General features: G+C 46.9%; 1 protein-coding gene across 1 annotated transcript; it reads right to left on the reverse strand.

Annotated features, from left to right (window-relative positions):
* Window positions 1-9,160: 9,160 nt before the first annotated feature.
* Window positions 9,161-35,558, reverse strand: LOC141989659 (interferon-induced very large GTPase 1-like). Its single transcript, XM_074956595.1, has 4 exons — window positions 35,236-35,558; window positions 20,394-20,521; window positions 17,397-17,664; window positions 9,161-13,923 (listed from the first exon to the last, which is right to left on the reverse strand). The coding sequence occupies exons 1-4, from the start codon at window positions 35,516-35,518 to the stop codon at window positions 9,161-9,163; spliced, it is 5,442 nt and encodes a 1,813-aa protein (XP_074812696.1). The 5' UTR covers window positions 35,519-35,558.
* Between the last annotated feature and the right edge of the window lie 36,093 nt (window positions 35,559-71,651).

The following is a 71,651-nucleotide window of genomic DNA, read 5'->3' on the forward strand; positions in this document are numbered from 1 at the left end:
ACATAGGACAGAGGGGATGATTCAGCCTGTAATAGCTCCCAGGATCAGGGGAGCAGAAAGCTACCTAAGCTCCCCATCTAGGTGGTCCATAGCAGTGCTTGGTGCTCCTGGGGATCCGGTCCTGAATTATACTTGGTTCCTTTCCCATCATTATCAACAGTAACAATTTTGGCTAGCAAATTCTATTCTTTTGTATGTATATTCCATTCTGTACAATTCCATTGTTTTCAACTTCTGCTCTGTGACATCTGTGCTGCCCAATTGTCTTTAAATGCATGGATGTGAGAAGTAAAGGGAAAAGTCGGCATTCCTTGCCATCATCACAGTTCCTACAATACTGTCTATAATGCATTCCAATACTTGAGAAGGCTTTCACTTCAATCTCCAAAACCCCCTGCCATATGATTTTTCTGGCCCCAGGGCTCACAGATGCAAAAGGTGGTGGTGGGGGGGGGGGGTCCATAAGGTAATTCTTTCATGAGGTCATCCCTGACTCATCTCTGGGTTGGGATTTCCCCTTCTCCATGGTCTTGTAAACTGGTTTCTTCCTACTGTATTGAGAATCAAGGTGATTCCTCTAGATGCTTTGCTTTTTAATGGGTATCAATGGACCACTCTCTCCCCTAAAGGCTGTAGCTGTTGCTGTGGGCGAAACTCAGCCCGTGTACACCTACATCTTAGGTCGGCATAAGTTATGTTGCTCAGGGGTGTGAATAAGCCACCCCCTCCCCCGAGCGATGTGAGTTACACTGACCCAAGCACCAGCGTGAAGAATGCTGTATCCGCAGGAGAGCTTCTCCAGTGACATAGCTACCGCGGCTGGCAGTAGTTGGAATACTTGAGTCGACAGGAGAGCTCTCGCCCAGTGGGTTAGAGAACCTGCTCTTGCAATGCTGCAGCTGCACCGCTGTAAACTCTGTCACGCAGCCACAGTCTCAGCAAGGGCCGGTGGCTCTTACTCTCCTGGGACGTGTCCCAGCCACGTGAGAGTTATGTAACATCCATGTACAGACGTTACTTGTAACATGAGAAATGCAGAATTAGCATATGAGTAGTGGACTCATCCATTCACCAGCATTTCGGAACGTCCAAACACTACATATTTTAGTGGAATGTTCACAAAATGTTAATAACGTTCCCCCAGCATTAAGTCTGACAGACTCTCAGTTGATACGTAGGCCTAGAGTTGGCCTAAGCCTGCAGCATCACACCAGCTTCCTTTTTGGCTCCCAGGTTGGCTGAGTGTCTGACTCCTTCTCTGGTTTTAAATCATCTTTTTCCCCTGGCTCTGGGGCTCACAGAGTCTTTGACTCTTGCTCTGGGTTTAAATGACCTAATAAGAATGCCAGAAGAGAAAAAAAACTATTATTATTTAAGGAATAATTGTCTTCATTCACCTGCCTGACCATTTAGCTACATAGCCATTTGTTTTCTAATATATATTAACACAAATGAAAACTTTGTTTAACAATAGTTAATTCTGCAAGAGACAAAACCTTTAAAGCATGGAAAGGGGAAAGTCTCCAGTATTCATTTCCACCTTCGCATCATCGGCTGCACCGTTGATAACACACGGCAACACTCCATCTCCAACAGTTACTGAGAGCAGGATGCAACCCAACTTCTCACAAATCTCACACTCTAATGCAAACTTTAACGCCTACTTTATTCTCCCTTGTAGGAAGAAATTGGCACATCAGACAGTTGCACAGTCCATGCATGTATAACATTATTCTACCTTAACAGCACTTGGATTGCAGTCAAGATTTTGCATTAGAGTGTGAGCAACAGAGGACAGCTGATCCTGTGGTTAAGTGTCTGGACTGGGACTCAGGAAATCTGGGTTTAATTGCTCGCTTTCGCACAGACTTTCTGCGTGACCTTCAGCAAGTCACTTAATCTCTTTGATTCACTTTCCCATCTGTCAAATGAGTGTAATCAAGTTTGCTTAAACTGTAAACTTGTTGGGGGAGAGCCTGTCTCTTATTCGGTGTCTGTACATCACCTAGCACAATGGAGCTCTTTGATAGATGACTGTGACATGCTGGGAATCAGGAAGCCTGGATCTATTCCCAGCACTGACAGAAGAGGGTATTCTAGTGGTTGAAGTGGTGGTTATGGACAGCATAGCCAAGCAAACATATTTGGCACGTGCATTCTGAAAGGCAGCATGGCTAAGTGGGTGAGACTTGGATCTGTATATTAGAGACACTTCACCTGAAGGCACCTTGTGAGACCTCTCCTTTACCTTATTTGTAAAATGGTTGAGTGATACCTCCGACTGAGAGAGCCACGGCCACCACTTGAGTCCTTTTCCCATCCCTACAGTGAGAGTCAGGAGGAGAAGGACCAAAGAACTGTTGCTCCAGGAGCGTAAGAATGTCTGTTGTCGTCTGCCTTCAGCCATTCTGGAACCCCACAGCTCCTCCTCCAGCCAGGAAGGAAGAGCAGCTGCTCAGAATGAGGCTCAACCCAGAAAGGAGAGAAGAGTAAAGAACAATGAGGTACCTGAGATGCCAGAGCAGATCAGCAAGGGACCTAGCTGCCAGCAAGGGACTGGAGATGCCAATGAGGGACCAAAGATTCCAGTTTTTTCCTGTATAGGTGGCTCTTGGATCTGCACTAGTGCCAGCTCAGACGTGCCCAAAGCTAGGAGCACAGCAGAACCAGAAGGTTCTTATATATCTGTTTATTTTTAAATTGATTTTGTATTTTGGGGGACAGGGGAAGGAGCACAGAAGCCCAGTCAATGTGTGAAACTCATTGCCAGGGATGTTGTGAAGGCCAAAAGTATAAAAAAAGAATTAGATAAGTTCATAGAGGATAGGTCCATCAGGAGCTCTGAGCCAAGATGGTCGGGGCACAATCCCATCCTCCAGGTGTCCCAAAACCTCTAATTGCCAGAAGATGGAGTGGTTGACAGGGGATGGATCATTCAAAATTGCCCTGTTCTGCTCATTCCCTCTGAAGCATCTAGCACTGGCCACTGTCAGAAGACAGGATATATTGGACTAGATGGTCCGTTATTATTGTCTGACCCAGTATTGCCATTCTGAAGTTCTTAAGCCTGAGTTATGAGCTTGCTGGAGTCAGTGAAGTGTCCTTTAGAATCTACTATAGTACACTCTTGCTATAACACCCTCGAGATGGGATCTAGGGACCAGAGATCCAGAGTCCTTGTAGTCCTGGGGCCATGGCCAGGGACAGAAAGAGTCTGTCCGGCCCCAGGGCAGGAGAAGCTGTAAGCTCCCACAGTGGCCCCACTACCCTGCCTCTTTTCCTAAAATGAACCCCTGGTTATACTGAACAACCGGCTTGGATTCCTAGAGTTTTGTTATGTGAAGGGGCACTGTAGGTGATGCAGTGAAAAGCTGAGTAAGTAACTGAAGAGCCTTGCAAGAAGTCCAACAAAGAACAAGAATCTCTGTGTACCAGACCAGGCTACTCCTTGTAGCCTGGATGCACACAATGCTCTATATAGCTAACATGAACCCTGGCTGCTGGACTCTTAGCCAGCCCCTGCAGAAACAACCTGAGTGCCCTTAGCTCATAACGAAGACTTGACAGTACTGCACAGTATTCAAAAGTTGCACCAGTTTATCTAAATTGTAAGAAGACACCTTTCTTCTTAGTGTGGACACAGCCAGTGATGCCATCCTAGACACAGGATTTGTCCGCTTCTCCGGCAGACATTTCTGTGTTTTTCCCTACACATGAAACACCCTTTCTGAGCTTGCCTGCAGTGCCAATTAATTCTTCACGTTCAAATCCCTCCTTGCAGGCTCACTGCTATCATGATGATACTGGAAACTAGCCAGCTATCCTGGCAGGGTAACAGGGTATCTCTTTGATAATGCAAAATAAAAATGGAACTCCTTTCAGTTAAAGATATTTTTGTACTCTCAGGACATCACAGTCTGGCTTCTTGAAATTGTACAGCTGGATCTTCTGAACTGCACCTGAGTTCCATCCAATCTAAATGCCAAATGAGGCAGGGGTCATGAGGCTGGAATATCTGCATGTACTTAATGAAGTTAAAGCCTTTGGGCATTATTGTCCAAAACATTACATCTGTAATTGGAAATATGCCCCAAACTCAGTGTAACAGCTGTTGTGCTATTTTCCTGTGAAAAATAAAGTGAGAAAGAGGTACGACTTACCATGTCCTGAAGGTTGTAAATCCAGATTCCGTAACGGAAACAAGAGTGCTAAACACTCCAGAAATTGCTGACAAGTGGATTCTCTTTACTTTGTTTGTTTGAATTAATAATTTTCTAATTTTGCTCACTGTATCTTCTGTTTGATTCATGCTGCTGTACTCCTCCCTTGTAATAACAAACTGTACAAATAACTCATCTAAGACATTATCAGGGTCTCTTCAGAGAATTTTGATTAACTCTTTGCGTTTGAGTAGAACTGAGTGTTTATCACTAGTGGCTGATGCTATAGAATTACATGCAACTGCAATAATTTAAAAAAAAAAAAAAAAGGTTTTTCCTAAGCTGCAAGAAATAGGTTTTGTGAAGCCTGGTCTCCATACAGTATTTGTACCAATTTAACTGTGTCACTTAAGGAGTAATTTTTTACTGATAAGAGTTAAATTGGTGCAACCGTTAGTGTGGATGCCATTTGTGACAAAGCTCTGTCCTTGCCTCCATGGGTCCCGCGTTTCCTGGAGGATTTCGCGAGCCTCAGAGGCTCACTGTGACCCTCCACGTAACCCTTCTCTCTCTAGAGGCAAGGGTCACAGTCTACTGAGCCATTTTCATCATAAGCCAGCGAGGGAGGTGAGGAGAAGGTACCCTCCCCTGCACAGTCTCCGTTGTCTTCCAGTCTCAGTGATGAATCAGGGGACAGTTAAACCAGTACAATGGGGAGCAGGGGGGACAAAGGGGCAGGGAGTTCAGGGGGAGGGGTAAAGAATGGGGGGGATTTAGGAGAGGGCCATGGTTGGGGAGGGCACAGTTTACATGGGTAGGGAAGGGGGAACTCCAGAGAGTGGAGAGAAGCAGATTTGAGAGAAGGTTGTGGGGAAGAAAAGGGGCAGGATTCATGGAGCCAAGGGGAAGGGCCCTGTGGGATGTTGGGAGGGATCAGAGGGGAGAAGAGAGTTCAGAAGGCAGCAGATGTGGGGGAGTCAAGAGGAGGGAGGTTAGGAAGATGTACAGGGGGAAGGAGCAGCTCAGCATCAGTGAGGAAATTTAGTGAAGGGGTTTTCATGGGGTGGCACTTCTCAGGCCTTTCCCAGGCCCCTGGCTCTGGCAGCTGCCACTCCCCCATCAACCCCATCTGGGCCCCTCTGCCCTGGGCAGCGAGCTCTCAGGACAGGGCTGTTTGCTTTGCAGCCTCAGCCCCCTGTTGATTCCCTGCCCCAGGGGAGCTGCTGCCCCATCCCCCTCAGGCGGAGCAGTTCTCGGCTGACAGGACAAAGGGAGCAACCGGCGAACAAGCATCCATGAAAGGACTGGATTGCTACCTGCTCCAGGGTGGGGGGACATTGCAGCCACTGGAGGTGGCAATAGACCAGGGAGTTTAGGTCAGTCCCATTCCCTTCCCCTGTGATGCCTCCCAGGGATACCCAGGGCTGAGAGACACTTCGCTACCACCTGCCCTCCGGGTGAGGAAGCCTTGTCGGTGCATGCCAGGGGGTCACTCCCCAACACAAGCACTCCCCTCTAGGCCTCTGCAGGTCTTGCTCTCTCGGTATAGATGAGTGATAAGCACACACCAACCCTCGAGCATCTCTCTGGAGTGTCCAGCCCCTGAACCACCAGACCTGGTGTTCCCAAACTGCATCTTATCAGTTACACCACACTACACAGCTCCATTGAATACTCCGCACTCAGACTTGTTCACACAGAAAGCAAGTATGTTTATTTAACACAGGGATTCAAATGATAAGAAGTAGAAATATTAGAAACAAAGGGTTACATATAAAATAAAATCATGACATGCATAGTCGACCCTCAACTTGATTAATAGGACATTGTCCTGTCATAAGAGCAAAAGCTTGCCCCAAATCCTTCCAGCCAGGTGTGGCTGTGATCTTCTATTCATGAGACTAGCATGCAGTCCTCTTGTCTCCTCAGTGGGAAGATTCAGAGTTTGTCTCTTTATCTACAGTTATCGTCTAAAACTCCATTGTGTGCGCTTGGAGGATAATTCCCGCTGCTTGTCTTTTCCTGTCCAGGACACTCTGCGAGCACTTGATTAACATTTTGCTCAGACTGTAAATGGGTGCCCATTGTGAACCATACAGTACTCAGCAAACATGCAGATAAACCGATAAACATCTCTTGTCTGAAAGAAACCTGTTTTTCACCTTTTCTCACCAGTCCCAAGTCATAAACCTTAAGAACATGATTTTCAGTCTATATACATAACTCCTTACATGTTATCTGTACATACATTTTGCAATGATTAAGATGACCAGTGTGACACAGGCTTTCAGTAGAGATGTGGTATGATACTCTTTGGTGGACTAGTATGTAGATATCAGGCCCAGGGGATCCCTGAAATCCTAATGCACCCCTGTGTCCTCTGCCAGTTGGCACCAAGAAGTCCCTGGGTCACACACCCCCATCTGTGTCCCAGTAACACTCATGCTACTGACCAGGGAAGTCCCTCAGAGTAGAAGAGACTGGGATAAAGGGGAGCAAGGCTCAGGGTGGGGAGGACTGAGTCCCAACCCCGCAGGGTCTCAATTACTCTGTAGGGACAGCTCTGCTCTGGTGCTGCAGGAGCTCAGGGTGAGAGCTGGGGTGTCCTCCATGGGTTCAGGCAGGGGCTCATTCACTGCAGGGAGTCAGGGTGTCCACAAGGCACTAAGTGCCGTCCAGGGTATTTACTAACCACTCAGGAGAATGGGGCCAAGGAGCATATGGGGATTTGCCAATGATTCTGTTTTTTGGGGAGGGGAATTGTGGTGAGGCTCCAGGGAAAGATGATTACTGGGTTGTGCAATGGCAGGGGCTATTTGGTGCAGATGAGCACGAGGGGTGGCCCCTGGGGAAAGACACAGAAAAGAGAGTGACACTAAAATATCAGGTTTCAGAGTAGCAGCCGTGTTAGTCTATATTCACAAAAAGAAAAGGAGGACTTGTGGCACCTTAGAGACTAACAAATTTATTTGAGCATAAGCTTTCGTGAGCTACAGCTCACTTCATCGGATGCATGAAGCTCACGAAAGCTTATGCTCAAATAAATGTGTTAGTCTCTAAGGTGCCACAAGTCCTCCTTTTCTTTTTACTAAAATATCAGGGACAGAGATCGCAATAGCCAGAGAGGATGGGAAGAGGGAGGGGTGTTGCCTTGAGGACACTAGAGGGAGCCACTTCCCCATCCAGCCACCTTCTCAGGCCAGCAGTTGAGAAAGGGGACATGGGCAGGGAGAGCAGCGGGGGTCCTGGGCTGGGGTGACTGCAGAGAGTTTGGGCCGGAAATGCTATTATTGATTATTTTTATCTCTACACATTTCAATCAATGTCTCTATTTTTCTTTTATTTAATCCTCTTATTTCCTCTTTAACTGTAGAAAATCTTCCTTCTGGGGCTAAGGTTTAGCTGCATCCCTTGGGGACTGTTCCAGCAACTCAAAAGAGACCTTCTATTGACTGTGGGAACTATGGCCAACCCAACATTCCATAACAGATAAAAAGTATCTTTTCCCCAATTTTTATTCCATTTTCACATCCCAGTCCCTTAACTTGCTATCAGTCTGTGACACACTCTAAGACAGTAAGTGGCTGAACTTGGGGTCTGGGGAAGGTCTAACATGATCCTGGATGCATAAGGTGCTGACGCCATGGGAGTTGAGGCGGGAACTTTGGGGAAGGCAGTGGGATGGGGGCGGGACAGGGGTGGGAAGAGGCAGGGCAGGGATGAGGCCTCAGGGAAGGGATGGAGTGGGGGTGGGGGGCAGAGGGGGGTTGGTGCCTATGCTGAGATGTATAAACAAAGAAGTATCAAGGAGGATTAGGGAGATATTACTTCTGTATATGCCAATGGTGAGACCATTACTGGGACATTGTGTCCAGTTCTGGTGTCCATCGTTTAAAAAAAGTGTGTTGGAAAATTGGAGAGGTTTCAGAAAAGATCTGCAAGAATGATTCAAGGTTTGAAAAAACCTGCTTTATACCAAGAGACTTGGAGCTCAATGCATTTACTTAACAAAAGAGAAGGTTGATCATGATCTATAACTACTAAAGAAGAAAATAACAGATAGTAGAGGCCTCTTGAGTCTAGCAAACAAATGACAGGTTTCAGAGTAACAGCCGTGTTAGTCTGTATTCGCAAAAAGAAAAGGAGTACTTGTGGCACCTTAGAGACTAACCAATTTATTTGAGCATAATCTGATGAAGTGAGCTGTAGCTCACGAAAGCTTATGCTCAAATAAATTGGTTAGTCTCTAAGGTGCCACAAGTCCTCCTTTTCTTTTAGCAAACAAATGTAGAACAAGATCCAATGTCTGGAAATTGAAGTTAAATTTATTTTTAATTGAAAATAAAATTCAGCTTTTACAGTCAGAGTAACTGATCTGGAACAGTGCATTGGTAAATTCATCATTATTTGGGGTTTCCTTCTAAAATATCTGCTCTTCTTAGTTCAACCACAAATTACTTGGTTTGATAACGAGCTGCTTCTTACCAATTACGGATGAATAATTTCTTCCGCAGCAGGAATTATTGGACGGAATTCTCTGGCCAGGTGTTATGCTGAAAGCCAGACTAGCAGATGATTATTGTGGTTGCTGCTGGCCTCCCTTGAAATCTAATAATTTGTTAGGAAGAAATTTCTGTTGTTCCACAACTGTCCATTCAGGGTTCCTTGAATCTTCTTATGGAGTATCTGGTATTGCCCACTCTCGGAGACAGGATAGTAGACTAAATGGTCCACTCTGCTCTGGTCAAGTGTGGCCGTTCTTATGTTCCTAGCAGTAATTGTATAGCAGTCACTCTGTACATTGTATCATAAGTTGTCATGTGACATGAAAAATCAGAAACCTGTCAGCTCGACTTAGAAGCTGTGAAGTGAACATGAGGTTCTGAGACTTAAAAAATACAATACAGAATATTTTGTAATATGCCATTTTTTAAAATTAAGGAAAGTTTCAAATATTTAAACATATGTATATTCCATTTCAACAGGCTCTCACCATGTTTTTATTTCATGTTAAAGACTTCTTTTAGGCCTTCCTGTGCCCGAGTTTCAGTTATTTTTCCCCAGTCTCTTGGGAGATCTGCTGGGTTAGCATTATAACTGTTAGCTAACTGGTGATTGAACTTCTGAAAAATAAACTTCCAGTAATCAGAAGCCTCAATGCTGGGATCTGGCTGAATGCGCCAGTCTGGGTAATAGATGCGATAATCTTTGTAGGGATGACGTTTCCCTTTTGTGACTGAATTTCGGAATGAGTTCTCAGAAACCACTTCAGATGAGCATATATCATAGACAAGTTTTTGTGTATCAAGATACCTGTAACCGCATAATCCTTGTGGCCGATGCACAGATGCAAAATGCTCCTTGTGGTCACTGCCTCCTGCTTCACAGGGGACTTTACAAAATGGACACTGCTTCCCACAGCCAAACACTTGCTTGAAGATCTCATCCTGGGGTTTTAATGACAGATTGGAGAGTTTGGCCTGAATATCCAAACCACCAAATTGGAGTAAGATTTCTTGTTCCAGATCCAGAAGAAAAGTTTGAATATTAGCACAAAACTGGCCTGTTTTTGCTGTGTTTTTAAACTGTATCCCAAGTAAGTTGTCCTTGGAAATGACTAGGTCCTGCTGCAGCGCTTCACAAAAGTTGTTTAAAAATGCTAAGACTGTGGTATTTTTTTCATTTTTGGAGCTTTCCAGAACTTCCCTCACTTTCTTTACTATTGTAGATAGAATCTTTTTCTCCAACTCTCCCAGACGCTTAGTCTCCCTGTAATGATCCATCATCCATCTCTGAATCCAGGTTTTGACAAATTCTTCATAGTTTTTAATATATTTCACATAGTTATCAAAGTTCATCTCCTCCAGAAGCTTTTTCTGTACAGTGAACTGGAAAAAGGTCCGGCTGCCATATTCAATGGACTCTGCCTTGTTGAGAATGTCATCTACTATCTCTATTCCTAGCCTTTTGTTGATATGATCCACCAAGGCAGGTTTGAGACACTGATAACAGAAATCCCTGGCCCTTGTTTGGTTCTCATCTTTTTCCAAATACAGGTCAGTGAAGGTGGAGAAATACTGAAGTTTCAGCTTCTCTAGACGACACTGAGGATCATTTTGTTGGATAAAATCTTCATGCATCTTCTGAAATCTCCAAGCCGCCTCCCCCAAAATATGAATTTTCAGGTCAACTTCAAAGCAAGCAGTAGTGCCGAGTTTTTTAACATCCTCCTGTTGGAGCCTCTCATTGATCATGTTCAGCAGTTCTCTGCAATGGATTTCATCGTAGTCCACTTTGGAATTTACCTTTTCTTCCGAGTATCTTTTACCCTCTTCTATTAAGGATTTAGCAAGTTCTTCTGTGTGAACAGTTGTTTCACATTCCCCTGTGGACAAGAGTTGTTTCATAGTTTTGATCCATGCTGTATCTATGTACTTGTTTTTCATTCTGAAATTGTTAATTCCATGAAACAACAAACTACCTAAATCCTGTAGCTTCTGCCTGACGGCACTCCCTCGATTTGCCAGGTCCTTTCTCAACTGGGACTCCATCTCTCGATAAACTTCACGTTTCTGTAAGCTGCTGAACTTCAACTCTGACAGTGTTTCTCTCCACATGTTTTCAAATTCTGATTTCAGTTCCTCATGCTCTAGTTTATGTTTTTTATTCCTACATTCATCCAAGACCCTGTCAACTTTCCCTTCAATTATCTGCATGTATGAGGTCTGGATGTTTTCTGTCTTGTGCTGGCCTTTTCGAATTCGAATTGCTACCTCGCACTTGTGCTCGGAGTAGCTCTCAAGTTCGTTTTTGAGGCTGTTTGCACTCCTGATAAAATCTTCTCTGTACTTTTCTATCAGGTGCAGATTCGAAACTCCACTTTCAAAATAATCTTGTAAATTATCCAAAACTTTTTGTTTCTCGTGCTGCAGTTTTTCCTGTGCCTCATTTTTCAACATGGATAAGGCACTAGCCTGTAGTTTCTCTGATGTCTGATTCTGAATGACAGTTTCCTTTTCAGATACCCAGAGATGTATCTCTTTGCGGAAATGCCACTCCCACTCGGAATACTTCATAGACAGCTGGTTATAGGCTTCAGCTACAAGGCTGTTTCTGAAACTGAAGATGAAGTTCTCGTGTTTTACAGCATTCCACAGGCTCTCCACCCATTTGACAAACTGGGGAATGTCCTTAGGGGCTCTATTACGTGACTGTTTCTTTATAAAATCAAGCAGGTATTTCTTTAGCTCACACACCCTCTCACTGTATCCCATGTTCACTGGAGCCATGGGAGGGACTCCATGCCACAGCCCAGGGATGTACCAGTTGTGTTTCTCTGCATCATAGTCCATAATACATGAAAATTTCACTTTTTTACATTGTTTTTCCATCCTAGCTGCAGCTTTGGTCATTTCATTCAGCTGCTCTAGGAGGTGCTTCCTGTCCCTCATGTTTTGCTCACGCGCAGACACATCACTGACATTCTGATGCACAAATTGGCAGTTGGCTTTTTGCCCTATTTCCTCCATTCTGAGAAAGGCATGGACCGCAATTTGCAGAATATCCTTCATTTCAGTGGCATTCTCCATGGCCATGTTAACGATGGTTATGTCACTTAACCCAATCACCAGTGTGGCCAGCTCATTGTCATGTTGATAACTATCCTCCAGCAGGGCCAGTTCAGGGGCTTTCAAGCCTTCTGTGTCTATCACCAGGATGAAGTCACAGCCCAGTTCCTGCTGAAAGTTCTCTGCCACTTTAATGAGCATCATGAAGGCTCCCCGCGTACATCGGCCACTGCTCACTGCAAACTGCAGGCCGAACATGGTGTTGAGGAGGGTGGATTTCCCAGTGCTCTGTACTCCCAGCACCGTCAGAACCACCATTCTGGACCTTCCCCCCAGCTTGGCATGGAGCTCAGTCAGAACATCTGTCACCCAATGCAGTGGGATGTTGGATGAATCTCCATCTAACAGTTCCATAGGAAACCCTTCCAGCATCAGGTCAGCTGCTATGCCTGGGAGATGGATGAAATGTCTTTGGCATTCTGCCTTGTCTCCTTCTTTAACCATTGAGCATTCAGCTTCATAGAACTGCCCCAACTCACGCATGAAATGCTCAACCCCTAAGGAAGTGGTAGATATTAATTTATCCAGCATAGTTAGTGCTTGTGGGTCATCTCCTGCCATTTTACTTTCCCCTTTATATTGATCCCGTAGTTTAAAAAGATTATCTCGAGCAATGTGATCCAGGCTAAACTTCATCCATTTCAGGAAGTAATGTTTCTCCATTAAAGGCAATTGTTCTATTCCATTAATAAATTTAATCAATCCATCAGTAAGGTCACATTGATTCTGCTGTCTACGTAATTCCAACAGTTCCTCTCTCAGTTGAGATTTATAGTCTTCAGTGGCAGTCTCCCCTTGCCTTCTCATTCTGCACAGTTCTTTTTCCACTTTAGCCAATTTTTCCCAGAGATCCCCCTGCAGTCTCAGCATTTCCCTCTTGTACTTTGCCACATCTTTTATTTCCACAGTGATTTCTCTCGCCCGCTTGCTTGCACTCTGGCATTCCTTACGGTCCTCATCTACCTGGATTCCTAGTTCACGTGCAGTCACAGCCATGGCTTCCAAATTCATTCTCTCGGGAGGTGAACTTGTTATGCTTTTTATTGTATATTTCAGTTTTTGAACAAATCCTGCATTATTTGTGGTGCTGTCTTTCTTCAGCAGTTGCGATTTGCTCAGATTCAGCACTGGAGCCAACTTATTAAGGAATCCCAATGTTTCCTTGGGATTTCCATTCTTGCAGTTGAGGATGAAGTAGTATTTAGTGGCTGATCCCTGCAGGGATGATAACAGCGTGTATTGTCTCTCACTGATGCTCTCAGTAACTATGAACACTGCTGAGGAGACCACTGTTAAAAAGCTGAACTGCAGCCAGTGAGATTCAATGTCTCCACGCAGATTTGTAGCTGCAACGGGTTCTGGGAAAAGATCTGAATTCTCCCTCCCAGCAGGGAAATACCAGGAAATCTCAACCAGCCCATCTGCGATTTCCCGAGGGACATTCCCAGAGTCCATGTCCCGATGGATAAAGAAATCGTGGTGCTGCTGGGAGGGGCTGAGAACCTCATTGAGGAGTTTGGACTTGGAGAAGCTGCAGCTCCCCATCCGCACAAAGGAAATGGTTGGCATTGCTGTGAGCACCAGGCTCTCCTCTCTGAACCCTCTGCTCTCTGCCAGGGAGTGCGGCCTCCACTTCCTCACAATGTCCCTCATGGCCCACAGCAGTAGGGTGCACTTGGGGGTGTTGATGGGAGGTAGCAGCAGAGGGAGGGCAAACTGGCACATGGACATTTTGGACAGGATCTCCTGCTGTAGGAAACTGTCGGAGCAAAGCAGAACGGCACAGAGAACATCGAGGGGATGTAGAGACTCTCTGATGTCAGTGTCACTAAAACTAAAAACATCTCCACCTGCAATCTGTGCCTCCTCACTGCCTCCTTCATCATCATATGCTCTATGCACAAGGCTTGTGTTTCTGGCTGTCCCATTCAGAGTCATTAGTTTCCTCAGGAAATGCCACGGTAAATCCCCTAACATCTGAGGAGTCCAGTTTTCTATACTTTCTGAGCCAATTTCCAGGACATGCTGCAGCCTGAGTTTTGTGCTTTGGTATTCCTGCAGGTTTAGCTGAGAAAGGAGTCCTTGAAAAGCGTTATTTTTCTCTGTAAAACAAAATGAAAATAGGATTCTCACGACTTTCGGAAGTTAGATATTCCCAGACAGAACATTTTTAGAGATGGAATTAATGATGTAAAATCTTAATAATTTAAAAGGAAAATTCCATTGGTGGCTAGTAATTAGGGGCTAATGGAGTTAAAGCTAATAAACTAATCCCCCTCTTCTATTTCTTTAACTAACCTTTACAGCAGGGCTTCTCAACCTTTTTCTTTCTGAGGCCCTCCTCAACATGCTATAAAAACACCACAGCCCACCTCTGCCACAATAACTGGTTTTCTGCATATAAAAGCTGGGGGCAGCATTAGGGGGTAGCAAGCAGGGCAATTGCCTGGGGCCCCACACCACAGGGACCCCCACGAAGTTACATTGCTCAGGCTCCAGCTTCAGCCCCGGGTGGCAGGGCTCAGGGAGCTGGGCTTCAGCCCCATGCGGTGGGGCTTCAGCTTTCTGCCCTGGGCCCCAGCGAGTCTAATGCTGGCCCTGCTTGGAGGCCCCCCTGAAACCTGCTCAAGGCCCCCTAGGGGGCCCCAGACCCCTGGTTGAGAACCACTGCTTTACAGCATATACTGTTCTTTTCTCCCTTCTCTCCAGCAGCCATATGAGGGAACAGTGGGGGGTCGGGAAGGGGCGGAAGGAGAGTCTGGCAGTGCTCCCCCCACCTTCTTTACAGCATCACGGTAGAGGGCTGTCTCTGGAGGGAGGGGCTGGTGGGACTGGTGCCCTCATCCCTTATTGGTACATGCAGACTGGAGCTGGAGGTGTAATTTCAAGCTGGAATAGACATAGGCATGCTAGCTTTGTTTGATCTAGTGTGATAAAAATACAAGTGTAGCCACAGTGGCGGGGTCGTGGGATGCCCGCGTACAATCCCATCTGAGATCCTGTGTACGTGCTCAGGAAGCTAGCCCACACCACCGCAGCTAGCGTCTACCTTTAGTGTGCTCGCTTGATCAAAGCTAGCGCGGGTATGTCTGCCCAAGCTGGAAATTGCACTTCGAGCTCCAGTGTAGACAGGCCCTAAAAGAGCTCCTCTCTCCACTGAAAGTATAGAGCGTTGCTGAGGTCAGAACATGCATACACGCTGCCTTTTCAATCCTCTTGGCACAGAATCAGAGTAATCCTAGAGTGTGAGTGCAGGTACAGCCCCCGTGCAAAGCTCCATCCCACCTCAGGAGCAGCATGCAGGGCCCAAATCGCAGGAAGACGAGGGAGAGTGAATGAGCAATCGTCCAAGGTGTCACTTTCCTGGTAGGGACCTGTGACCAGGAAGCAGTAGGCCCATGACACAGTGAGGTGAGTGAGCAGTGAAAAGAGTGGCAGGGAGGCCTGTGACAGGGAGGTGGGGAGCAGGGCACATGGATTTCTCAGCTCTTTATTTTTCCCAGGTGGGAGTAGGGCGTGAGAAAGCCGAGTGGTAACTGTCTGCTCATTTTCACTAGGAGCAATGATAGGAGTTACAGCATTAGGAGCTACTGAGAGGAGCAAAATGTATTTATTGAAGGAGAGGAAAAGCCCCAAATTGATTAGTTGGTTAGGTGATTTTATTGGGACATCAATCCAATCAGGAAGCAAATGTGGGGACAGGGGTGCAAGGAGAAGGGGTAAAATTGTAGAGAGGTTCTCACATTGTTAACTGGGTTCTCTCTCAAGGCAGATGGGTCATTTGTGAGGCCAGAAATTAACTTGATTTGTATCTGTTTTTTTAGAGAAGGTGTTACATGGCATTATATTTTATTGTTGGATTCTGGTTTTTAGTTTGCTGGTCTTTGCACTCACTGTTACTCCTTGCTAGGTCTGAAACTTCAGAGTCATGTTAAGATGCAGTTAGTCAGAGGAGTGTCAGTGGAAAGCCTCAGCTCTGTAAGTATGCAGGGGATTTGTGTTCTGCAGTAGCAGAGTCTCCTTAATTGTGTATCTCTGATGGCCATCCAACTACAGACAGTGGGGGGGCTAAATCATAGACGATTAGGGTTGGAAGAGACCTCAGGAGGTCATCTAGTCCAACCCCCTGCTCAAAGCAGGACCAACCCCAATAGATGTGTTTGTGTGTGGGGAATGGTAATTCACTGTTCAATGCATGTTATCCACAAAGGGACTTTAGGCGTTGCAACACTCAGCATTGCAACACATAATTTTTAAGCGCCCTGCTGCCCACTGGACTCCTCAGTCCCGAGCTAGGATCCCAGGCTCCCTATATAATGCATGGGGAGAGTAGACACCTAGAAATGGGATTCACAGAAGTCAGCATGCTGAGCCAGGAACCAAAATGAAATACTGATGAAAAGGGTGGGACCTAAGCCCTGCCCCTCAAAGGTAATTAGATACTTAACTCTGGGCCAGAGAGAGATGCCTATATCTGCTCAGGATTCTCAGCTGTAAACCCTCTCCTGAAGTTAGGCTCCTAAACTAGGTCATCCGCTGAGAGACCCCACCCCATTATAGCCAAAAGCCTGCTGGAGTGTGGGAGATCCAAGTTCAAGTCCCTCCTTGAAATCAGCCAGACTGGGTTTTTGAAAAGGGGCCTCCCACATCACAGGCGATTGCCCTATTGAGTATTCTGGGGGATGCATATTCCATCCAGCTCAAAAGATCACCAGTCTGGTTGCCCTGGGCTGTCTTTTGTGCAAGGCTTGAGCCAGCAGGCATGCTCTGAGAATGCTACCAGATCAGACTCCACAGGCTAGAAAGGTGGGGCAATGTCTAGCTGAGAATCCCCAGGCTTGGGGCTGCTGTCCCATCTGCAGCTCCTGCTGGGGCTCAGGGCTTCCACCCTGTGGCTCCTTCCAAGGCTCAGGACACCCATTTTTCAAATTGGCCAGGGCCTCTGGGCATGGGCCCCATGGGCCCATGTGTTAATCCTCTACTGACTGTGACTTGCAGCTAGGAGCCCCTGGCTGGCGCGCTCCCAGCAGCACTGGGGGGAATCGAACCCACCTCCACCTCTAGGAGTCTCCTCCAGCTGCAACAGTTCCGTGATACTTCACCCCAGCAAGGCTCAGGCCTTGTCTACCCTACTAAGTTTTGTCGCCAAAAACTGCCTTTTGGCGACAAAACAGTGAGAGCGTTCACACTGCAATGCGACTTTTGCTGGGAAAAACGTCTGGTTTCGGCAACAAAAAATGTCCACCCTAAGAGAGAGTTTTTTCTTTCCCCCTCCCTTTATTGTTGACAAAGAGCCAGCGTAGACACTGCTGTTTGTTTTGTGGACAGAACTGGCTTCCGCCAGTATCCCACAATGCCAGTTCTGATCGCTCTGTTCAGTGTTTTGATTTCTGCTGCCCTGCAGGCATGTGTCCCTCCCCTTTCAAAGCTCTGAGAAGTATCTGACAGCTGAGTGTGCTGCTCTCTTTGGGGAACAAAGAACAAATCATTGGAATGCTCCTGTTCTGCCCGGCACTAGGAACACAGCGGCAGGCAGACTGCTGTCACTGGTGGGGGGCAGTACTGGATTTATAATGGTGCCAAAGGCACCATGGCACTGGGCCCGTACACAGCAGGGGCCCCCCCGGGCCCGGCACTCCACCTCCGCTACAGCCCAGCAGCCGCAGTGCTGGATCTCCTCTCCAGCCCCTTCCCCGGACGACCTGGACCCTGGACTTCTCCTCCCCCTGCTCCCGCCCATCGCTCCTCCTCTCAGCTGTCCGGCTGAGGGCTCCTTTCGTCTCCCCACCACATGCCTTGCCGCTCCTCCGGGTTGCCGGTGATGGACAGTCTGCCGCTTCAGGCTCCCCTGGGCTCAGGAACCCCAAAGCCAGGGGCTGTCAACCAACCGCCCGGAGTGGAGTGGAGGGGATGGAGTCCCTGCTTGCCGCTCAGCTGCTCTGCAGCAGAGGAAGGGTGGGGGGCTAGGACCAGGGAGAAAGTAGGTACCCGCTCTATGTGGGTAGGTGTGTGGGTGGGATCCTGTTTACCCCCTCCCCAGCTCTGCTGCGCTTGCGGTTTACCCCTGGTCCCTCCCTTGCTCCAGGGAGCAACCCTAGCTCCTGCCCCGCTGTGCTTTTGCCCCCCCGCCCCTGCCTTGCTCCAGCTGGGGACCAATCCTCCCTGCCCATGCCCTGCTGTGCTCTTGCCCCTCGCCCAGAGGAGGATTTACCATAAAACACAGGGTGCCCTGGCACAGGAACCCCCCAACAACAGGGGGCCCCAGGGCTGGGCAGCTGCAGGGGCAGAAGCTTGATCCTGCTGGCTCCTGCTGCAGGCTTCACCCGCCCCCACTGGCAGCCAATCTCCCCCCTCCCCGAGCGCGCCACATCCCCTCTCCTCCCCCACCCTCCCAGCACTTCCCCTGCCTCCAAACAGCTGTTTGCCAGCGCTCAGGATGCTCCAGGAGGGAGGGGGAGGAGCAGGGCTGTAGCGCACTTGGGAGCAGGGACTTGGTGAAGGGCTGGAATCTGGGCAGGACGGAGCAGAGGTGGGGCCCTTGCACTCCCTCTACACATACGCCCCCAGCCCCACAACCCCAGCCCCAATTTATTCACCCCCTTCACACACAGGGAGCCCCCTGCCACCCTCCCTGACTCCAGCACCCCTTCACACACCGCCCAGCCCCCGCCGCCCTCCCTGACTCCCGCATCCCCTCACACACTGCCCAGCCCCCTGCCGCCCTCCCTGACTCCCGCACCCCCTCACACACTGCCCAGCCCCCTGCCCTCCCTGACTCCCGCACCCCCTCACACAACCCCAGCCCTGACTCCTGCACCTCCCCACATCCCACTCTCACCAAACAGGAGCTCCTTCACCCCCACCCCACATCCCCACCTGCACCCCTTGCACCAAACAGGAGCTGCCCCAAGTAAGCGCTCAACACCCCAACCCCCTGCCCCAGCTCTGAGCCTCCTCCCACATCCTAACTCCTGGACAGACCCTGCACCCCAACTTTTTTTACATTTTGTTTAATAAGCACTCTTATCCAAAGCACTTTACAATAGTTAGCTAATGGTACAAACAATATTTGGAAAGATCATTAAGTGATCCATTGAGACCCTCAGCAATTTTCAAGTGGTCTGTGGAAAAATAAGTTAGACTACAAAAACAATCAAGGTACCTCACTTTATTTTCATTTTCTTCCTATTTCTTATAGGAGGACAATGAAGAACAAAAGAATGAACAGCGGGGCCGGGCGGGGGGGGAGATAAGAGAGAATGTTCTTTTTCTTGGCTGGGTCCCAAGGGGGGGGCCCAAAAATGAAGCTGAGCACAGGGCTCCACTAACTCTAAATCCGCCACTGTCCTGCCATATGAAAAAGCTATATAAGATGGGGAGTGACATCATAAGGGTTCTTCACTCCCCACCCAAGAAGAGTCTTGGAAACACGCAAGAACAAAGACTGAACTGGGGGAAGCGCAGGACCCAGGCTAAAGGGATTTCTAGCCTGTGAAGGAAACACCTGGGGGGTTCTAAGATGTAAAGCAAGTGCAGCTTGCCCCTTAAGAATCTTCAGCCTGCTTGTATCATCTCTTAGGGTGAGAATCTGCTAATTCATATCCAGTATATTTAGTATAAGAAGTTTAGTTTGTGTGTTTAGTTTATTTGCTAGGTAATCTGCTTTGATCTGTTTGCTATCCCTTATACTCACTTAAAATTTATCTTTTGTGGTTAATAAACTTGTTTTTGGTTTATCTAAACCAGGGAGTTGGAGTGGGTGTGTCAAGGTTCCTTCCCCATTCTGAACTCTAGGGTATAGATGTGGGGACCTGCATGAAAACCTCCTAAGCTTACTTTTACCAGCTTAGGTTAAAACTTCCCCAAGGTATAAACTATTTTACCCTTTTGCCCTTAGACTTCCACTGCCACCACCAAACTTTATCTGGGTTCCTGAGAAAAAGTAGTTTGGACACATCTTTCCCCCCAAAATCCTCCCAACCCTTGCACCCCACTTCCTGGGGAAGGTTTGGTAAAAATCCTCACCAATTTGCATAGGTGACCACAGACCCAAACCCTTGGATCTTAAGAACAATGAAAAAGCAATCAGGATCTTAAAAGAAGAATTTTAATGAAAGAAAAAGTAAAAGAATCACCTCTGTAAAATCAGGATGGTAAATACCTTACAGGGTAATCAGATTCAAAACATAGAGAATCCCTCTAGGCAAAACCTTTAGTTACAAAAAGACACCAAAACAGGACTATACATGCCATTCAGCACAGCTTATTTACCAGCCATTTAAACAAAAGGAAATCTAACGCATTTCTAGCTAAATTACTAACAAGTTCTAAGACTCCATTCCTGTTCTGTTCCCAGCAAAAGCATTACACAGACAGACAGACCCTTTGTTCCTCCCCCCTCCAGCTTTGAAAGTATCTTGTCTCCTCATTGGTCATTTGGTCAGGTGCCAGTGAGGTTATCCTGGCTTCTTAACCCTATATAGGTGAAAGGGTTTTACCTCTGGCCAGGAGGGATTTTATAGCACTATAAACAGAAAGGTGGTTACCCTTCCCTTTATATTTATGACATCATGTCTTATTTCCACAGCCCATCCTCTCATCCTGCCTCTTTTCTCCATCCATTGGTGAGTGCTGCTGCTCCTCCCTTTTCCCTTCGCCATTCCCCTGGTGGCTCACCTTCTGTCCTCTCCTCCAGCTCTTCTCTGGTGTCTCCCTTAGAGCCCTGGGAAACAGCTAGGAGAAACAGGATGAAATTTAATGAAAGAAAAGATTAGGCTCAATATCCAGAAAAACTTCCTGACAGTGAGACCTATGAAGCCGTGGAATCATCTTCCTAGGGGGAAGGTTGGAGCCCCATCACCTGGGTCATAGAAAATTAGGACTGGATAAACACTTGGAGAACAGACAGTATGCAAAAATACTAGGCGTCTTCAAGTCTCCCTGCCAGAAAAATCCCCACCTGTTCCTGGCTGTTTTGGGTCTTAGTGATGCTTTCGTTTTGTTTCTCTGTTTGAAATGTTGCTAGATGCTAACCTCATCTTTGTAACAAATGCATTTGCTGCTGGTTAAATCTTCCCTTGGGCCTTGTCTCTACTAGGAAAATTAAAACCATAGATCAGCACCAATACAGGGCAACTGGTTTTAGCAATAGAGGGGGATGTTTTTTCAGTTTGCAGTCTGGTAGCAGGCAGTGTGTTGTGAGAGAAGCAGAGCCTTTGATGAAAGCTGAGCCCTGATTAGGGGGCCAGGCATCCCTGATTAGGGACCCTATAAAGGCAGCCAAGCAGCCAGCGGCACATGAGCAGCAACACAAAGCCAAAAAACAGAGCTGACAACAGGGAAGTTTGAGAGGGAGCTTGTAAGGGGAGTTTGCGGGAAGGGGTGTGTGTGTGTTGTTGTTGTTTTTGACAGGTGCTGAGGAGGGAAGGCTATGACAGCTACAGAAGCAGCCACGGTAGGGACCCAAGAAATGGACGAGACAATGAAGATGAGTGATGTGGAAGCTGCAGGATTTATGTCATTCTGCGGAGGGTACCTGAAAGCTGCTTCCTTTTTATGCCTGCTAGATTTGATTGAAGAGCGGATCAGAGGTTTGGAGATGCTTTTAGAAGCCATGGTTGAGTTTCAAAGAGGATTTGAGCAGAGGATGGAAGGAAGGTGAGAGGAAGCTGAAGAGAAAAGTCAAGACTCAATGCAAGCTAAATTGAAGAGCTGTGAATGTAGGCTGCTAAATGAGGAGAGTGGCCAGTGGAAGCATGTGACTATGAAAACAAGGCAGAGGAAAAGACCAGCTAGCGAACAAGAAATAGAGCCGAGGAACAGGTTTGCTGAGCTGGATAAAGGGGAGAGGCAGGCAGTAACAGAAAATGGATGGGCAAGGAAGAAGAGAAGAGTAGCTAGTCACCCACAAGAAGAGGAGAAGAGTCAATGGAGGTAGCCAGAGTTCAGAGCCCCAGGAGGAGAGAGGAAGACTTGCCAAAGATTGCAAGTGAGAACAGAAGGCAGGGAGACTTGCAGCCAGAGGGATCACAAGGGGGAAGGCTGGAGAATTGAACCAACACCAGGAAGAGAGAGGTCTATGTGACCGGGAACGTCCTACTAAGAAGACAGGCCTGTCACCGGAGCTGATCCAGAGAACAGAAGGCTGTGCTGTCTGACAGGAGCTAAGATATGGGATGTGGACCTGAGGCTGAAGTGGATCCTAATCGGAACAGGAAAGAATCCATAAGAACGGCCATACTGGGCCAGACCAAAGGTCCATCTAGCCCAGTATCCTGTCTTCTGACAGTGGCCAGTGCCAGGTGCCCCAGATGGAATGAACAGACCAGGTAATCATCAAGTGATCCATCCCCTGTCGGTCATTCCCAGCTTCTGCCAAAGACAGCCTAGGGACACCCTCCCTGCCCATCCTGGCTAATAGCCATTGATGGACCTATCCTCCATGAATTTATCTAGTTCTTTTTTGAACCCTATTATGGTCTTGGCCTTCACAACATCCTCTGGCAAGGAGTTCCACAGGTTGACTGTGCAATGTGTGAAGAAATACTTCCTTTTCTTTGTTTTAAACCTTCTGCCTATTAATTTCATTTGGTGACCCCTAGTTCTTGTGTTATGAGAAGTAGTAAACAACACTTCCTTGTCTACTTTCTCTACACCAGTCCTGATTTTATAGACCTCAATCATATCTCCCCTTAGCCATCTCTTTTCCAAGCTGAAAAGTCCCAGTCTTATTAATCTCTCCACATAAGGAAGTTGTTCCATACCCCTAATAGTTTTTGTTGCCCTTTTCTGAACCTTTTCCAATTCCAATATAATCCACTGATTGTCCTCCACATGGGAAAAATTATGCTGCTAGATTCTCACTGGAACAATTTTCCCTATGACTGGAGAATTGCAAATATAGTACCTATATTTAAGAAAAGAGAAAAAAGTGATCCAGGCCTCTTATTTTAACCTCAGCTGTATGCAAGGTCTTAGAAGAAATTTTGAAAGAAAGAATAGTTAAAGACATAGAGGCAAACAGTAATTGGGATAAAATACAACATGGTTTGCAAAAGAAAGACTATGCCAGAAGATAACAGATTTTCTAGACAAAAGAAATGCAGTAGATCTAGTCTGCCTGAATTTCAGTTAGGCATTTGATACAGTTCCACATGGGAAGTTATTAGTTCAATTGGAAAAGATGGGGATTAATATGAAAATTGAAAGGTAGGTAAGGAACCAGTTAAAGGGGAGACTACAATGGATTGTACTGGAAGGTGAACTGTCAGGCTGCAGGGAGTTTACTAGTGGAGTTGCTCAGGGATTGGTCTTGGGACCAATCTTATTTAACATTTTCATTAATGAACTTGGCACGAAAAGTAGGAGTGTGCTAATTAAATTTGCAGAAGACACACAGTTGGGAGGTATTGCCAATACGGAGGAGGACTGGAATATCATACAAGATCTGGATGACCTTGAAAACGGGAGTGATAGAAATGGGATGAAATCTAATAGTGAAAAGTGCAAGGTAATATACTTAGGGACTAACAACAAGAATTTTTGCTATAAGAAGGGGACATATCCCTTGAAAGTGACAGAGGAGGAGAAAGACTTGGGTGTATGGATTGATCACGGGATGACTATGAGCCACCAATATGATATGGCCTTGAAAAAGGCTAATGGAATCCTAGGATGCATAGAATCATAGGACTGGAAGGGACCTCGAGAGGTCGTCTAGTCCAGTCCCCTGCACTCACGGCAGGACTAAGTATTATCTAGACCAGGGGTTCTCAACCTTTTTCTTGCTGAGGCCCCCTTCAACATCCTATAAAAACACCAGGGCTCGGCGCAGGAGGCAGGGAGTGCAGGGCTCTGGGCTGGGGGACATCCTTGGGCATAGGCATATATTTACTTCTATTTCGGGGTGGCAAGGGCTGGCAGGGATCAAGCCAGCTCTGCACAGCAGGGTCCAGGGACAGCGTGCCCCCTCCACCCCCTGACTCACTTAGGAGGCCACCCAGCTGTCTGGGTAGTGGGGGGATGCAATAAAAAAAATATAACTCAAAGGGGGGACTCAGTTCAAAAAGTTTTAAAACATTTCAAGGTGCAGGCAGGGGAGTAGCTAGGGGCTGTGTGAAGTGAGGGAATAGCTCAGGGTGCAAGGAGGGGATAGCTAAAGGGCTGTGTATGGGAAGGGGGTAGCTCAGGGTGCAGGGAAGGGGTAGCTTTGGGCTGTGTGCAGGCAGGGGATCGCTCCAGGTGCAGGGAGGGGATAGCTAAGGGCTGTGTACAGGAAGGGGGTAGCTCAGGGTGCAGGGAAGGGGTAGCTATGGGCTGTGTAGTGGCAGGAGGGCTCCCAGTGCAACTCCCAGCTTCAGGGGGCAGGTGTTGGGGCTCCCAGCTTCAGCCCCCCTGGCTTGGGGTGTGGGTGAGGGCTGCTGGCTTCAGCCCTGCGCCGCTCCCGGCTTCAGCACTGGTGCTCGCTGTGCCAGGTTTCAGCCCCGGGGCTCTGCAGCCCCCTGAAAGGGCTCTGCAGCCCCTGGTTGAGAACACTGATCTAGACTATCCCTGGCAGGTGTTTGTCTAACCTGCTCTTTAAAATCTCCAAGGATGGAGATTCCACAACCTCCCTGGGCAATTTATTCCAGTGCCTAACCACCCTGACAGTTAGGAAGTTTTCCCCTAATGTCCAGCCTAAACCTCCCTTGCTGCAATTTAATCCCATTGCTCCTTGTCCTATCCTCAGAGGTTAAGGAGAACAATTTTTCTCCCTCCTCCTTGTAACAACCTTTTATGTACTTGAAAACTGTTGTCATGTCCCCTCTCAGTCTTCTCTTTTCCAGACTAAACAAACCCCTGTCTTCCCTCACAGGTCATGTTTTCTAGATCTTTAATCATTTTCATTGCTTTTTGGACTCTTTCTAATTTGTCCACATCTTTCCTGAAATCTTTGAGCATAAGTTCTTTGAAGGGGTCAACAAACATGTGGACATTTCTTTCCTGAAATGTGGCGCCCAGAACTGACCTTGCATCAGGCGAGATATTTCCAGTCGAGACAGGGAAGTGTTACTGCCATTATACAAGGCACTGGTGAGACCTCATCTGGAATACTGGGTGCAGTTCTGGCCTCCTGTGTTTAAGAAAGACAAATTCATATTGGAAGAGGCACAGAGAAGGGCTACTGGGATGATCAGAGGACTGGAGAACCTACCTTAGGAGAGGAGTCTTAAGGAGCTTGGCTTGTTTAATCTAACAGAATGAAGGCTGAGGGGAGATATAACAGCTCTCTATAAATGAATCAGAGGGCTAAACACCAGGGAGGGAGAGGAGTTATTTTAAGTCAAGTCCTAACGTTGGCACAAGAACAAATGGATAGCCAGTTTATATCAATAAGTTTAGGCTTGAAATTAGATGAAGGTTTCTAACTATCAGAGGAGTGAAGTTCTGGAACAGTCTTCCAAGGAGAGTAGTGGGGGCAAAAAAACTAACCTTGTTCAAGATTGAACTTGATAAGTTTATGGAGGGGATAATAGGATGAGGTTGCCAACAATGGCATATGGTCAGCCACGACTGCTATTAGCAAATATCTCCAATGACTGGAGATGGGACACTAGATGGGAAGGGCTCTGTGTTATTATAGTGATTTGTTTCCCAGGTGTTTGGCTGCTGGATCTCACCCACATGCCCAGGGTCTAACTGACTGCCTTATTTGGGGCTGGGAAGGACTTCCTCCCCAGGTCAGATTGGGAGAGAAACTGGCCTTTTTTTTTTTTTTTTTTTTTTGCTTCCTCCGCAGCTTGGAGTCACTTGCTGGTCTGAAGTCTTCAAATCAAGATTTGAGGATTTCAGTAACTCAGCCAGAGGTTCTGGGTCTATTACAGGAAGGGGTGGGTGTGGTTCTATGGCCCACAATGTGCAGGAGGTCAGACTAGATGATCATAATGGTCCCTTCGAGACTTAAAATTCTATGAGTCTATGTAGAATCAGGCATTTTTACCATTTTTTAATACTTTTGCTCTGTGTAGGATGCTTACAAGTAATCAGCCAATTAATGATGGGTAGAAGGAGCAGCAGTCAGTGAAAACTGATATATAAAATCATTTGGAGCCATCTAGGTCCTGTTCCAAAGAACGCAGCTGGGCTGCTGGTCAGTCAAAGATGTGCAGTTCTCAGGGTGTGTCTTCACAGCACAGTTAGTTTAAGTAATAACTTGCGTGTTACCCCAACTAGACTCTTGTCCACAAACAAGAATCTCTAGCTGTAGTTAAGTGTAGATTAAACTCAGGTTAGCTACCTTGTGCGTGTGTGTGCATGCCGCTGAAGCTCCAGCTAATAATCCAGTGTTACCTCTCAGCAGCACCTAATCCAATCGCTCTGCTACTCAAATCGTTCTGTGTTACTCCAGTGTTGTTTTGAAGTGTGGTTGCTCTCACTAGAGCTAGGCTAGCTCAAGTGCAGTAACTTGAGTATACGAAGTCTAGCTAACTCTTGCAGTGAAGATAAAGGCCACAAAGAACTCTGCCATCAGAGATGGACGGCTGAGAGATGTGCAAAAACCAGTACCCTCCAAATATCACAGGTGGCATGGAGGGGAAGGTTGCACCTGAGTAGCTCTGAGGAACATGGCTTCCACCTCCTGTGCTCCTCTGACAGCAGCACTGGCTGGCAAATCACAGATGGTTTGCCAGTTGAAAGAACAAATCTCACAAACCACACGTGGGTTGTCAGAGCTGGACTTGCAGCAGGAATGGTGAGGGTATTTGGGTGAGACTTGGGGAAGGGGATGCTTTAGAACTAGTCTCTATGTACTCTCTATGTCTCCATTTTTTTCCTGATTTTCAAATGTAAAGAGAATCATTCAAAACAGTTAAGGTTGATAAGGACAAACGCCACCCACATCAAAACCACAAAAGCAATGAAATATTGAGTAAAACCATACAAATGGATCACCAGCAAGTATTATCTGGACCACAGCTGGAGAACCACTGCAGCAGTGAATTTAAATGTTCAGACATAACATTTCATTCACAAGACATCTAGATAGACGTATGTGTAGTGCTGGGGAGGAGCCGGTGGTCATGGTACATATAGGTACCAATGACATAGGGAAGGATAGGAGAGAGGTCCTGAAGGCCAAATTTAGGCTGCTAGGTAAGAGATTGAAATCATAAGAATGGCCATACTGAGTAAGACCAAAGGTCCATGCAGCCCAGTATCCTGTCTACCGACAGTGGCCAATGCCAGGTGCCCCAGAGGGAGTGAACCTAACAGGTAATGATCAGTGATCTCTCTCCTGCCATCCATCTCCACCCTCTGACAGAGGGAGGCTTGGGACACCATTCCTTACCCATCCTGGCTAATAGCCATTAATGGACTTAACCTCCATGTGTTTATCCAGTTCTCTTTTCAACGCTGTTATAGTCCTAGCCTTCACAACCTCCTCAGGCAAGGAGTTCCACAGGTTGGCTGTGCACTGTGTGAAGAACTTCCTTTTATTTGTTTTAAACCTGCTGCCCATTAATTTCATTTGGTGGCCCCTGTGGGAACAAGTAAATAACTTCCCCTTATTCACTTTCTCCACACCACTCATGATTTTATAGACCTCTATCATATCCCCCCTTAGTCTCCTCTTTTCCAAGCTGAAAAGTCCTAGCCCCTTTAGTCTCTCCTCATAGGGGACCCATTCCAAACCCCTTATCATTTTAGTTGCCCTTCTCTGAACCTTTCCTAACGCCAGTTGTGGCAAAATACCTTGTTCACCTCAGCAGGCTCAGTCCTTTTTAGACTTGGAGACTTAGGTTTGGGGCAAGGCAAATCCTTATAGGTGGCACAGGCTCCTGCTACTCCTCTCCTCAGTCGGTCCCTTGTGCTTGTTTCCTTTCCCTTCTGGGGAGCGAGTGCAGCCTCCCTACTGGGAAGGTCTGGTGTCTTGCTGCAAACAGCCTACTGGCAACTTCCCTGTTCCCCTCACTCTCCCTCTCCTTCCACCCCGGGGAGGGTTTAAAAAGGTCCCAACTAGTTGGAGTCAGCTGAACCTAATTGGTTCCCTAGCAACCCCTTTTCCAGCTGAACCTTATTGCCCCCTGGTTAGCTCTCCTCAGTGGATAGGGAGGGGCCTTTTAATCCCCTGGGACTAATTACTACCCCGCCCTTTGGAGCGGTTTGTCCTGGGTTTACCACACAGTATATCTTTTCTGAGAGGAGGGGACCACATCTGTATGCAGTATTCAAGATGTGGGCATACCATGGATTTATGTAAGGTCAATAAGATAGTCTCCGTCTTATTCTCTATCCCTTTTTTAATGATTCCAAACATCCCGTTTGCTTTTTTGACTGCCGCTGCACACTGCATGGACATCTTCAGAGAACTATCCACGATGACTCCAAGATCTTTCTCCTGATTAGTTGTAGCTAAATTAGCCCCCATCATATTGTATGTATAGTTGGAGTTATTTTTTCCAATGTGCATTACTTTCCATTTATCCACATTACATTTCATTTGCCATTTTGTTGCCCAATCACTTAGTTTTGTGAGATCTTTTTGAAGTTCTTCACGGTCTGCTTTGGTCTTAACTATCTTGAGCAGTTTAGTCTCATCTGCAAACTTTGCCACCTCACTGTTTTTACCCCTTTCTCCAGATCATTTATGAATAAGTTGAATAGGATTGGTCCTAAGACTGACCCTTGGGGAACACCACTAGTTACCCCTCTCCATTCTGAAAATTTACTATTTATTCCTACACTTTGTTCCCGGTCTTTTAACCAGTTCTCAGTCCATGAAAGGATCTTCCCTCTTATCCAGTGACAACTTAAGAGCCTTTGGTGAGGGACCTTGTCAAAGGCTTTCTGGAAATCTAAGTACACTGCGTCCACTGGATCCCCCTTGTCCACATGTTTGTTGACCCCTTCAAAGAACTTATGCTCAAATAAATTGGCTAGTCTCTAAGGTGCCACAAGGACTCCTTTTCTTTTTGCAAATACAGACTAACACGGCTGCTACTCTGAAACCTGTCAAATAGATTAGTAAGACATGATCTCCCTTTACAGAAACCATGTTGACTTCTGCCCAACAATTTATGTTCTTCTAGGTGTCTGACAATTTTATTCTTTACTATTGTGTCAACTAATTTGCCCGGTACTGATGTTAGACTTACTGGGTCTGTAATTGCCAGGATCACCTCTAGAGCCCTTTTTAAATATTGGTGTTACATTACCTGTCTTCCAGTCATTGGGTAGAGAAGCTGATTTAAAGGACAGGTTACAAACCATAGTTAATAGTTCCGTAATTTCACATTTGAGTTCTTTCAGAACACTTGGGTGAATACCATCTGGTCCCGGTGACTAGTTATTGTTCAGTTTATCAATTAATTCCAAAACCTCCTCTAGTTACACTTCAATCTGTGGCAATTCCTCAGATTTGTCACCTACAAAGGACGGCTCAGGTTTGGGAATCTCCCTAACATCCTCAGCCGTGAAGACTGAAGCAAAGAATTCATTTTGTTTCTCTGCAATGACTTTATCGTCCTTAAGTGTTCCTTTTGTATCTCGATAGTCCAGGGGCCCCACTGGTTTTTTAGCAGGCTTCCTGCTTCTGATGTACTTAAAAAACATTTTGTTATTAACTTTTGAGTTTTTGGCTAGCTGTTCTTCAAACTCCTTTTTGGCTTTTCTTATTACATTTTTACACTTAATTTGGCAGTGTTTATGCTCCTTTCTATTTACCTCACTAGGATTTGACTTCCACTTTTTAAAAGATGCCTTTTTATCTCTCACTGCTTCTTCTACATGGTTGTTAAGCTACGGTGGTTCTTTTACTGTGTTGTTTAATTGGGGGTATACATTTAAGTTGAGCCTCTATTATGGTGTCTTTGAAAGTGTCCATGCAGCTTGCAGGGATTTCACCCTAGTCACTGTGCCTTTTTATTTCTGTTTAACTAACCTCCTCATTTTTGCATAGTTCCCCTTTCTGAAATTAAATGCCACAGTGGTGGGCTGTTGAGCTGTTCTTCCCACCACAGGAATATTAAATGCTATTATATTATGGTCACTATTTCCAAGCGGTCCTGTTATAGTTACCACTTGGACCAGATCCTGCGCTCCACTCAGGACTAGATCGAGAGTTGCCTCTCCCCTTGTGGGTTCCTGTACCAGCTGCTCCAAGAAGCAGTCATTTAAAGTATCGAGAAATTGTGTCTCTGCATTTCATCCTGAGGTGACATGTACCCAGTCAACATGGGGATAATTGAAATCCCCCTCTATTATTGAGTTCTTTATTTTGATAGCCTCTCTAATCTCCATTAGCATTTCATCATCACTATCACTGTCCTGGTCAGGTGGTAGATAATAGATCCCTACTGTTATATTCTTATTAGAGCCTGGAATTACTATCCGTAGAGATTCTATTGAACATGTGGATTAATCTAAGATTTTTATTTCATTTAATTCTACATTTTCTTTTATGTATAGTGCCACTCCCCCCCATCCCCCCGCATGACCTGTTCTGTCCTCCCGATATATTTTGTACCCCGGAATGATTGTGTCCCATTGATTGTCCTCACTCCACCAGGTTTCTGTGATGCCTATTATACCAATATTCTCCTTTAACACGAGGCACTCTGGTTCACCCATCTTATTATTTAGACTTCTAGCATTTGTGTACAAGCACTTTAAACATTTGTCACTGTTTATTTGTCTGACCTTTCCTGATGTGTCAGATCCTTTTTTATGTGAATGTTTCTCGTCTGAACTGGCCCATACTTTATCCTCTTCCATCCTCTTCTCCTGACTAAAACCTAGAGAATGTCTCTCAATAGACTCTCCTCGAAGAGAACTCTCTGTCTGATCCACGTGTGCCTCTGCAGCCATCAGCTTCCCCCCCCCCCCACCACCATCTCTTTGTTTAAAAACTGCTCTGCAACTTTTTTAATGTGAAGTGCCAGCAGCCTGGATCCACTCTGGTTTAGGTGGAGCCCACCCTTCCTGTATAGGCTCCCCTTAGCCCAAAAGTTTCCCCAGTTCCTAATAAATCTAAACCCCTCCTCTCTACACCATCGTCTCATCCACGCATTGAGACCCTGCAGCTCTGCCTGCCTACCTGGCCCTGAGCATGGAACAAGCAGCATTTCGGAGAATGCCACCATAGAGGTCCTGGATTTCAGTCTCTTTCCTAGCAGCCTAAATTTGGCCTCCAGGACATCTCTCCTACCCTTCCCTATGTCATTGGTACCTACATGTACCACGACCACCGGCTCCTCCCCAGCACTACACATAAGTCTATCTAGATGCCTCGAGAGATCCGCAACCTTCGCACCAGGCAGGCAAGTCACCATACGGTTCTCCCGGTCATCGCAAACCCAGCTATCTATGTTTCTAATGATCAAATCTCCCATTACTAACACCTGCCTTTTCCTAATGACTGCAGTTCCCTCCCCTGGAGAGGTAACCTCAGTGCAAGAGGCTACCCCAACATCATCTGGAAGGAGGGTCCCAACTATGGGAAGGTTTCCCTCTGTTCCCGTTGACTGCTCTCCTTCTCTGGGCCTTCCATCCTCCTTAACAGCGCTGGGGCTGTCTGACCGGAGGTGGGACAAATCTACAGTGTCCTTGAAAGCCTCCTCAACAGACCTCTCTGCCTCCCTTAGCTCCTCCAGTTCTGTCACCCTGGCCTCCAAAGCCCGTACGCGGTCTCTGAGGGCCAGAAGCTCCTTGCACCAAATGCACACATATGCCACCCACCCACAGGGCAGGTAATCATACATGCTTCACTGAGTGCAATAAACTGGATAGCCCCCAATCTGGTGCTGGGCTTCTGCCTGCAGTCTCTCCTACAGCTACCTAGGTTAATGATAGGGTTTTTGTTTAAAACAAGAAGTTTTGATTAAAGTTTAGTTTAAAGGTTTTAAAGAATGGCAAGTGTACCTCGCCCCCTTCCCACTCCCCTTCCAAACTCCCTCTCGAAACTCCCTGTTAGCAGTCCCTGTTTGCAAAGCTCAAGTCCAGGACCTCCATGTTAGCATTCTCTGAGACGCTTCCAGTTCCATGTGCAGGGCCAGTTAGATAGGCAGAGCTGCAAGGTCTCAATGTGTGGATGAGACAATGGTGTAGGGAGGAGGGGTTTAGATTTATTAGGAACTGGGGAAACTTTTGGGAAAGGGGGAACCTGTAGAGGAAGGATGGGCTCCACCTAAACCAAAATGGAACCAGATTGCTGGCACTTAAATTTAAAAAGGTCATGGAGCAGTTTTTAAACTCAGGGCTGGTGGAAGGCCGACAAGTGTGGAGGAGCATGTGGTTCGGACATCCCTTAGGGGAGGATCTATTAATCGAGAAGATCTATTAATTAAGACTCTCTATGTCCTCTTAAGGACGAGAGGATGGAAAATGATAAAATACAGGCAGGATCTGATCAGAAACAGTCAAATGAAAGAGTCCCATTCAATTATATTGTGTAATGGCTGACAGCTCAAAGGAGACAAGTTTTTAAAGTGCTTATATACCAGTGCTAGAAGTCTAAATAATAAAATGGGTGAATAAGGATATTAATATAATAGGCATCACAGAAACTTGGTGGAATGAGGATAATCAATGGGATACAGTAACACCAGGGTACAAAATATTTTGGAAGGAGTGGCACTATATGTGAAAGAAAGAGTAGAATCAAATGAAGTAAAACCCATAAATGAATCAAACTGTGCCATAGAATCTCTATGGATAGAAATTCCATGCTCTCATAATAAGAATATAGTGGTAGGTATATAGCGGTAATATATTACCGACCACCTGACCAGGATGGTGATAGTGACTGTGAAATGCTCAGGGAGATTAGAGAGGCTATTACAATAAAAAACTCAATAATAATGGGGGATTTCAATTATCCCTATATTGACTGGGTACATGTCGCCTCAGGACGGGATGCAGAGATAAAGTTTCTTGACACCTTAAATGACTGCTTCTTGGAGCAGCTGGTCCTGGAACCCACAAGAGGAGAGGCAATTCTTGATTTAGTCCTAAGTGGAGCACAGGATCTGGTCCAAGAGGTGAATATAGCTGGACCGCTTGGTAATAGTGACCACAATATAATTAAATTTAATATCCCTGTGGCAGAAAAAACACCACAGCAGCCCAACAGCGTAGTATTTAATTTCAGAAAGGGGAACTACACAAAAATGAAGAAGTTAGTTAAACAGAAATTAAAGGGTACCGTGCCAAAAGTGAAATCTCTGCAAGCTGCATGGAAACCTTTTAAAGACATCATCGTAGAGGTTCAACTTGAATGTATACCCCAAATTAAAAAACATAGTAAGAGAACCAAAAAAGAGCCACCTTGGCTAAACCACAAAGTAAAAGAAGCAGTGAGAGGCAAAAAGGCATCCTTTAAAAAATGGAAGTTAAATCCTAGTGAGGAAAATGGAGAGAAGCATAAACACTGGCAAATGAAGGGTAAAAATACAATTAGGGAGGCCAAAAAAGAATTTGAGGAACAGTTAGCCAACCAGTGGGGCCACTGGACGATCGAGATGCTAAAGGAGCACTGAAGGACGATAAGGCCATTGCGGAGAAACTAAATGAATTCTTTGCATTGGTCTTCATGGCTGAGGATGTGAGGGAGATTCCCGAACCTGAGCCATTCTTTTTAGGTGACAGATCTGAGGAACTGTCCCAGATTGAGGTATCATTAGAGGAGGTTTTGGAACCAATTGATAAATTAAACAGCAATAAGTCACCGGGACCAGATGGTATTCACCCAAGAGTTCTGAAGGAACTCAAATGTGAAATTTAAGAACTACTAACTGTAGTCTGTAACCTATCATTTAAATCAGCTTCTGTATCAGATGACTGGAGGATAGCTAATGTGATGCCAATTTTTAAAAAGGGTTCCAGAGGTGATCCCTGCCATTGCAGGCCTGTAAGCCTGAGTTCAGTACCGGGTAAACTGGTTGAAACTATAATAAAGAAAAATACTGTCAGATATATAGATGAACATAATTTGTTGGGGAAGAGTCAACATGGTTTTAGTAAAGGGAAATCATGCCTCACCAATCTACTAGAATTCTTTGAGGGGGGGTCAACAATCATGTGGGCAAAGGGGATCCAATGGATATTGTGTACTTAGATTTTCGGAAAGCCTTTGACAAGGTCACTCATCAAAGGCTCTTAAGCAAAGTAAGCTGCCACAGGATAAAAGGGAAGGTGCTCTCATGGATTGGTAACTGGTTAAAAGATAGGAAACAAAAGGTAGGTATAAATGGTCAGTTTTCAGAATGGAAAGAGGTAAATAGTGGTGTCCCGCAGGGGCCTGTACTATTCAACATATTCATAAATGATCTGGAAAAAGGGATAAACAGTGAGGTGGCAAAATTTGCAAATGATACAAAATTACTAAAGATAGTCAAGACCCAGGCAGACTGCGAAGCGCTACAAAAGGATCTCTCAAAACTGGGTGACTGGGTAACAAAATGGTAGATGACGTTTAATATTGATAAACGCAAAGTAATGCACATTGGAAAGCATAATCCCAACTACACCTATAAAATGATGGGTTCTAAATTAGCTGTTACCACTCAAGGAAGAGATCTTGGAGTCACTGTGGATAGTTCTCTGAAAACATCCACTCAATGTGCAGCGGCAGTCAAAAAAGCAAACAGAATGTTGGGAATCATTAAGAAAGGGACAGATAACAGGACAGAAATATCATGTTGCCTCTATATAAATCCATGGTACACCCACATCTTGAATACTGCGTGCAGATGTGGTCGCCCCATCTCAAAAATATATATTAGAATTGGAAAAGATTCAGAAAAGGGCAACAAAAATGATTAGGGGTATGGAACAGCTTCCCTATGAGGAGAGCTTAAGACTGGGACTTTTCAGCTTGGAAAAGAGATGGCTAAGGGGAGATATGATTGAGGCCTATAAAATCAGGACTGCTGTAGAGAAAGTAGACAAGGAAGTGTTGTTTACTACTTCTCATAACACAAGAACTAGGGGTCACCAAATGAAATGAATAGGCAGCAGGTTTAAAACAAATAAAAGGAAGTATTTCTTCACACAACGCACAGTCAACCTGTGGAACTCCTTGCCAGAGGATGTTGTGAAGGCCAAGACCATAACAGGGTTCAAAAAAGAACTAGATAAATTCATGGGAGGATAGGTCCATCAATGGCGATTAGCCAGGATGGCAGGGATGGTGTCCCTAGCCTCTGTTTGCCAGAGGCTGGGAATGAATGACAGGGGATGGATCACTTGATGATTACTTGTTCTGTTCATTCCCTCTGGGGCACCTGGCACTGGCCACTGTCAGTAGACAGGATCTTTGGTCTGACCCAGTATGGCCATTCTTATGTTCATTCATGTACATATATAATGCAAAATTTTGTTATAGTTGGGAAATATGCTGTCTCTCTCTCAGTGTTATGGCTATTACCTTTTTTTTAATGAAAAATAGAATAGAAAGAGATTCGACCTACCATGGCCAGAAGGTTGTAAATTCTGATTGGTGCCAGGAAAGAGGATTTCTAAACACTCCAGAAATTGCTGGCAGGTTGACTCCCCTTTTTTCTGTATGTGAATTAACAACTTCCTGATTTTGATCACGATGTCCTCTTTTTGATTGAAGCTGTTGTACTCCTCCTCTGTGATGATGGACAGGGCAAGTAACTCATCCAAGATGTTATCAGGGTCTCTTTGAATAAGTTGTATCAGCTCTTTGCGTTTGGTGCATAGAATCCTGTATTTGTCACCAGTGGCCATTATCACTGAATCACAGGATCCGCAGTCATTTGCTTTTAAGAGACAGAAGACACAGGATTTGTGAAGCTGCTAGAGACAGCTTCAGTTTAATGAGTAACGCTCTAGGAAAGTGCCTTGTCCGTGATCATGACATTGGCCATTTAAACAATTTGAGAAACAGACCCACCAGTCTCCCCTGTTTCCTGTTGAAAGTGGAATGGTTCTGTAATAACTACTGGAAATTAGCTATAGCAATTCACTGGGTTCATACAAACTGGGTGTTAGTTCCCATGGGGTTGAGAGAGGGCCAACTCCAATAATGCTGCCAAAATTGAACTGCCGTTCTGGATCACTCACACCTTCCTGGCCCGCTGTTTCAAAGGTCCTCCTTTTACTCGTCTTTTCCTTCCCAGGGCAGGAAATGAGGGGTTAGCTGTTTTGCTAGTTAGATACCAGCATGTCTATTGTAGTAATTACCAGGATTCTTGTCTCTAATATTTTGGACCCTGAGGAAGTAAATATGAAAGGCAGGGATTAGATTAGCAGCAATCCCATTTGTAAGTAGAGTGAAATACCCTCCTGGCATATTTATCATTGACATTTCTATTAAATTCATGCACGTCCTTATCTGACTTGGTGCCAACATCCCATCTTTATTAACTCATGCCTTACCTCAGGTAAACTCCCAGCTGAAGCCTAAGTAAGGGCTGAGTAAAAGTAAGGTGCGCAGGATTGGCCCAGAGATTTGTATTCTAAGAAGTTTCCAGATTTTCTTGAACTACAAAAGGGCACTTACCTTCCGCTCTCTGTCCCAACCTAGGGAGATCCTGTCTAATGATAAGATGTTTGCTCGGGTTTATATAAGGGATAACATGAGACTTAGGGCATGTCTACACTTACCTCCAGAGCGATCGATCCAGCGGGGGTCGATTTATCGCGTCTAGTGAAGACGCGATAAATCGACCGCCGAGCGCTCTCCCGTCAACTCCAGTACTTCACCGCAGCGAGAAACATAGGTGGAGTCGACAGGGGAGCATCAGCAGTCGATCTACTGCAGTGAAGACACCGTGGTAAGTAACTCTAAGTTTGTCGACTTCAACTATGCTATTTTCGTAGCTGAAGTAGCTCGCTCCCCCCCCCACCCCAGTGTAGACCAGGCCTTAAAGAGGCATAGGCGCCAACTTCCCCTCTGCCCCGTGGGTGCTTGAGCCCCCCCCTCCCACGGCCCAGCCCCTGCATCACCCTCACCCCGCCCCAATTCCACCCCCTTCCCCAAAGTCCCCACCCTGCTCTGCCAGGTAATTTTCTTGTAATTGTTTATTTTCAATCTTAACTAGTCCAGTGCTGTGTCTAAACTGAACTGTTTAATAACTCCAATTAAAGTAGCAAATTATGGAATATTTGTCTTCTTACAAAAGCAATGGACATATTATATCTCTGATGTGTTCTGAAAAGTCCAGCCCTGTCCTGGAACAATGTTTTTTTGGGGAAATTCAGGGCTGGGGAGAGTGTGGACTCACTTTAGCAGTTGTTAACTAAGGCTGGTGGAGACCCATGGAAGCCAGTGGTATTGCAGGAAGGCTCCTGGCTCCGAAGTGTTGGAACAGAGCTGTCTAATACATAGACTTAGGATACATGCTTGTTGCAGGCATTCCAGGCAGCGAGCCCCAGTAGCAAGGCAGTGTAAGGCACTCAGGGTTACAGGGTAAGAGATGACCATTCTTCACTGCTCTGGATTGCACTTGGGAATTTCAGATACAATTATCACACTACTTATTGACTGCCTATCAGGCCCCACGGGTCTTGAACCTGGGTCCATGGAGGGCTCCACATTGTGAGGCTACACCTCATAGTCTTCATAGAAATATTGTTATGATATGAATATGGCATAACTAAGATGTTTTATGCAAGATGGGTGATGTGAGGTATCATTGGAAAGGGTATGATTTACTGAATGTGGTTATCCAATTTGTATGCATGTATCATTTCTATATCTGAGGTTAGGAATATTTACTATGTAACAATTCCAACTGTGTGTGTACTTGAGGAACGCCCACCAGACAGTTGGCAATCAGCCTGGATGGGCCATTAAGAAGAACAATAAGTCTTTGAAGATGCTGAGCTCCCACCTGCCTCAATTTCCTTCCTGTGGACATTACAAATAAACCTTGTCTCATGGATGCTTTGACATTGCAAGGTCATGTGATCATGTCCCCTTGTACAGGAAACCATCTTGAGCTGGTACTTTTCCACTGAAGGGGGTGGGGGGAATCAAACAGGGAAACAAAAAAATTCCCACCATATGTCAGTCCTATTTAAGACTGGAGTGTGAGTTAATCAGGGTTGCCAGTTCTTCACTGTATCCCCACCCAGGATGACTGCTGTAAACACCTAAGACTGTTCTGGGGACAGAGGACTCAGACCTAATCTGAGACAGGGGTCTTGCCTGTGAAGAGAAATACCTGGAACTCTTAAGTTGCAGAAACTCTCCAACCTGCCTAATACAACATTTAGGATAAAAAAAACTATTTGTAACCAGTTTCTTTAGTGAATTAAGTTTAGGGTGCATGTTTTGCTCAGTGATCTGCTTTGTTCTGTTTGCTATCCCTTATCATCACTTAAAATTAATCCTTTGTAGTTAGTAAACTTGTTTTGTTTTCTAAAACCCAGTTTGTGCAATTTACTATGGGCGAGGGGGGCAAAGAGCTGTGCGTATCTTCCTCCACACTGAGGGAGGGGGCAATTTTCACACAGCAGCACTGAGTAAGGGGAATCCAGGCTGGTGGGATAGGCACATCAGTGGGACCCCAACACATCTGGTGGCACCATGAAAGGGGGAGTCCAACCCATCACACACCCCACTCCTCAATTAGCAGCTGGCATTGGGGTTTATTTGAAGCGGAACTTGAGCACAAGCCCCGCCCCTACACTGTGACTGGCAGAGCACCAAGACTCCTGATTGGGCTGCAGCCCCTATTTAAGCCGGAGGAGGAAAGAGGAAGTTGTCTGTACAACTGGGCTTCATACAGCTGGTTTAGTGTTTGCCTGTTCCTGCCTTCTGATCCTGACCTCCTGGTACTCTGATTAGCCCTGAATATTAGCTGCCTGCTGGTTTGTCTCTTAATCCTGATTCCTGGTAATTGGTTTCCGGCCTGTGCCTGACGCTAACCCTAGGCTAGGCTATCCGTGCCCTGGCCCTGACGTTGCTAGAGGGACAGTGAGAGTAAAAAGAAGACGGTGCAGCAGGCTCTTAGCCCAGATTGTTCCCTCTCAAGGGAAAACTCCCTTGGGGCCCCCTTCACAGAAGACTAGGGAAGACTGTGTGGAGTCTGTGCCCTACCCTGTGTCCAGGTCTCCTGTCCTTGCAGGTCCCAGGCAATGGGGCGACCGTAAACCAGTGCTGTTAGAGAATTTCCCACAGGGAACTGTCCTGGAAATCTCACTGTAAAGGGAGGTCCCCACTGTGCGGGGTAAAGGCTGGGGCTGTTTGCTCAGATTTACGTAGGGGGATGATAAGCATTGTGCTGCCTTGCCCCTCGGCTTCCCATGCCCATCTCCTGACGGGAGCGGGGACAAGGCTGCTGAGGCAGCTGTTCCGTTTCTAAATGGGAATGGGGAGATCTGCGTGCAGAGGGTCCCTTCCTTGAGCAATCCACCTCCCTCTGTCTCTGTAGATTTCAGTTATGAATGATGGAATTTCACCCCCCCTATTAAGCCCTATCCTCATTTTTTAGGATTGCTGACGTTGTATTAAAATCAAAGGGGATGTGAGATGGCTCCTGTGAAAGTTAATGCTGCTTCAGGCTGTGTTCACTTTGGGGGTGGACTTACTGCTGGTTGTCAAAGGTGGGGGAGCTGCAATTCCCGACCCCACCTCCTTGGGGTTCAGAGATGATTTTGCAAAGGTGGCTCACCCCATAATGTCCCCATAAAGGAAATGGAAACTTATGTCGCAGAGTCTCCTCTGCACCCAGATCCCAGAGGAGCATTCCCAAGCCCCTCCTGAGAACTCAGGATTTGGCCCACAGATTTGTATTTGAAGTTTTCAAATCTTTTTAAATAGCTAATAGTACTTACTCTTTTTTGTTGGAAGCGAAAGTGATCACAGCTCCGAAAGAGGTGTCTGTTCAGCTTGGTTTGCCTTGTGCCGTAAAACTAAAGAGTCAATAGGAATCTGAAAGTAAAACCATTTCAGGAAAGCTGGGTCACAGCCTTTCCGTTGCAATTATCAGAAACCACACAGCTGCAGTGTCAGCAAACAAAACCCACATCCTAACTGGCACTTGGCCTGATGCCCAGCACCATGAGTGTGCCCAGCTTAGGGTGCAAATTATTTGAGCTCAGTTTCATGGCACAGCCAGAGTCCAGTGCAGTGTCAGGCCGTCTTTCATCTCAAAACAGTGCAGGTAGAAGAGTGCAGCCACTTCCTGCTTTCCCACCATTCAGTCTGTCCTGCCAGACAGCCAGGCAATCCTTACCCAGCTGCTTCCCCTGTGACCGTCCTCCTGCTGTCAGCCTCATTCAAGAGTGGTGGGGAGGGCCCCCATTCCTGTGACGGGGCCCAAATTCAGGTGGATGAGTCCAAAATCAGGGGCACAGCATGCTCATTTATGGGGATAGGGCTGCTATCAAGGGGACAGCCTCCCCCACTGTCAGGGAGGAAGAGGCCTCTTATTTGGGTGACTGGAGTCAATCACCTGAGAGAGCATGAGCACTACTAGGGTGGCATCCTAATGGTGGGCCACTCACATCTCTGTCATAACAATACAGGTCAATGAGATTTTATTGGGAGGCCAAGCTACAGAAATGTTACCAATGTGTAAGAAAAAGATAGATCCCTCGTGTGCCTGTCCAAGGGGGCACTACGTGCCCAGGATAGGATTACGTAGGGGGTTTGACCATCTGTGTCCATTCGTCATTCCTCTGTCCCTGAGCTCATGGCAGGTTTTTCCATAGTGTTCTGCCATCTCCCTCCTTTCCCACAGGGCCAGGCAAAAATTTTTCTCTGTTACGTTTCAATGAACTCTCCTTTAGGTTTTCTGATCATTTGAGGAAATGTTTTCCTGCACTCCCTCCTATTTTGGACACTGGAGCAGAAAGTGTCTCTTGTCTCAGTCTCTCTCTTCTGTCACACTGGATGCACAGTCTGGACTTAGACTGCTTTATGCCTCCTAATTCTGACCTCTAGTTTGTGGTCACTGATTCTGTAATTGGAGACAATCTGCCTTAGTTCTGCATATGTCACTGTAGTGAAGTAGCTGATCAGGTAACCAGTCTCTGCAGGGTTCTGTAGCAGTCCAGCTCGTTGCTATTTTTTATTTCTTTTTCCAGTGACTGATGTGTTGGTCTTTTAGTTGCTGGTCTAGCATTTTGAGCACATCTTGGTTTTGGTCATTCTTTTCTGACTGTTGATTTAACAGAGCATTGGCTCAGTTCTGCTCCGCAGCTGGTGGTGCTGAAGTTCCCATGCATAGAATTGCCGGTGGAGGATTTCTATTAGGGTTTTATTGTAGTCAGTGCAATCAGTTCTTAAATTTGGGGCCCAGATCTCACTCCCATGTAGCAGAATGGGTTGGATGTTGCTCTCAAATAGTTTTAGCAGCAGTTTTGTCGAGGAGCTATATCTATTTATATTTTATTTATGGAGTAGAAATCCTGTAGAGCTTTCTCTTGCAGTGTTTTGATAGACAATCTGAAACTTCCTGATGTGTTTATTACGAGGTCCTGTGTGAATATACCCTGCATTATATATAATCTCCATGTCTTTCTAATACCATGTTACTCTATTTTGATTGTTTTGGGACTTTACCTGGAAAGTCATTATTCTTGTTTTTTTCATGTTCACCTGGAATACAACAGTGTGTTTTTTATGTATTCACCCAGACCTAGATCCAGTCAAGTCATTCCCGTTCCACCCAGCCTATCCCCAGGTCACTTATGCTTTTAAAGTACCAGCTTGCTCACAGATTCACTTTTAATTGTGCCTTAAGTCGCTCACTACATATTTAGATGGTGATGATTCTCATTCGGGAGATGGCAGCTTTTCTTCTGCAAACTTACAGTGATAGGATGATATGATGTTGTCAAGGTTCCTCCCCCACTCTGAACTCTAGGGTACAGATGTGGGGACCTGCATGAAAAACCTCCTAAGCTTATCTTTACCAGCTTAGGTCAAAACTTCCCCAAGGTACAAAATATTCCACCCTTTTGTCCTTGGATTGGCCGCTACCACCACCAAACAAATACTGGTTACTGGGGAAGAGCTGTTTGGACACGTCTTTCCCCCCAAAATACTTCCCAAAACCTTGCACCCCACTTCCTGGACAAGGTTTGGTAAAAAGCCTCACCAATTTGCCTAGGTGACTACAGACCCAGACCCTTGGATCTTAAGAACAATGAACAATCCTCCCAACACTTGCACCCTCCCTTTCCTGGGAAATGTTGGATAAAAAGCCTCACCAATTTGCATAGGTGACCACAGACCCAAACCCCTGGATCTGAGAACAATGAAAAAGCATTCAGTTTTCTTACAAGAAGACTTTTAATAAAAATAGAAGTAATTAGAAATAAGAAATCCCCCCTGTAAAATCAGGATGGTAAATACCTTACAGGGTAATTAGATTCAAAACATAGATAACCCCTCTAGGCAAAAACCTTAAGTTACAAAAAAGATACACAGACAGAAATAGTTATTCTATTCAGCACAATTCTTTTCTCAGCCATTTAAAGAAATCATAATCTAACACATACCTAGCTAGATTACTTACTAAAAGTTCTAAGGCTTCATTCCTGGTCTATCTCCGGCAAAGACAAAATGTAGACAGACACACAAACCCTTTGTTTCTCTCCCTCCTACCAGCTTTTGAAAGTATCTTGTCTCCTCATTGGTCATTTTGGTCAGGTGCCAGCGAGGTTACCTTTAGCTTCTTAACCCTTTACAGGTGAGAGGAGATTTCCTCTGGCCAGGAGGGATTTTAAACGGGTTTACCCTTCCCTTTCTATTTATGACAGATGTACTGCGCAGAATTCACTCAGCCTTCTTCTACTGAGATTGCTTACACTTCTCGCTTTGTCTCATGGACTAGAACAGGGGCAGGGGATGGGACTCTTGGGGAATGGAGTCTAGTGGTTAGAGCAGTGTTGACTGGGAGTCAGGGCTCGTGGGTTCTATTTCCAGTTCTGGGAGGGAAGTAATACCTAGTGACGACAGCAGGAGGAAGTAGGAGTCGGAACTCCTGCTTGTATTCCTGACTCTGGGAAAGGAGTGGGGTCTAGTGGTTAGAGCAGGCTGGCCGGGAGTTCGGCCTGGTGGGTCCTATTCCCAGCTTTGAGAGGGAATTTAGAACAGTCGTGGAGAATGGGAGTCATGACTCCTGGGTTCTATTTTTGGCTCTGGGAGGAGAGTGGGGTCTAGTTGCTAGCCAATGGATAACTAGAAGTTCAAATTCCTTGGTCCTAATCCTGGTTCTGCCACTGACTTGTTTGACTGTGGGCACCACTGACACTGTTCTCTCACTTTTTATTTTAGTCTCTCCAAGATGATTTCTGGGACTCACAATTGCTGGCAGAAATCAGGGGAAGTCCCTGGCACTGATTAAGGTTGGGGTTACGCTACAAACACCTGCGCTGCTGTAGTGCTTCGGGTGAAGATGCTTTCAGCTGTCGGGAGAGAGCTCTCCTGTCTGCTTAGTAACTCCGCCTCTGTGAGAGGCGGTAGCTATGTCATCGGGAGAAGCTCTCCTGCCACCATAACAATGTCTACGTGGAAGTGGGGCATTGAAGTTGGTATAACTATGTTGCTCAGGGGTGTGGATTTTTCACACCCCTGAGGGACATAGTTTATACGGAAGCAAGTGTAATTTAGAGCTGGCCCAAGACTGTAGTGAAGCAAAGGCAATTAAATTGTTGTAAATGAGGAAAGGGTCCTTCCCTGTCCTGACTCCTTCTCTTTTTCTTTCTCTCTCTCATTCAGAAGCAATGTGTGTATGTGGGTGGGGCATGTTTTCAAGGCTCATTTCCAACCAATTACAACTTGAAAGTTAATTACCAGATTTACTTGAGAATCTTCATAATATCCAAGCTTTACTCAGAGGAAGGGCCAAATTTGTAAAGGTGTTTAGGCACCTAGTGGATTTTTCAGAATCAACCGGGCAGCTCACACCCATTGAAATGACAGACTTATAGGTGCCTTGGTACTTTTGAAAATCCTTCTAGGGTCTGGATTCACTCAGCTAAGGTGGCAACACCCTTACACCCTGTTCCCTGCATTTCCCCTACGTGTGAAGGGCTGCGTCTCTCCCAGATGGTGGGCCCAACAGTTTCTCCTCCTGCAGATGCTGGGCCCTCAGCTGTACATTATCTCCTCCCTGTATTGAGTGTTTTGGCCCTGTTTCTGCCTCCCCCTTCATCCCAGCCCCCGTCTTCCCAACTCCATTCTGAGTGGAGCCCTGTTCCTTCAATGCAATTGACAGCAGAGGAGATGTCAAAGGGGAAGCTGTGGTAAGAACTCTCTCTCTTGGAGAACTTACCTCCCAAAAGTTATGAGGGAAGCAGAAAACAACTGCACCCTTCTCCTGCCAGCCAGACTCCATGATGTGAAAACAATGAGAAGTCCTTGTGGCACCTTAGAGACTAACAAATTTATTTGGGCATAAGCTTTCGGCAATGTCAAGGTTCCTACCCCACTCTGAACTCTAGGGTACAGATGTGGGGACCTGCACGAAAAACCCCCTAAGCTTATTTTTACCAGCATAGCTTAAAACTTCCCCAAGGTACAAACTATTTTACCTTTTGTCCCTGGACCTTCTTGCTGCCACCACCAAGCGTCCAACAAAAATAACAGGGAAAGAGACCACTTGGAAAGTCTTTCCCCCAGAAATCCCCCCAAGCCCTACACCCCCTTTCCTGGGGAAGGCTTGATTAAAAATCCTCACCAATTTGCATAGGTGAACACAGACCCAAACCCTTGGATCTTAAGAACAATGAAAAAGCAATCTGGTTCTTAAAAGAAGAATTTTAATTAAAGAAAAAGTTAAAGAATCACCTCTGTAAAATCAGGATGGTAAATACCTTACAGGGTAATCAGATTCAAAACATAGAGAATCCCTCTAGGCAAAACCTTAAGTTACAAAAAGACACAAAAACAGGAACGTACATTCCATTCAGCACAGCCTATTTTACCAGCCATTTGCCAAAAGGAAATCTAATGCATTTCTAGCTAGATTACTTACTAACTTAACAGAAGTTCTGAAGAGCATTCCTGACCTGGTCCCGGCAAAAGCATCACACAGACAGACAGACCCTTTGTTCCCCCGCCCCTCCAGCTTTGAAAGTATCTTTTCTCCTCATTGGTCATTTTGGTCAGGTGCCAGCGAGGTTATCCTAGCTTCTTAACCCTTGACAGGTGAAAGGGTTTTGCCTCTGGCCAGGAGGGATTTTATAGTTCTGTATACAGAAAGGTGGTTACCCTTCCCTTTCTATTTATGACAAGTGTAGACTCACAGACTCAGTGGAATGCCTTACATGAATAAAATTCAGGAATATGTGCAAGTTTGAGGAACTGGGGCCTTAGACAGTAGTAGGATCCGTGGATCTCCATTATACCTGGGAACAATAACATGGGTAGGAGGAGCGCACAGTTTGCATCACACTCTCCGGTTATTGGGTGACAGTTTCCCCCACTGAAATACACATTCCATGTTTTTAAATCATTGGCTGCCAGGCAGTACATAGGATGCACATACATTCATTGAGGAAATAGTTCAAAAATGGAACTTCCAAATTTATCCCTTCTGGACACTACAGCCATGCTGACTAAATCCTGAAGCTTCTTGTTCTTTAGCTGCTGAAAAATTACCACACATATACTTCTGATGATTAGACTAAAAGCGTGTAGCCAGGGGTGAATATTTCTGAGAAAATTAACAATAGTGAACATATTTTTAGAAACATGTATTTATAATGATAAGAAAATATTCTCTGAATAGATTTAGCTTTTAACCTGTCTTTATAGAGATAAGAATAATAATATTCTATTATGATTAGTGGGTTGGGATCAAACTGCCTGTAAACCTGTTTCATCGTATGTCAATATCCTCAATGCACCTCTTTCCTCAGCCCGTGTCACAGTAGTGATTGCCAAATCATATAATCGTTAATTGCATTTAGCTCATTCCAGTTTGTAAAATTATGTGGATGGCTTCACTTTCATTCATAGCACCCTGTCAATGTAAAAGGTAGAGAACGTCTAGTGTGATCAGCAGATATGTATGTGGGTTCTGTTTTCTGTGGCGAAAGATCAAGAAGGTGTGTGTGTACATATTCATACAGATACCGTACATACACACGTCATTTATTTCTTTACCCACTCTTTGGTTTTGGCCAAATAGCATGCCAGTCAGTCGGCATTCAGACAAATATTACAAATAAAATGATTATTGAACTTCAAAGTCAGCTTGGTTAATGTGCAGTTCTACAGAAGGTACCAAGGAAGAAGGACTTGACTTCTTTCATCAAATGTATCCAAGCAAAGAACGATAGGTCATTAAGGGCTTGATCCTGCATGGATCTTGCCTCAGTCCAGCAGAACATTTAAGCAGCAGCATTATCTTTTCATAAAATCATAGAAATGTAGGGCCTGAAGAAGGCATCTAGTCCATCCCCTTCCGCTTCTAAACCTTTCATCATTTTTATGGCTCTCCTGTGGATTGTCTCCAATCTATCTCCATCTTTCCTCCTGTAGTGGAGCACCCAGAATTTTAAGCATGTTGATTTCAATGGGGCTTCTTACATTCTTAAAATTGCTTAAAGTTAAGCATGTGCTTATATGTTTCTTTGGACTGGGGGGAGCGTGCCCAGTACCTTGCTGGTTTGAGCTTGTATTGTGGGTGAGCTGAGAAGTTGGGAAATATCTGTAGATTGTAGCAGCGCTGTTAAGTGGAAATACAGAGAAACTGGAGGGATTTGACAGCTTTATGTGGCAAAGTGTATGGATGCAGATGCTTAAGGGATACTAAACATCATGCTTCAGAGCTTAAACAAATCTCTAATTATTAGAGATCAGGGCGAGATGGGGGGAAGGGCTGATTATTCCACATCTGCCTATTGAAGGTTATTAAACCTTCTTTTGAAACCTCTGATACTAGCCACTATCAGAGACAAGACACTGCACTAGATGGAGCTCAAGTCCCATCCAATCTGACAATTTCTGTGTGTTTATTCAGTGTTTCATAAAAAGACAAGTGAATCCAAATGCCCCTGCAGACCAAATTCCTTCTAAAGAAAGACTCTGAACCAGAGGCCAGACATTCTACATAATGTTCCGTAAAGCATCTGAGCTGATCATGTCACAGAAAGCCCATATGATTCACGGAAATGGTTTATTTTCATTGGACTCAGCCGCTGTAGACACTGTAGAACATCACTCCTGTGCTGAGCAGAGACAAAGTGTTAATGAACATGCATTCCAACATGCCGTGCTCATCACAATCAAACCTCCACACTGCAGTCAGAGACAGAGCTGCACTGCACTCAGAGTTTTGACGTGTGTACTCAGGGAAATGACCTGTAGGTTTAGAAGACTCCCCAGTGAGAATGCTCAATCATCACTCCCCACATATTTAATCTTCGCCTCATTGAAGTCTATGGCAAAATTCCCATTGGTTTCAATGGCCCAGGATTTCATCCTCAGTGTAATATCCCCTTCAATTTAGTGGACAGCTGCATTGGGCAGTATCTGTGCTTGGGCTGAGTTACTCATGGTAGAGAACGTTGCACTAATCCACTCAGAAAGTCACCCAAGGTATGGACTACGAGAGAGAAGTCATGTGAAAGACTAAGAACAATCTCCTTTCTGTTCCCACATCTTCTGATGTCCTCACCAGAGAGCAGTGCCCCTTCAAGACTATAATTTTATCCTGAAAGAAAAATATGGCTGCATTTCAGATTCAAAGAATCAACAAGTTGACTTGTGCAAATTTCTGCCTTGGGCAAGGTGACCTGAAAAGAGCTATTTCCTGATGTAACTAACAAAGGGAGATGGTTCTATTGTAATAGTAATAATGTTCACTCCTACCTTCTGAGAGAGGCTGTCTTTCTTGCTATGGCAAACATAAACATACTTCCATCCTATACTTTGAAATCATCATTTTGGGAGAGGATCCCTGTAGCACTTTGGAGCTCTGATCATCAAGACAAGCACGGACAGACTCATTAAAAATGACCGTATTTCTCTTGGGGACACGGGATAATCACATGCAGATGCATTATCTTGAAAAGTTGTGCAAAAGTTTTTGCCACTGCGGGGATATGGGCTCTGTGGCTGATGTAGAAACCCATCCCCTGCCTCCCTGACCCAGCGCCTGTCACACGAGGCAGGTTGGAGCAATCCAGGGGAACGTCAAGGTATGGCCAGCCTGCATTCTTTTGTGGCAACACTGTGCTGGTGTAATGGTCCTGAGTAGGTTTAACATCATTCTCATCACTGATTGCCAAGGGGCTGTAACAGTGTGGCGGAGAGCATGACTTGGTCCCCGGCGTGCAGCATCCCTGCTCCAGCAATGGTACCTGCCATGTTCCATCCTGTTTGCCAGCCCAGGGTGCTACTTGCAATGTATGATGCTGGTTTTCCAATTCATTTGAACTCTGGGAGCATGACCTTGTGCCTGTGAAACTTTGCAGCCCAATTAAACGTGACTTATGGATGGTTCTGAACAGCCGCCTTCCGACCAGGTTGGAGTCCAGAACTTGAAACACTAGGAAAGCTGGTGGGTGCACAAATTCAGTGTTCCCGTTTGGCCCTGTTGTAGAGCAGTCTCCTCCCAAACCCCACTCCTCCCCTGCTCATGACCTCCTCCCAAGCATCCCCTTGTGGCCCGAGTCTATCTGCAGCACCCTGCCATCCATCTCTCCCTCCTCTGGGCTCTACAGCTGCACTCACAACAGATCAGTCTCGCAGGCCCTTCCAGGCGGGTTTTATTTATTTTCCAAGAGACAACAAACCAAAAGGAGAAGAACAGCATAAGGCAATTTTGCTGCTGGGCTTAGTCTCTGCTCTTGGGGTCTTTCCTCCAAGGTTATTGCCAAACTCTCTGTCTCTAGCCATCCTTGCTACTCCTTCCTTTCTCTGCAGCTCCTGCAACTCTCTCAGACACTTTCTCTTGTGCTTCCTGCTGATCAATAAGAGAATCAGCTGATCCCTGTTCAGATGGGCCTTCTTAGCAGCTAGGGTTGGCTGAACTCAGGCCTCAAGTCCTTAAAATGACAAGCCACCCCAGTGCAGGGCTATTTACAGGGACAGGCCATCATCAACAGTCTAGTCCTTTTCTACATCACCTCCCACCCTCTGCTTTACCAGCACAGCTAGCACCAATACCATGTGTTTCTCTTTCCCATTCCACTTCTTGTGTGTTTTCAGATTGCTTCCCCTCATGGAACATCCTCACCATGCAAGTTCCCCAATGCACCACCCTTTCTTTATTAATAATAAATAATAAATAATAATAATAATAATAAATAATAAATGACTATTCGTCGAAAGAAAGAAAGAAATTAGTAGTCCTTACATATCCTGCTTTCTTTGTATGTGTCCGTCTTCCTTAGATCATAAGGTCTTTGTATTAGGGAGTGTCCTTACTTTTTCTGTCTTGTAAAGCACACACGATTGGTACTGAACAGATAAATAATGGATACATCACCAAAAAACAAACAAAAAACAAAAGAAAACCCACCTTTGTCATAAAGGTTGGTCTCCTCAGTAAAGTAAGCCATAAAAATTAGGACAAAGGCTATGAAGTCAAGTACTCTCAAGTTAGGAAATACCAGAATGAGTATTGCCCATGCAACATTAACTCTGCAAGAAAGGAGGCAGGGATCCTGCAGACAACAGACTCCTTCAATACACAGCCCCAGAGCAGAGAATTCTGTGCACTGAATAAGGTAGGGGTCGCGAGGGAAAAAAATAACATGGGATCATGTAATTAACGTCTGCATCATCGGGCAAAGGCACAAAAGGACTGAATTAAGGGTGCCAGGGCAACACTTATTTGGACATTTGCTAACCTGAGAATGCTAAACTTTGTAACCTTTTAATCCTTTTTAAAACCTTGACTTTGTATTTCCTAATTATTTGATGGTTTAATTTATTGATGAAAGCTAACCTAAGAAGCGTTAAATGAAGGCTTTTTGGTTTCTTAATTTCCTTCGTTTGTTAATAGAAAGAACATCAATTATATATGTGCTGTTTAAACAAGGAAGCTCTTACTCATCTGTTGTTTTCAGTATATATTTTATTGCCATTCTTATCTTTGTGAAGGTCCCTTTTCACCACTCAGTGCTGAGTTGATCAGAGTAGAGAAAGTAATTAAATTAAACTGTATTAAAATAAAACTCATTTTATGCAACTTCAGGATCAGTGAAAGTTCTAAGCTCTAATCCTCAATGTGTAAGAAGCAGATAAACAAAATCCAAGTAAAAGAGCAGGAATTTTGCTTCTTATTTTCACTGAGCCTTTACTAAGGAAAGTAGCAAACAATTGCTCTTTGAAAAGAAACACTGTACCGTACCACAGTACAAACCCAAATGAGCCCAGCAGGAGGCTACCGGCTTCTCTCAATCTGGTCCTGTTTCATTACAAACGTCCTTTCTGTAACGATGTTCTGGTAAGAAGGGGCAATCAGTTGTCAAAGGTAGCTGTGGCCATGGCAGCCAGGGGGCTAGTCATTCTCCCCAAGTGTGACAGGGAGCTGGAGGCAGGGAGTGCTGAGTGGTGGGTTATCTCTGATGTCACAATGCTACTGCTCAGGCAGCCCCAGTGGGCAGCAAATGTGCAGTGTGTGTGTGCGTGGGGGGGGGGGGGAAATAGGCTTTCCCAGTGCTCCCGTTTCCCCAAATTTCCTAAAGAAACCTACAACATAACACCGAATGCACACTAGTGATTGTTCCACACACATGCTAATTAGTAGCTGAAATTTGATTCAAATTCCCGATGGCATGTTTAGAAACCAGTGTTCCAAAACAAGGAGAGACCTTGTAAAACAGAAAATTTGGATGCTCTGGTGTATTTGTGGTTGTGTTAAAATTGAATACTGCGACTTTAAATTTTGGGCCCGGTTCCTGGACCTACTTGCATGCTAAGCAGCTCAGTGGGGGCGTAGCAGCAGTCAGTCAGCAGGTACGCAGTGAATTGTGCCTCTCTGTTATAGGCAGAAGCTTACATTCTCTCCCTCTGATTTTTGGGTTATTATGTGTTATTGTTCTGGTCTTAAGAAACAAATTAGCGAGACATTGCAAACTTCCAGCAAGAATCATTTATGTTTTTCTCTAACTTCTCTGCTTGTGTGCCAGAAAACCTAAAAGACACAATCTCATAAAAAAATGAAATAAAATTCTGCAGCCAAAAGTCCTAACTTCCCCCATACTAATTTCCCCCTACTCTTACTGACACCTTCTGGTCAACTGTTTGAAATGGGCCACCCTCATTACCACGACAAAAGTGATTTTTCCTCCCCTGGTATCCTACTCTTAATTGAATTGTCTTGTTGGAACATGTCCATCTCAATGATATTTCGTTTGCTGGGAGTCCCAACCAAAATGGGATAGTGGGGGAGTTCAGAGGTTGTTGTAGGGGGGTCACAGCATTGCCACACTCACTTCCGTGCTGCCTTCAGACCTGGGCTCTGAGGGCAGCAGCCAAGAATCTTTCTGAAGTTAGAGGAGGTTCTAAGATGTGCGGATGGGTCCCTGCTGCTGAGAGCACCTCAGCTTGGGGCTCCTACCTACTTGTCCCCTGGCAAATTAAGGCAAGGACCAATTTGGGGGCGTCCAGAAAAATGGACCCCTGAGCCCCAGAAGGAACTGCAAGGGAAGCCCTGAGCCCCAGCTGCAGATGCTGGGCAGACACCCAGAGTGCCGAGAGCAGTGGGGAGGGGCATGAAAGTCCTGAGCTCAGCACCCCAGGCTTGGCTGCAGCCCCGGGGGTCAGAAGGCCTGAGCCCAGACACCCAGAGACGTGGCTGGAGCAGAAGTTGCCAAGGCCAAACCCCTGAGCCCAACGCCGGGCTGATGCAGTGCACTCACTTCTGCATGCCTCTGGTGCATCTGATATCCCCAGCCCAGCAGACAAACAGCTAGGAGGCCCCTACTGGGTTCTCCTGGCTGGAGGGATCCCAGCAGGACAGGGAGATTGGATTTCAGGGGGCAGGGCTAATTCGATCTCGCCAAGAAAGGCACAACAAGAACCAACAGCTGTCAGTTGAAGCCAGAGAAATTCAAATGAGAAGTAAGGCACACATTTTTGACAGTGAGGGAGACTAACCACTGGAACAAACAGAAAAGGAGGACTTGTGGCACCTTAGAGACTAACACATTTATTTGAGCATAAGCTTTCGTGAGCTACAGCTCACTTCATTGGATGCATTCAGTGGAAAATACATTGGGGAGATTTATATGCACAGAGAACATGAAACAATGGGTGTTACCATACGCACTGTAAGGAGAGTGATCAGGTAAGGTGAGCTATTACCAGCAGGAGAGCAGGGGGAGAAAAAACCTTTTGTAGTGATAATCAAGGTGGGCCATTTCCAGCAGTTGACAAGACCATCTGAGGAACAGCGGGTGGTGGGGAGGGGGATAAACATGGGGAAACAGTTTTACTTTGTGTAATGACCCATCCACTCCCAGTCTATATTCAAGCCTAAATTAATTGTATCCAGTTTGCAAATTAATTCCAATTCAGCAGTCGCTCATTGGAGTCTGTTTTTGAAGTTTTTTTTGTTGAAGACTTGCCACTTTTAGGTCTGTAATCGAGTGACCAAAGAGTATGAAGTGTTCTCCAACCAGTTTTTAAATGTTATAATTCTTGACGTCTGATTCGTGTACATTTATTCTTTTACATAGATACTGTCCAGTTTGGCCAATGTACATGGCAGAGGGGCATTGCTGGCACATGATGGCACATATCACATTGGTAGATGTGCAGGTGAACGAGCCTCTGATAGTGTGGCTGATGTGATTGGGCCCTATGTTGGTGTCCCCTGAATAGATATGTGGACACAGTTGGCAACGGGCTTTGTTGCAAGGATAGGTTCCTGGGTTGGTGGTTCTGTGGTGTGGTGTGTGGTTGCTGGTGAGTATTTGCTTCAGGTTGGGGGGTTGTCTGTAAGCAAGGACTGGCCTGTCTCCCAACATCTGTGAGAGTGATGGGTCATCCTTCAGGATAGGTTGTAGATCCTTGATGATGCGTTGGAGAGGTTTTAGTTGGGGGCTGAAGGTGATGGCTAGTGGAGTTCTCTTATTTTCTTTGTTGGGCCTGTCCTGTAGTAGGTAACTTCTGGGTACTCTTCTGGCTCTGTCAATCTGTTTCTTCACTTCAGCAGGTGGGTATTGTAGTTGTAAGAATGCTTGATAGAGATCTTGTAGGTGTTTGTCTCTGTCTGAGGGGTTGGAGCAAATGCGGTTGTATCGTAGAGCTTGGCTGTAGACAATGGATCGTGTGGTGTGGTCTGGATGAAAGCTGGAGGCATGTAGGTAAGCATAGCGGTCAGTAGGTTTCCGGTATAGGATGGTGTTTATGTGACCATCCCTTATTAGCACCGTAGTGTCCAGGAAGTAGATCTCTTGTGGTGACTGGTCCAGGCTGAGGTTGATGGTGGGATGGAAATTGTTGAAATCATGGTGGAATTCCTCAAGGGCTTCTTTTCCATGGGTCCAGATGATGAAGATGTCATCAATGTAGCGCAAGTAGAGTAGGGGCATTAGGGGACGAGAGCTGAGGAAGCGTTGTTCTAAGTCAGCCATAAAAACGTTGGCATACTGTCGGGCCATGCGGATACCCATGGCAGTGCCACTGATTTGAAGGTATACATTGTCCCAAATGTGAAATAGTTATGGGTGAGGACAAAGTCACAAAGTTCAGCCACCAGGTTTGCCATGACATTCTCGGTGATACTGTTCCTGATGGCTTGTAGTCCATCTTTGTGTGGAATGTTGGTGTGGAGGGCTTCTACATCCATAGTGGCCAGGATGGCCTTTTCTGGAAGATCACCGATGGATTGTAGTTTCCCCAGGATATCGGTGGTGTCTCGAAGATAGCTGGGAATGCTGGTAGCGTAGGGCCTGGGGAAGGGGTGGATTCTCTGTTTCCTGGTATCCTCACATCACAACTGGTTATCATTCTGGAAGATGCCATGGCACCTTTTTGTGAATTACAAGCAATTGGGTGAATATGGTGGTAAGCGTGTGAAATGTCATAGCCAGTGAAATAGAGGCCGGATTAGGAGATCAAATAGTTTCACAACCGATGCCTCTATGAAAAACTCAGTGTGGGATGAGGCATAGACTCTGCTGTTTTACTGGGTGGCCTGCTTGTTCCCCAGAATGAATAATGAGCAAGTGGGGTGATCCAGGGTGCAGCTCAAACATCCAGCCGGGCTGGCCAGGGGCAGACATCAGGCCTGCAAGGGAAAGGTGAGTGTGGCAGTGACTTCACAAAGGCCTTTGGCAGGAACTCAGCCTATTGGGCAAAGATGATGAGGCGGGTGTGACCCCACAGAGCTCCCTTGACAACAGCCCGGCAGGACAGGGATGCGGGGCAGGGGGAACCTCAGAGACCCCTGTAGCCTTGCTGCAGCAAGCCTCCATCTCACGGTCTCTCAGTGAGGACCAAGAGACGGTTGGCGTGAAGGAGATTCTCTGGGATTGGTTTCATTACTGTGTTGATTGTGTGGAAAGAAATCGTCATCTGTGTAGAAGGTAAGAAAAAATATAGGCTCTAAGTAGAAGATGGGGGGCTCTATCCTAGCAGATTCAAAAGCATCCCCACCCTCCCAGTGAAAAAGCTTTTCCTAATATCCAAGCCTTCCACACTGCAACTTGAGATCATTGCTCCTTGTTCTGCCGTCTGCCAGCTCTACGAATTTCATGAGAATCAATCTTTCATTAGGAAAATAATTCAAAAATACAAAGACAAAAAACGTGAAGTGAAATCAGTCCATCCTGATCTTCAGTGTCTGGGGGGTGTGGGCCTCGGAGGCCAGACTGAGACCCTCACTGGCTAGGGACACCCAGGAAGCCAGTAAAAAAATTCCAGTCCTCTTAGCAACCAAGCCTCCATAATCCAAGGCACACCTGAGGGCTGCAGGAGACAGAGGAGTGCTGAGAATGTCTAACTCATGATTGAAAATACAGAGATGTGTTGTTGTCTTTGGATGGGGGACAAGTATCAAATCCGTTGGGGTTCTTGCCCCAAACAACAATCACCCATTGTCCTTTAGAGCACAAGGGGTCTAACACGCCTGACGTGCTCAAATCTCTTGCCTGCTAGGACTTAGAGAATTTTCTCCATCTCCATGATACAGAGGGAAAGAGAAAAGAAGTGACCTCTCTTTGGTCACACACCAAGGTCATGCTGGAGCTAGAAAGAGAAGCATAAGAAAAAAAGTTGAATGAAAATGTTTTGCATTTAAAACTGATTTCTTAAACAAAGGAAATTTGAAATGTGGTTAGTGAACTAAAATGATACGTTCTGGTTTCCACGTGTTTCTAGATTTATGAACTAGTATATCCATCCACTCACACCTAATTTTCATCCATAGATTGAGGGAGGAAAAGAAGTTTGCCTGTTTTGTGAACTTCCAATGGCTTTCTTGAATTTCAACGAATGAGTCATTGAACTGAACTCTTTGAATCATAGAATATCAGGGTTGGAAGGGACCTCAGGAGGTCATCTAGTCCAACCCCCTGCTCAAAGCAGGACCAATCCCCAATTAAATCATCCCAGCCAGGGCTTTGTCAAGCCTGACCTTAAAAACTTCTAAGGAAGGAGATTCTACCACCTCCCTAGGTAACGCATTCCAGTGTTTCACCACCCTCCTAGTGAAAAAGTTTTTCCTAATATCCAACCTAAACCTCCCCCACTGCAACTTGAGACCATTACTCCTTGTCCTGTCATCTTCTACCACTGAGAATAGTCTAGAACCATCCTCTTTGGAACCACCTCTCAGGTAGTTGAAAGCAGCTATCAAATCCCCCCTCATTCTTCTCTTCTGCAGACTAAACAATCCCAGTTCCCTCAGCCTCTCCTCATAAGTCATGTGTTCCAGACCCCTAATCATTTTTGTTGCCCTTTGCTGGACTCTCTCCAATTTATCCACATCCTTCTTGTAGTGTGGGGCCCAAAACTGGACACAGTACTCCAGATGAGGCCTCACCAATGTCGACTAGAGGGGAACGATCACGTCCCTCGATCTGCTCGCTATGCCCCTACTTATACATCCCAAAAAGCCATTGGCCTTCTTGGCAACAAGGGCACACTGCTGACTCATATCCAGCTTCTCGTCCACTGTAACCCCTAGGTCCTTTTCCGCAGAACTGCTGCCTAGCCATTCGGTCCCTAGTCTGTAGCTGTGCATTGGGTTCTTCCGTCCTAAGTGCAGGACCCTGCATTTATCCTTATTGAACCTCATCAGGTTTCTTTTGGTCCAATCCTCCAATTTGTCCAGGTCCCTCTGTATCCTATCTACCACTCCTCCCAGTTTAGTATCATCCGCAAATTTGCTAAGAGTGCAATCCACACCATCCTCCAGATCATTTATGAAGATATTGAACAAAACCGGCCCCAGGACCGACCCCTGGGGCACTCCACTTGACACCGGCTGCCAACTAGACATGGAGCCATTGATCACTACCCGTTGAGCCCGACAATCTAGCCAACATTTTACCCACCTTATAGTACATTCATCCAGCCCATACTTCTTTAACTTGCTGACAAGAATACTGTGAATAAACTGAGAAGAAGACAATATTTTCTGCACCTTCCAAGGAAGCTATTGCTGTCCAAAGCTGGGTGAGCATTTCAGCCAACTTTGCTTCTAGGGCTTTAGCTATCACGTCAGTGGTGTGACTCTCAAAAACTAGGCAGTGAACATGTTCCACTTCATGTTATTTTTTCCTCTTCTATTTAAATGATTTAAGAGATTGTCATAAATTTTGCCCTTAATTTAAAATAGATGTTTTTTTTTGTCAAGCTGGGCCTTACAAATCTCTAAGGATGAAGAGTCCACCACCTCCATAGGTCACACTCAGGGCCAGGGAGAGTGGGAATAGAAGAAAATCACCAATGAAAGCCAGGAGTCCAGACTCCCAACCCCCTGCCTCAGTCACGACAACAGGTCACACTCAGAGCCAGGGAGACTGGGAATCGAGTCCTGCTGGCACTTCCCAGCTCTGGAAGGGAGTGTTCCTCTAGTGGTTAGTGCAGGAGCCTGGACAAAGGCTCCATCCCCGGCTCTATCCCTGACTCCCTCGGTGACCCTGAGGCAGTGGCTTCTCCTGCCCAGGCCTCTGTTTCCCTCACTGGGGCTGGGGACACTCCCCTACAGCCCTTGTGTTGTCAATCTTCAGGAATGTGCGTGAGGTACGAGGAGACCTGGAGATGGGAGGTGTGCTGCTGGCCATAGGTCAGTGTTATGAACCCCCGGTTGCTAGGCTGAGTTTATCCATCCCCTGGCAATAAAACATCATCTTGTTTTCACAGCCACTTTCGATCTCCAGGCTTCTACTCCCTGCTCTGCTGGCAGGGCATTGGGCAGCACCCTTTCCAGTCCACCTGGGTGCAGGAGATCAAGGAGGAGGGCAAGAGACTAGGCCTCAGTGAGTATCTGCCACCCAGCACTTTCCCATCTAGAGCAAGTGAGTGGAGTTCTCCAGAGCCATCCCCAGTGTGGTGGGAATGGGCCAGCAAGAGGGCTCCCAGCCCTTCCCTTGCAGGAGATTGTTTCCCACGTCGAGAGTCTTCGGGGAGGGCAGAACCTGCCAGGTGCTGAACACCCACAACCTCAATCAGTGAAATCAGTGGGAACTGAGGGTGACTCCTCCCTCCCAGCATTGGCACCTTGTGAAAAAAAAAATATCGCTGCTGACTGTCCGGGTGCTGCTCTTTCCCTGGCCTGGGAGGGAGCGGGGCCTTCTGGGATGGAGGGAGCTTCTTGTCCAAACTAACAGAGAGCCTCACTGCTCTGAAAGGACGAGACTCCCCTGGTGTCACAGGGCCCCAGGGGTGAGGGGGAAGGTTGGGAGCGGCCTGTGCTGTGACCTGCTGCAAGTGGGTGTGGACGGCAGCCCCCATGCTCTGGGCTGGGGTGTGTGGTGAGGAGAAATTGCCTCAGCAGAGGGGAGGTGGACGGAGGAACAGGCAGGCACATTAATGAGAGGCTGCCTTGAACCCAGACTCATGGCTGCTCCCCACTGATTCCCAGGATGCAGCAACTGAGGCGGATGCTGAGGAGGAAGGCCGGGCTGGTGGCTCCGGAGCCAGTAGGGAGCAGCGGCCGGCTTTCCCAGGAGGAGAGCGGCCCCTCTGTCCCCGCGGGCGGAGAAGAGGCTAGTGGCCAGGCGAGGAGGAGGAGCTCCCTGGCTTTCTGGAGGAGGAGGAAGACACCAGCTCCCTTAGCATGCCCTGAGGCCCCTTCTGGTCCCAAATGGAGGTGGCCCAGGCTGATGCTATGTAGGAGGGACCCAGGAGAGGGTGGGAGCCTGGGAAGGCGGCTCTGCAGCTTCCTTTACAGGAAGCAGAGGAGCCAGGAGCCGCGCCCCAGTGCCCAACCGGAGCCATCCACCAGCCTGGCCACTGAGGAGCCCCCAGCCAGCCCAGAGCAGGAGCTGGGCGACTCTGGCACGGGGACCAGCAGCTCCTCCTTCTCCCGAGGGGCCAGCAGCCCCTCCGTGGGGTCTGAGAGCCCTGAGGCTGAAGGCTCCCTCTCTGCAGGTAAGGGGAGACCCACGGGACAGGGGGGAGGACAGGGGTAGTGGGGGACTAGTAACACCCTGTCAAGGTTTCTTCCCTACTCTGAACTTTACGGTACAGAGGTAGGGACCTGCATGAAAGACCCCAAGCTTATTTTTACCAGCTTAGGTTAAAAAAAAGACTTTCCCAAGGTATAAACTTTGCCTTGTCCTTGAACAGTCTGCTGCCACCACGAAGCGTTTTAAACAAAGAGCGGGGAAAGAGACCACTTGGAGATATTTGCCCCCAAAATATTTCCCCAAGCCCTACACCCCTTTTCCTGGGGAAGGCTTCATAATAATTTTTACCAATTGGTACAGGTGAACACAGACCCAAAGCCTTGGATTTTAAGAACAATGAAAAATTAATTAGGTTTTTAAAAGAAGAATTTTAATGAAAGAAAAGGTAAAAGAATCACCTTTGTAAAATTAGGATGGTAAATACCTTACAGGGTAATTGGATTTAAAACAGAGAATTTCTTTAGGCAAAACCTTAAGTTACAAAAAGACACAAAAACAGGAATATACATTTCCTTCAAAGTTAGTAACAGCCCGTTTGTTGAGCCATTTATGAAACAGATTTGTTATTTGGTTTACATAAGCCACATTAGTTCAGGCCTTTTTTTAAGGGTTTGAAATTTTACTTTGTAAATTTTAGGTGTAACTTGAAATTGGCGATTTGGCTGTATTGCGGTACAAATCGCCTGTAATATCTGGCCAAGCCTAAGAAGGATTGGACCCGTTTTTTTTTTTTTTTTTTTTTTTTTTTTACTTTGGGACAGGCCACTTTTGGATAGCATTCACTTTGGCTTGTAGGGGGTTGATAGGTTGTTGACCCACCTGATGTGCAAGGTGAGCTACTCTGTTTAGGCCTATTTGACACTTTTTAGTCTTAACGGTTAGTTTTGCCTCCCTTATGCGCTTGAAGACTTTTTGTAGATGTTCCAGGTGTTTTGCCCAGGATTCCAAAAATATGGCCACATTGTCAAGGACTGCGACTGCACATTTTTCCAATTCCTCTAGGAGACCATCTACAAGTTTTTGGAAGGTGGCAGGTGCATTCTGCAGCCTGAAAGAGAGCACATTAAATTCATACAGCTCGACGTGTGTGATGAAGGCTGACCTTTTCTTGGCGGATTTATTTAGCGGTACCTGCCAGTACCCCTTGGTTAAGTCCAAGATAGGGATGAACTGGGCCCGTCCCAGTTTCTTCAATAGTTTATCTGTTCATGGCATTGGATAGTTGTTTGGGAGCGTTACCACATTTAGCTTATGGTAGTCCACGCAAAAACATATTTCCCCATTTGGGTTGGGAACTAGAACCACTGGAGATGCCCATGCACTGCCAGAGGGGCGGATTACACCCATTTGTAGCATATCCTGGATCTGCCATTCTGTAGCAGTTTTAGCTTGAGGAGACACCCGGTAAGGTTGGGCTCTAATTGGGTGAGCATTACCTGTGTCAATGGAGTGGTATGCCCATTCAGTCAGTCCTGAGGTGGCTGAGAACGTCGGCGTGTAGCTAGTGCACAGCTCCTTGATTTGCTGTCACTGCATATGCCCAAGGGTCATGGAGAGGTTTACCTTTTCCACACTACCATCACTTTTTCCTTTGTAGTAGACACCTTTAGGCCACTCAGCGTTATCTCCTCCCTGGGCTGTAAACCGACAAATCTTTAATTCTTTGGAATAAAAGGGCTTTAGAGAATTAATATGGTACACCTTAGGCTTTCGGTTGGAGGTGGGGAATGCTATGAGATAATTAACAGCTCCCAGGAGCTCTTGGACCATTAATGCCCCTTCCCACAACGCTTTTATTATGTGGGCCTAGAGTGCCTTCAAGACCATGACCTAGTCCCCTACATTGAAGGAACGTTTTCTGGCATGTTTATCACACCAGGCTTTTTGCTCTTTTTGAGCATCCTGTAGGTTTTCTTTAGCAAGGGCTAAAGAGGTTCGGCAGGTGTTTTGTAGGTTGGTTACAAAGTTCAGAATGTTAGTTCCTGGAGAAGGTATAAACCCCTCCCATTGCTGCTTTACCAACTGTAATGGCCCCTTAACCTCGTGGCCATATACAAGTTCAAATGGTGAAAACCCTAAACTGGGATGTGGTACAGCTTTGTAGGCAAAGAGCAACTGCTGCAACACTAGGTCCCAATTATTGGAGTGCTTATTTACAAATTTACGTATTATGGCCCCCAAAGTTTCATTAAACTTCTCCACCATGACATTTGTTTGATGGTGGTAAGGAGTGGCAACCAAGTGGTTCACCCCATGAGCTTCCCAAAGGCATTCCATAGTTCCTGCCAGGAAATTAGTTCCTGCATCTGTAAGGATGTTGGAGGGCCAACTTACCCTGGCAAAAATGTCTGCTAGTGCCTGGCACACACTTTTAGCCCTGGGGTTGCTTAGAGCTACTGCTTCTGGCCATCGGGTGGCAAAATCCATGAAAGTCAGTATGTACTGCTTTCCTCTGGGTGTCTTTTTTGGAAAAGGACCCAGAATATTTACAGCTACTTGCTGAAATGGAAGCTCAATGATGGGGAGTGGCTGGAGAGGGGCTTTGACCTGGTCTTGGGGTTTTCCCACTCTTTGGCACACCTCACAAGACCGGACATAGGTAGAAACATTCTTGCCCATTCCCTCCCAGTGGAACGACTTTCCCAAATGGTTTTTGGTTCTGTTCACCTCAGCATGGCCACTAGGATGATCGTGGGCTAAGCTTAATAGCTTTACCCGGTACTTAGTTGGAACTACCAACTGTCTCTGAGGATGCCAGTTTTCCTCGTATCCACCAGAAAGAGTTTGCTTGTATAAAAGTCCTTTTTTTACAACAAACCTGGATTGATTCAAAGAGCTGAGAGGCGGTGGGTTGCTCCGTGCCGCCGTCCAAGCTCTCTGGAGGCTTTGATCTGCTTTCTGTTCGGTCTGGAACTGTTCTCTTGATGCTGGAGACATCAGTTCCTCATTGGATTGTGGACCTGGGCTTGGTCCCTCTGGAAGCGATGCAGGTGATGGGGCTGTTTTAGTTGACTGTGAACCGCTCTTCGCTGGTGCACTATGTTGGGGTTTAGGCTCTGGCTGAGCCTCTTGTGTAGGGTTATCTGCTGCTGCCAGTGCAGGTTCGGTGGGGCCCTCTGGTGTTGGGGTTGCAAGTATTGGATTCAGTGCTGGCAGTGGTTCTGGTGCTGTTTTTTTTGCCGGTTCCAGTTCTGGGATTGGCTCTGTCTGGGTCTCTGTGACTGGATTCACTACTGCTGTTGCAGACATTGGTATGGGGTCCGGTTCCAACATCTTTGAGTGGGTCCTGGTAGAAGTCTCCGGAACAGAGCTAGGTGTGACAGCTTGCTTAGCCTGGCTGCGGGTGACCATTCCCACCTTCTTGGCTAGCTTCACATGATTGGCCAAGTCTTCCCTCAACAGCATGGGGATGGGATAATTATCATAGACTGCAAAAGTCCATGTTCTTGACCAGCCCTTGTACCGAACAGACAACTTGGCTGTAGGCAAGTCAAAAGAGTTGGACTTGAAGGGTTGAATCATTACTTGGACCTCTGGGTCGATTAAATTGGGGTCCACTAAGGAAGCATGGATAGCCAACACTCCATGTCCCTCCATTTTGTGACCTTCTTCCTGCCCACACTCAGATTCCCTCCGCTCTGAGGGTATCTGGGAGGCATCTGGGCCTGAGGACATCTGGTGTGATTTCAGTGCAATGAACTGTAATTTCCAGGGGTTCTTGGGGCAGTTGGCCTTTACATGTCCCGGCTTGTTACATTTAAAACTTTGCCCAGCTGACTGGTCACTGGTGCGAGGTAGGTTGCTGGAGAACGGTGTGGTGGGATGACAAGGTGTCTGGAGTGTTCCTTGGGGTGTAGTTGGGGCCTTGGGCTGCCCCCGGTAGTAGGGTGTGGTCTGAGGGTGTCTCTTCTGGTATCCGCTCCAACTGTGACCAGGGTTGTTCCTCTCTCCTCCCTCCGCCCGTTTTGTTCCGGTTTGCCCCGCCTCTCTGGCAGCCTGGGACTGCTTGTATTGATCAGCATAAAAAGCAAGACTTCCTGCTGAGTCCATTTTTTTATCCCATATGTTAGGGGGCTTATTCCTTCACCCACTCACTTCCCTGGTCCTTCTCGCATGAACAGAGAGCAACAATACCCGAAGTCCGAAGGTGCAAACAATTCGATGTTTATTGGGGTGAACTTCCAGCAAGCATGATTCCAGTTTCCTTCCTTAGTATCCTCCTTCCCAGCTCTGACACCACAGAGCCTTACACCTGTGTCCCTGTTCCCATTCCTGCCCTTAGCCAAACATTATTCCAATTTCCTTACTCCCATTCCCTGTTCCCATTTCCCCCTTTACACACACCCACCCCCTCTCACCAAGGACCCCTCATTTCCTCATTGACTACAGATTATATAGTAAAACTTCAGTTCTGCTTAGCTATACCTTAACCAATCATTTTCCTGAAATTTAACTAACCAATCCTAACATATTGTAACATGATTATGAAACCAATTATATCCCACCACCTTAATTAGTTTACACCCAGCAAAATTAATTATACAGCAGACAGGAACAATCACAGAACCAGACAGAGATTATACAGACAAACAATAGCAAAGTAGGAACTATAATGACAAAACAATACAGAAGTGAGGATTTCACATCCCAGTATTGATAAGTGAGTTCTTGCCAGACAGGATGCTGTTTCCTTTTTACATTTTCTAGGCACTTCCCTTTCTCTGGAGGTGATAGGCATTATCAGGACAGTATTGTATTCCTAACAGCCCAATAGCACCTTCTTTCAATGTAACTAGTTTGGAATGTGAGGATGTGACCTGTCGCTTCCTAGCTTATGGCTGCCTCTGCTGCTTAGCCAAAGGCCTTAGCCTAAGCACAGGGCCTCAGACTGTCACAGTAAGAGAGGGCCCTTACACCAGCAGACAGTGATTTTGATTCTTTCTTTTATACTTCTAGAACTAGCCAAGTGATAAGAATACACCTAAATTCTTAGAGTACAGGCCTTTACAGACAGGCCTGAATATCTATATCCTAACACCATAAACACTGCTTTCTATCATCCTTGGACATATTCAGGAATTGCTCCTGTATTATCAAATCCCGTATTCCTCCAAAGCTAGTTACATCCTGTCCATTGAGCCATTTCTCAAACAGATCTGTTATCTGGTTTACATAAGCCACATTATTTAGCCCAGGTCCTCTCTTGAGGGCTTTCACTTTTACTCTGTAAGTTTCAGGTGGAACTTGAAATTGTTTTAAAACCAAACCCTTGGATTTATTATAGTTCGAAGCCTCCTCAATCGGCATCTTATTGAATATATCCAGAGCTCTTCCAGGCAATTTTGCGGCCGATCTGGTCATCTTGTGAGCTTCAGGGATTTGATGGAGTGTGCACAGTCTCTCAAAGGTGAGAAAATAATCAGCAATATCACTGGATTCATTATACTGTGGACATAGTGTAATGGATTGTTGGGGAAGGATTTGTGGATTGTTGGGGAAGGATTGTTAGGGTTATTTGGTATATTCTGCCGAGCCTTTGCCTTCTCCATCTCCAGTATATGCTTCCTCTCTTTTTCCTTCTCCTCCTCTGCATGCTTCCTTTCTTTTTTCCTCTCCTCCATTTCTTTTTCCTTTGCCTCCATTTCTTTTTCTTTTGCCTCCATTTTCTCTGTCTGAGTTCGACCCATCTTTTATGTTCGTTTTGTTTTTCCTCAGCCTCAAATCTGGCTAATTGCAGCTTCTGTTGAACATGGCATTCTGTCATCCTAACCTCTCTGTTTTTAACTCACTTTACACCTGAGAGTTAGAAATAAAGCAAAAAACCCAAAAACCCTGACTTGTAAAATTTTGCTGTGCTGTAACCTGATACCTTTTTTCTTTGATAGCTGTTCTCAGCCTACAGAAAACCCCTTTTGTTATGCCTGCCGCTCTGTCCCCCAGACAGAGAGACAGAATCTACAGCTGCAATCACCTTTTACAAAACCTTTTAAAATCCTGCTGTGCTTCTGGTTCAAAATGATCACTGCCACCATGTCAAGGTTCCTTCCCTTTAGGGTACAGATGTGGGGACTTTAGGGTACAGATGTGGGGACCTGCATGAAAGACACCCTAAGCTTGTTTTTACCAGTTTAGGTTAAAAACTTCCCCAAGGTACAAACTTTGCCTTATCCTTGAACAGTATGCTGCCACCACCAAGCATTTTAAACAAAGAACAGGGGAAGAGACCACTGGGAGACATCTTCCCTCAAAATACCCCCCCCCCCAAGGCTCTATACCCCCTTTCCTGCAAAGGCTTAATAATAATCCTCACCAATTGGTACAGGTGAACAGAGACCCAAGCCCTTGGTTCTTAAGAAGAATGAAAAATTAATTAGGTTTTTAAAAGAAGAATTTTAATTAAAGGAAAGGTAAAAGAATTACCTCTGTAAAATCAGGATGGTAAATACCTTACAGGGTAATCAGATTCAAAACATAGAGAATCCCTCTAGGCAAAACCTTAAGTTACAAAAAGACACAAAAACAGGAATATACATTCCCTCCAGCACAGCTTATTTTACCAGCCATTAAACAAAAGAAAATCTAACACATTTGCTAGCTAGATTACTTACTAACTTAACAGGAGTTGGAAGGCTTGCATTTCTGATTTGTCCCCGGCAAAAGCATTACACAGACAGAACCCTTTATTAGCCCCCCGCCCCCCACCAGATTTGAAAGTATTTTGTTCCCTCATTGGTCATTTTGGGTCAGGTGCCAGCGAGGTTATCTTAGCTTCTTAACCCTTTACAGGTGAAAGGGTTTTGCCTCTGGGCAGGAGGGATTTTATAGCACTGTATACACAAAGGGGGTTACCCTTCCCTTGATATTTATGACACACCCTGTGCCCATTGGCTCACCAAGGCTCCAGGACTGAGCCACGGGAGCCCCACTGACACCAGTGGGAATGGCAGAGCCACACCCTGTGGTAGGAGATGCTGGGCAGAGTTGGGGGAGCTCCAGCCTCCCCTGATAATGTTGCGGGGGGGGGCTGATGGCCACGGGGCCCTGAGGCTGATGGGGCTGAGGTCATCTCTGGGAGGGGCAGGGTGGGGACCTCGATGCCATGGGGTTCCTTGTTGAGGATGGGGGACATTGAGCCATTTCTCTACCCTGCATTCCCACAGCAGTAGCATAAATGATGCGTTTCTCCTTCTCTCCCTGGTGCAGAGACCCTCAGTGCCCAGCTGGAGGAGGAGGAGGAGGAGGATGTGTCCCCTGAACAAGACACCATCAGGGTCATCCAGCAGCACCTCCAGGGCAGAGCTGAGGTACAAAGATCTTCTAGCTGCGCTGACCCCGAGTCTGTCCTGCCCCTTGTTCCATCCCCACCCACATTTGGGGTCTTGTCTCAGAGAATCCATTACCCGCAATGGGGGGCACTTCTCCCCTGTTACCTGGCACCCCAAAGTGGGGGTGTTCGTCTCATGCAGGCCAAGGTGTCCGCTCCCCACAGACACTGTCCAAGTTACAACCCCAGTCTGTGCAGGGCGACACTGGTTTTGGGAAGAGGGGCGGCTTTCCCTGTCCAACTCCAGGGAGGTCCTGAGACCTGGAGCTTTTGTAGGTGGGGTGGGGAGGTCCCTACCTGACCATCTCTCTCTCTCTCCCCCAACCCCACTCTTAGTGGGTGGAGGACAGGGCCAAACAGCTCCGCTTCCTCCATGCTGTCCCACGTCTGTGCTTCTCGGCACAGCAGCAGGGGTGGGACACTCTGGAGCCGCACTTCTCCAAAGCGGCCCTTGTGGAGAGCATTGCGGTGAGTGGGACCCCGTGCCCAGCTCCTGGGGTGAGGGAGCCCAACATGGGAGGAAGAGTTAGTGGGACTGGAGGGGGAAGCAGAGGACAGGGCTTCCTGGGGCTGAGGAGCAGGGAAAGAGGAAATTCTGACACTGATGGGGAACTGGCAGTGGGGAAGTTGTAAGGCCGGAGGGGCAGCGGAGGCTGAGGGGAGGGAGGAATTGGGTGGCAGAGGGGGAAGGAAAGGGTAAGTTTGATGGATGGGAGGACTGGGGAGCCCAACTGGTTGGGGGTGACACTGACTGTTTCTGCAGAGCACTTTGGCCTCCTCCCTGGGAAGTGCCTGTGGGTCTACAGGGCCTGAATCTCACATGCAATTTTATCTCCTTGGGGTCTCTCAGGAGCTGATTGAAAATCTGCCCATGGTGTCTGAGCCGAGCTCCATCGTCTCCAGCTCCATGGCCGCAGTTTGCAGCCTCAGGTACCAGGACCCTCCCATCCAGCTGCCCTCACCCTGGTGCAGATCCTCTCGGGCCTAGATTAACCCCAGCCGTGGCTGTTTGCATCCTCCAGCAGAGGAGCTGGGAACATCCCCTCTTTCCTGGCTGGGGGGTGATTTCACTCCCGTAACGTTACAGGGGCCATAGGGAGGGGATCATTGCAGGGGAGGGGGGGTCATGTGCATGGCAGTGCCAGCACCACTCCGGTGCTGCCAAGCATAACACGGGCTCCTCTTTCCCTCCAGCAAACTGAAGCCACCACTTGCCCTGGAGCTGGAGTCACGCCTCCTGCGGGCTCTACACTACACCATTTTCACCATGGGCACTGGGCAGGACACCACCCACTTCCAGGTATGTCATGATCCTACTTCTCTGTCCCAGGAGCAGGAGTGGCCTCTGGTCCCTGCTCCCTCGGTTTGATGGAGCTGCTGAGAATAGGGGAGGGGTGAGCAGAGCTGGGGGCAAGCCCGGGCAGGGCGTGTGGCATGGGGGGATGACACAAACTGCAAGGGAGGGCCCCTTCCCTCCAGTGAGGATTGCGTTACCCCTCTGATCCCAGCCTTCCCTCTTCTCCTCATTCTGTGCTCTGCTGCCTGGACTTTCCCAGGGATCCTACCTCCCACCCATTGCAGTTTGGCTTTTCCATACTCTGCTGGGTACCAGGCCCTGCGCAGAGAACTGCTAAGGGCAAGGATTGAAGAGCCAGCAGGCATCCAGCCATGAACTCCTGCTAAGTGTCCCTGCAGTGATGTGAATGGCAGAGGCCAGGATGTACCTTTTGGGTCTGGCCAGGGCTCCCCAGAGAAGCCTCCTGCTCCCCTGACAGGGGTAGCCCCATGTCCCATGACTGATGGGTGCTCCCTCTTCTTGCAGGCTGTCAAGGTTCCTTCCCCACTCTGAACTCTAGGGTACAGATGTGGGGACCTGCATGAAAACCTCCTAAGCTTACTTTTACCAGCTTAGGTTAAAACTTCCCCAAGGTACAAATTATTTTACCCTTGGATTTCCACTACCACCACCAAACTTTATCTGGGTTTACTGGGAAAACAGAGTTTGGACACGTCTTTCCCCCGAAAATCCTCCCAACCCTTGCACCCCACTTCCTGGGGAAGGTTTGGTAAAAATCCTCACCAATTTGCATAGGTGACCACAGACCCAAACCCTTGGATCTTAGAACAATGAAAAAGCATTCAGTTTCCTTCCAAGAAGACTTTTCATAGAAGTAAAAAGAAAAGAATTACCTCTGTAAAATCAGGATGGTAAATACCTTACAGGGTAATTAGATTCAAAACATAGAGAATCCCTCTAGGTAAAACCTTAAGTTACAAAAAAGACACACAGACAAGAATATTCATTCTATTCAGCACAGCTATTTTCTCAGCCATTTCAAGAAATCATAATCTAACACATATCTAGCTAGATTACTCACTAAGTTCTAAGACTCCATTCCTGTTCTGTCCCCGGCAAAAGCATCACACAGACGGACGCAGACCCTTTGTTTTTCTCCCTCCTCCCAGCTTTTGAAAGTATCTTGTCTCCCCATTGGTCATTTTAGTCAGGTGCCAGCGAGGTTACCTTTAGCTTCTTAACCCTTTACAGGTGAGAGGATTTTTCCTCTGGCCAGGAGGGATTTTAAAGGGGTTTACCCTTCCCTTTATATTTATGACACAGGCTCTGCACAACACGTATTTAGAGAGCCTGGACTCCATGCTCGGGGGCCTGCTGGCAGAGACCCCCACCACGGACAAGCTGCAGCACCTCTTGGAGGTGAGCAGAATGGGAGGGTCTGGGGGCGGAATTTCCCATGAACCCGGTGGGAGGGCTGCAAAGGAGAGACTAGAAGAACCATGTTTCCATTGTGTCCTCCCAGCTTGGACCCAGATGGCCACGCTTTCCCAGAGCCGTCAGCGCAGTGCAATGTTGGGACCCTTCTGCCATCCGGGGTAGCGGTGGCGGGGAAGGGGCGGGGGCAGAGGGAAGGAGCTGGGACTGTCAGCCAGAGCTCTGCACGGTTCCATTGAGCACTAACAGTGAGCACCAGGCCTGGCTGGGGACTGAGAGACTGAAACCCCTGTGCGATCTGGGACACGGGCCTCTGAGAAAAGTTACTGGCTCCTTTCTAGGGAGACCCTGAGATACAGGAGAAGACTCAGGGAATCAGCTCTTCTGTCCTAGGGACACGGCAGTTCCCGGAGGGATTGTTCTCACGGCCCCTCCATCCATCCTACTAAGGCCTCTGGAGCTGGCGTCTGGGGGCCCAGGGCATGTGCCTTGATCCTGATGGGCTGTTCATGGATCAGGGGTTCAGAGCAAATAGACCAGCCCCAAGGCTGAGCTTTGTCCCAGGCTGGAGAGACGGTGACAGCTTGTGCCCAGCAAGATGTGGGCAGTGTCATGAACCCCCACATGAGGAGTCAGATATTCCACCCTGAGCACAAGTTCCCACCCCATGTGGAGTGGGAGAGGCTCGTTTGTAGAGCATGTAAGCCTGCCGGCTGACCCTCCCCTGCCTTCTTCTCCCGCAGCACCTCCATTTCTGGCTCGACTCCAGGAACACCCAGGAGAGAGCTAGGGCCATACGGAGCAGCGCTGCCCTGCTCCGATTTGCCACCTCCCTCTCCGGATTTGACGTAAGTGACCTTTGACCCCAGCATCCTGCAGAGCCAGGGCTTGACTCAAATTCCTCATCCCCTGGTTAAGTGGTCCCCCCTTGCTCCTTAAGGGACTGCGACATTCCATAGGCCACTGGCTGGCAGGGTCGTGCCTGGCCTCAGTGCCCTTGTTACTCTGGAGAAGCCTGGCAGCGAGTGCTCATAGAGGGCCCAGGCCCTGGTCCCTTTACTCCAAGCTCCCTTGGGGGCAGAGAGAAAGAGGGCTCTAGTTCCTCTCCCCCAGCGCCTTCTTCAGATGGATGGGAGCAGAGCTCTATCCCAGGGGAACTGGGGAGCTGAAGGCAGAATGTTGATGGATTCCCCCCTTCTCCTCCTCCACCAGACCTCCTCCGATTTCCCCAAGGTGGGCAACTTTGTGCTGCAGCTGGGTCTCTGCATCTCTGACCCAGCCGATGACATCAGCCGGCAAGCCAGGGATGGGATCTATTGGCTGCAGAGGCTCCTGCTGCAGAGGAGAGGTAAGAAACCCAGCTGGGCAATGGGACCCCATAGAAATGAGTCCCTTGGAGACTAGCTCCAGCTGGCCATTGGGACACCAATAGAACTAAGGCCTCTTCTCTTAGACCAACTGCAGCAGGGCAGAGGGACCCCAATGGAAACAAGGCCCCTGTTTTGGGCCCCCCACTTACTGGCCAAGGGACCCTACAGAAAGAAGCTCCCTCCTCTGAGACTGACCCCAACTTAGATGATGACTCACACTCATCTCCCTAATTCAGGGAGAAAGGAAGGGGACGAAGATGCCAGGGAAATTGGCTGCTTTACCTCATAGCCTGGCTCAGTCCCCCAGTCCAGAGAAATCAGCCCCCCCAGGGGGCTGCCAGCTGGTGAGGGGACAGGAACGGACCTATTGAGACACATGGAGGGAAAGAGCCCATCGTGAAGGCAGGGGCAGGGACCACAGGGGATGGACACAAAGCTTGTAGAATGTCACCAGCTGGGTAGCTAGGGCCAGATCCTGACGTCAGTGGCTGTGGGGGGTTTTCAGCATTAGCAGCCACCATTAACAGGCACCCATGCCCAGAGCACAATGACCGTAAGGGTCACCTGATTACTGTGATGAATGAGACAAATCCCCCTTCAGGTACTAAAGCACCTGGTGGGGACCCTGCGAGTCCATTGGGCCGTGGATGCCACGAGGACCCCAGCCAGTGTTCACCCAGCAAAGGGAACAGAAGGAAACAGGCACTAAAGCCAGATGCCAAACCTCCCCAATGGGTGTGTCTTTCTCCCCCAGGGCTGAACATCAGAGAGCAGAGTGATCTGTGGTGTCGGGACGGGCTCCAAGACACCGAGCGCCTGGCCTACAGGAACATGGCCAGGGTGGGGGAGGTAAGGACTCTCCGCCAGTGCATTGCAGTAGCTCAGGTGTGGAGCTGTCTTCCCCTGCAGTGAGTGTGTTATGGAGGGGGAGGGATAGCTCAGTGGTTTGAGCATTGGCCTGCTAAACCTAGGGTTATGAGTTCAATCCTTGAGGGGGCCATTTAGGGACCTGGGACAAAAATCTGTTGGATGATTTAGTTGGGGATTGGTCCTGCTGTGAGCAGGGGGTTGGACTAGATGAACTCCTGAGGTCCCATCCAAACCTGATATTCTATGATACTTATTTCCAGAAGACAGTGTTCGGCTGCAAGAGGCCGAGGAGCCTGGGCTGGAGCCTTGCTAATGGTCCAGGCTTGTGTGTGTTGCATGGATCCATGGTTACGTGGCATAAAAGGGATCCTCTGGGGGGTTGAGTTAATGAAGGATTGTATCCCCAGGGATCTGGCTCTGCTCACTGTCTCCCTGGCTGACACCCTGGTGTCTGAGAGGGGAGCCCCTGGGTCAGTGAGTTGGGAAGCTCACACCAGCAATTGCTGGACCAGATCCTTGTTGGATTCCCTGCACCTGTGGAAGCACAGGCAGGGTGTGGGGTTTGCCGAGCACCAGGGCGAGTCAGGAAGCAGAACCTGCCCCTGCCCTGGGCGTTGGGTGAGGGACACTGAGCTCCTTTCCTGGGCTGAGTCATTGAAGCATATGTGACGCTCGTGGGATTGTCGGTGGGGTGGGGAGCAGGAACGGAAGCAGATCGGAAAGGCCCCTAACCTCTAGCGGGTGAGCTGCAGGAGATAGCGCTGCTGGGAGCAGTAGCGGGTCCTTTGTTGTCTTTGTGAGCTGGGTTCCAGAGCGCGCAGACACGTTCCCAGCCTGTCATGGCACCTGTGGTGAATCCTGCTCCAGAAAGAGCTATTCCTCAGTGCCTGCAACCTCTTACTGAAGGGGGTTCCTTGGTCCATGGGACCCCAAAAGTTGGTTGCCCCAGGACTCTTGTCCACCTTGTGAGATACTAGAGGGATTTGGAGCCTGGTTCTGGACAATTGACAAGGGCTCTGGTACTGTTGGTTTTAGGTCTTTGGAGAGATCTTCACGGAAGGC

This window comes from Natator depressus, chromosome 6 (assembly GCF_965152275.1).
Source record: "Natator depressus isolate rNatDep1 chromosome 6, rNatDep2.hap1, whole genome shotgun sequence".
Taxonomy (NCBI): domain Eukaryota; kingdom Metazoa; phylum Chordata; order Testudines; family Cheloniidae; genus Natator; species Natator depressus.

Coding starts and splice junctions, on each gene's coding strand:
- LOC141989659 (XM_074956595.1), bottom strand. CDS start 35,518: ATGGCCACTGGTGACAAATACAGGATTCTATGCACCAAACGCAAAGAG. Junction 20,522..35,235: donor TTTACAACCTTCTGGCCATG/GTAGGTCGAATC, acceptor TGTTTCTCCTAG/CTGTTTCCCAGGGCTCTAAG. Junction 17,665..20,393: donor CCAATGGATGGAGAAAAGAG/GCAGGATGAGAG, acceptor GTTGGTTGACAG/CCCCTGGCTTTGGGGTTCCT.